Source organism: Engystomops pustulosus, chromosome 4 (assembly GCF_040894005.1).
Source record: "Engystomops pustulosus chromosome 4, aEngPut4.maternal, whole genome shotgun sequence".
Classification (NCBI taxonomy): Eukaryota; Metazoa; Chordata; class Amphibia; order Anura; family Leptodactylidae; genus Engystomops; species Engystomops pustulosus.
In genome coordinates, this window is record NC_092414.1 from 178375868 (window position 1) to 178442306 (window position 66439).

The window sequence follows — 66439 nt, forward strand, 5'->3', positions numbered from 1 at the left end:
GTTCCTCACACACATATATAGTTTTAAAAAACGCATTTTAAAAAACGTGCGTGAAAAACGCACCGAAAACGCAATAAAAAAGCAAACAACACGCGTGTGAAAAATGCAAAAACGCTAATGACTCCAAGGAAAAATGGAACAAAAACGCAGCCAAAAACGTCAGTTTTTCACGCATTGCACCCTGACGTGAAATGCAACGCTAGTGTGGAAGGGGCCTAACAATAATTCCTTTATTTATATAGCGCACACAGATTACGCAGCGCTGCACAGAGCTTGCCAAATCAGTCCCTGTCCCCAATGGGGCTCACAATCTAATCAACCTACCAGTATGTTTTGGAGTGTGGGAGGAAACCAGAGAACTCGGAGGAAACCCACACAAACACGGAGAGAACATACAAAATCTTTGCAGATGTTGACCCTGGGACATGAACCCAGGACCCCAGCGCTGCAAGGCTGTAGTGCTAACCACTGAGCCACCGTGCCGCCCGAATGCCATCTATTTTGTATTTTCAAAGCCCCACAATGGATGGTAAAACTGATGCAACTGATGTATGGGAATAGACCCTTAGCAGTAATGAGGTATTAAAGGAAATCTACCATCAAAATCCATCATGACAAACCAGGAGCACTTACTACTAGATCCAGGCCCCATGACTGTGGTAATCTTATTATATTTGTTATACATGTCCTCCTTCCTTTAAAATCAACTTTTAAAATTATTCTTATGAGCCTAAGGGGCTACCCTAGCCCATCTGTGATCTGGATTTACAGGCTGTTACACTGTCTTACTCTCTGCCTTGCTCCTTCAATACTTGAGCAGTGAGCACTTCCTGCTGTAATCTCAGTGCTTAGTGAGCAGGTGGATGGTTGAGACAGTGTAACAGCCTGTAAAGCCAGATCACTAGAATAGGGGCTAGAATCATTTTAAAAGTTTATTTTAGAAGGAAGGAGACCATGGTTAAAAAATATAGGATGATTACCACAGTCACAGTGCCTGGATCTATGAGTAAGTGCTTCTGGTTTATCATGATAGATTTTCGTGGTAGATTTCCTTTAATGTGAAAATCAATGTATGTATCAAAGGTGTCTAAAAGTAGCCACATCTCTCTGGAGTACTTGTCTTTTGGTAAAAAGCAGAAGAATTAGACACTGGCTATAAAAGGCCAATAGTTTTCTATAAAACTGGTAAATTATTAAAATCCTTAGTAACTGATATTATTGATAGGTTTTCAATGCAACTTCATATTCTGCCTTTCCATCTTATACGTCTGTTTATGGTTCTCCTCCTGGTGCAGATTTCTCTATTGCTTACCTATTGATCTTTTGACTGTATATGGTTATAGGTGGACTGTCAATGTATGATTCCCTCACTGCAAGGGCTACATGGATTTGGCCGATCTACTATGAATTTAGAGTGAATTTGTAGATGGTTTGTGGAAGCTTGAGGAGTGGGCAGAGAAATGGTTGATGAGGTTTAATGTAGATAAATGTAAAGTTATGCACTCGGGCCAAAACAAAAAGTACAATGATGTTCTAAACGGTCAATTACTTGGTAAAACTACAGCTGAAAAAGACTTGGGGACATAGGTGGTTGGTAAACTTAATATTAGTGACCAGATCCAGGCAACTTTGGGTTATTCAGTTTAGAAAAAAGACGACTGAGGGGAGACCTCATTACAATGTACAAATACATGAACGGACAGTACAAGGATCTCTCCAAAGATCTTTTTATACCTAGGCCTGTGACCAGGACAAGGGGGCATCCTCTACACCTACAGGAGAGGCGATTCTACCATTGTAAGACCCCAAGGGTACTTCAACCCTTTGGCGCACCGTTATAGATCCTGCCCAATGACAGGTCCTGGAGTCTGATACAGACTCCAGGCTGCCATGGGAACATATTGTTGCATGCTGATTACGACCTGATCCAAAATGACAGCACCCACTTGCTGCCAGCATTAGCTACTGCCAGCACTTAAATGGTTAACACGTGCGATTGGTGCAAGCATAATGCAGCCAACACCCACCATTTATTAAACGAGGCCCAGCCCGTGAACCCTCTTCATACATCCTGCATCATGGCGTACATGTATATCATCATAATATCCAACCTGGATTCTACTACAGCTGTCACTCAGAGCAGTGGGGAGGGGCTAATTAGCACCTTAGTACACGAAGGAGATAGCTATTTAGGATGAAGTGCTGGATTATAGCATTTTCATAGTCCTGCTGCTCTGAACCTGAACTACAGACAACATTATGATTGAAGAACTCTCCAGAGCTCATACCTAGCACTGTCAGCAGCTCTGCAAGATCAAAACTGCTGACTGACTCCAATTAAAAATAAAAGGGAAAGGCCCAGTGGCCAGTCAGCTAGTTCACACTGTACTGTAAACCCTGGAGAATTCTTGTTCCAATTCTATGTAAGTTATTTGTTTAAAATAATAACTAAATAATGATTTGGTTAATTTTTGTACTCACAAATTCTTTTGATTTCCAGTCCTAAAATGCTAGGAAAACATCAATTATCCACGACAAGTAAACTATTTGTAGGCCAATGTGTGGTACTAACGCAGATTAAGCAATTTATTGTCTCTGGACAGCCATAGATGTAAATACTGTACCTTGGAGCCGAGGGGAATAGTGGAGGTAGCTGAATGGTTTCTGGAGGTTACCAACTGCTTCTACTGTGGATGGACAATAGAAGGAAGTGATAGTGCTGCTATCATTATATCATTATTTGTGCATGTCTTATTTTGGTTATTCCCGGTTTTGGACTTGTTTGATTTATCTTACGGGTTGATATATCAGACAGCTGAGTCTGTGTCGCAAACTCTTCTGCAAATAGTTTCTCCTTTGCCTATCAGGACAAGAGTTTATTTGCTGCACTTGATAACCTTGATTTGCGCCAAAATGGTGTAATGTTTTATGTGTACATGTGAATTTTAAAGATATATCAGGAGCAATACTGAAAAATTCTAACTTTGCTAGGTGATTGGAAAAGTCGCAAATTTTGGTGCAAATAGGCAAAAGTGGCAAAAAAGTCACAAATATAAAAGAAAAAAAGAGGAAAGCCTAAGGCTACATTCACACGAACATATGGGGGACGTATATAAGGCCGACGTATATACGGCGTATATACATCCCCCATACACTGCAATGGCCTCACGGTGGTGTACGGGAGTGGTACAGTGCAGCACACTTGCAGCACCATACCATTCCGTAGCCCGTACGTCCTATCTTTCTATGGAATATGGCGCCGGGTCCTATGTTACTCTGTGGAGAGGGGCGGGGGTGAGCAGCACTAATCCCCTGCTCCTCTCCGTGGTGCCGGTAGAGAATACCGTCCCAGCTGAAAAGATGGGTAACTCTAAAAACTATAAAAGCTAACAGGGATGTGCGGTAGTCGTTTTTTAAGTGGCCCTATACGGCCCTAAAACACTTTTGGTGGGAAGGCCTAAGGCCCCTCTGACGCTTGCATTTTTCACGCGTGTGTTCTGTTTGTACTTTTGACATACAGAACTTGCATTGCACTCTGACCCTTTGTAATCAATGGGTTTTTTCAGACTTACACTTTTTTTTTTTCATGTACACGGGTGTTTTTTTTAACGTGCGTTTAAATCTCGACATGCTCTACTTTTAAAAGTCACATGCATGAAAAATGCACCATACAAGTCTATGGAGATGCATCAAAAAGGCATCGCACTCTGAGACACATACAAGTGCAATGCGTTTTTCACTGATAAGTTGCCATAGAAAAGATAAACCTCAGTCCTGAGTCCTTTTCACGCGCATTATCTGCGAGTGAAAAACGCATTGAAATTGCATTGAAAACAACAAAAAAAACATGCGTGAAAAACTGAGACACTGAACAAACTCTGACTGAAAACTAATTGAACTCTAATGAAAAATATCAGTTTTTCACTGACCAAACCCTGATCACACCCTGATCTGACTCTGACATGATCTCTAACGCAAGTGTGAAAGAGGCCTAAGACTTAGACTAGATAGTCTTCTTTTGCTTTACTTGGGGGGTCATTTATCTTTCTCTTTTGGCTAGTTTTCGCCGTTTTTCGGTCTGCTTCCTTGGTAATTTATCAATCTCACTTGTTCTCTGTGTTAAATGTTTTTTTTTTTCAGATCTCTTTTTGAGACGTTTTTGACAAATGTCGCACAAATGTCTCAAGTCATTTCTTTCCATTTTCTAAGTGTTACTTAAGTATGGTTTCATCTGGGGTTTTTTGTGCCAAAAAATTTCGCAAATTTTAGAGAATTTGAAATGATAAATGTCATTTGTGACATTTAGCACATCTGGAATAGAAGATAAATGTGTCTTACTGACAATAAAGAAATGTTTGGCGGACATTTCAAAATGTCCCCAAAAAGGCGCAAAATTAGCAATGCGCCAAAATATGTCTCAAAAAAGACAGAAAAAACAGGAATAAAAATAAAAATAAATGACTCCCCTGATTCCCCCCAAAATTCTACTGCATTAGCAGGTTCTCATTAACACTGCCATGGGCTCTGGGCTGCATGAATATTATAGCCCCTACAAGTCTGGAATGACTTCCTACATATGGTACTAGACTCAGCTTCTTGGGGAATGGAGGATGTGTCCCTTCTGCCCGCTTTCAATTTTAGAACCTTTGGAGGACCTTTCAAGGTCCTAAAATGGCTTTTGAGCACATCCTCGTAGACTGTAAGCTCTATTGAACAGGGTCCTCATTCCTGTTGTTTCATATGACTGTTTGTTCTTTGTAATGTAATATTATATTTGTATATGTCCCCCATGATTTGTAAAGCGCTGCAACATTTGATGGCGCTATATAAATAAAGATTATTATTATTATGTGTATTGAGAGCAAGAACAGATGTATGAGGATTTAATGGGTGAAGGTCCTTCTCAGTATAAAATTTGGTGGGTAGTTTGGGTGACAATGGGCCCCCTAGAAGGCTTGGACCCCAGGCTACCAGCGAAACCGCCTATATTATAATCCACTACTATGCATGAAACCCCTTTAGTAAAACCTGTAATAAAGTTGTCTAAAAGCTGTCTTAAACACTTGATAATTCTTGCACAAGGTGTAAATTACTACAGAATTCTGTTGTAAACAGATTGATAACTCAATGCCCATATATTTATAAAGGAACTGGGTAAATGGAGTATTTTGTGCTGTTCTTCTGTTTTTGCTCTTAGAAATATATTAAATTGACAACTGGTCATTGCCATTTAAAGGTATCTTCTCTCATTGTTCAATATTGTCCATATTGTTCCACCTACTGGTGTCAGAAGGTGTAGGGCAGTGATGGCTAACCTATGGCACTGGTGCCAGAGGTGGCACTCAGAGCCCTTTCTGTGGGCACCCAGGCCATCACCAGAGATGACTCCAGGTATCTTTCTGCAGTCCCAGACAGCCCAGGACTTGCTGTGCATAGAGGTATTTTAAAGTGACAGCTCTACCTGGGACTACTGGAGGAGTGGGAAGGTGTGCACAGATGTGGATTATCATTGTAGCTCCTGCTCCGGCCCTGACAATTCTTCCTGTTTATGGGACCTTGGAGGGAAGCTACAATGATCATCCAAATTTCTTCTATTTTCTGCTTTATTGGTGTCCTCAGGTGCTGGTATCAATGAAAGCTGTAACAGAGAAGGGAATATAAATCACAAATTAAATTTCTATGTTGGCACTTTGAGATAAATAAGTCGGTCTTGATTGTAGTTTGGGCACTCGGTCTCTAAAAGGTTCGCCATCGCTGGTGTAGGGAAACAGTCCCAGCCATAAACCAGTTGGACTTTTAATCTGTACTACATCGAGCAGATGTGCATCACAATGCTCCAGAAATATTGGGGCACATTTACTTACCCATCCGAGTCGCGATCCCTGATCCGGAATGTCCGCCGGAATGCACATCTGCCGCGATACACGTAGATCCTGCGTCCGATATCCTGCATGTGTCACTCCCTGCTCAGGTCCTCCGGAGTTCACCTTCTTCTTCCCAGTGCATGTAAGTGCTTGGCTTGCGACACAAATTTGAATGTTAAATCCCGCGCTTAGTCTGAATCCGTTGGATCGTCTGATGGCCCACCCCCAATCCCCAGTGCGATCCCTGAAAAGTCGGGAAACCCGACAAAAATGCACCTGAGGGACCCTTAGTAAACAAGCCCCATTATATTTTGGGGAGTAAAATTATTTATTAAAACATATTTTCCGTGAGAGGTGACAACTTAAAATTAGTATGTGCATTGACTTATCCATGTATTGTCAGGGTAATCCTGCATGTTCTTGGCCTCCAGCAGTACAGAAGAGCTGTCATCCTGTCATTGTAACCTCTGACCTCTAATAATAATGAGAGAACCAGGCTGACCCATTTCTAAGTGAGCTGCACAGAACAGCGATGTGTCAGCTTAATCTCTGTTCTTGCTGTTTGCCTTTTGAATAGGTCTCTGCGAGAATGATCTTTTCTACGGCATTTGCTTGTCTGAAATAATAATCGAAATATTCCTACTTTTGGTCAATTGTTATCTATTCGCTGTAAAACAGTACATTTCCAAGATCTTCTTTCCATATGTGTTGCAATTCAGTGCAGTGCAGCAATCTCTCAGGCTGCTGAATATCTTGGGAGATTTACCATTCAGGACACTAAGAAGCCTGGAGACAACCCTAGGGAAGACCAAATAGAGGCCATATTTATATTCCTATAGACATAGCTAAAAAGTGGCAGCTGAAAAATGCACAGCACTGACTGCTGCTAATTGTAATGGGACGATCCATTGCAAATGAACTCTTCGAATGAGGGGCACTATTATAAATTCATGGGTTGTCTCTAAAAAGGTTAACATATTTTTGCTAATATTCAATATTGTGGTTGATAAAAGTAAATCTGTTATCAAAATCAAGCAGGATGAACCAGGGACACTTACTCATAGATCCAGGCACTGTGGCTGTGGCAATCTTCTTATATTTGTTATCCATGGCCTCTTTGCTTATAAAAACAATTTTTTAAATTATGCTAATGAACCAGAAGGACTCTACCAGAGCCCCTCTGTGCTCTTTCTTCACAAGCTGTTGTACTTTCTCATAAGCGCCATCCTCCTACTGGTCTGAGGTCAGAGGTTCGAGAAAACGCACACCGTGTGAAATGGCCCGTCACCTCTGCGTGGTGTGCATCTTCCCTGCCATGAATTATTTCCTGTAATAAAGAGAATTTTGTCACTGTTACCGGTGAGTGCCGTCGGCCAATCCTCCTTTTTGGGTTATCCATGGCCTCCTTCCTTCTAAAGTCAACTTTTAAAATTATGCTAAAGAACCAGAATTACTCTTACAGAATCCCTTTGTAGTACAGCTTCACAGGCTGTTACACTAGGCAGGAGACAGAGAGAGAGTGTGTGTGTGTGTCGGGGTGGGGGCAGGGAGTATAGGGGATGATAAGACAGTGTAGGTACAGCACAGAGGAACTTTGGTAACACCCCCATGAGCCCTTCAAACACATTAGCATAATTACAAAGGTTGACTTTAGGTGAAAGTAAGCCTTGGATAACAAATATAAGAAGATACCACAGTCACGGTGCCTGGATCTATGAGTTAGTGTCCCTGGTTTATCATGATGGATTTTGATGGTAGATTTCTTTTAATAACTGAGAAGCTGAATTTATCAATAACAGAAGCGTACATTGAATTTCTCTGAAAGATTCCTATGTCTGCCTAGGTCGCCATGTCCCCGCTGTGAGTGGGCAGTAATGGACAGATGCAATGTACGGAGAGCTGTTACCATGGTAACCGAGTGGCGGGGTCATGTGAATTGCTCCGTGCACACGGTGGGAGAGCGAGATGATAAATAACCCAAATCTGTGGCTGTGTGACACAACGGCCTGGGTCAATGCGTATTTTTAGATGCCAATATGTATGTCATACCGTCATATTAAGCGTCCTAGCATTGATTCTATATTGTAATACCGCCATGTCATGACACTAGGGTGATGCTGCTCTTCATTGTCACAATACAGATGATGGGTGTTGTCGTATTATTTCTAGCAATGACTTCATAATGTAATCCTTTAATTGTTCAATAATAGTAACTCAAGACATAAGACATCTCTTCTCTGCAATGTCTCGCACATTTATAGCTTCCCCCATGATCTCAGCTGGGGAGAGATATAAGTAAGGTAGCGGCAAACCATTCCTTGATAACACGGGTGCAGAGTATCCTAAAATGTATGTATCTTAGCATTTGGATTACCTCCTGCACTACAGCTCTGCTCTCTATACGATGAGGACGTATAGCATTGTTCTCAGCTTCCTGGTTCATGGAGGGAATATCATTACTATTCTGGAGACAAAGGCAAACAGTAGGGAAGAGGAAGCAATAAGGGTAGTAAAGCCCTCATTACGCAACCCGGTTATTGGGGCAATTATTGTGAACCGGATGGTCTGGGTAAATTGCTCCCAATCTAGAAGAAGCTCATGTCGGCTTATTGTATCCTTATAGCAGCATACATGATGCTGAAATTACGGCGGGACATTGCCCTGTATGAACAGAGATGTGCTGCCAGCAAGTAATGATATTGTATGGGGGAGGAATGGCCTCAAATCTGCATGTCATATTTTTCAAAAGAATTCACAGCAAATTTGACAATAGATTTCACCATTTGCGTTGCATTAAAACCGCAACAAAGTTTGTTTTTGCAACATATGAAGTCAAACTCCATCAAAATTCCCTGTATTTTCGGTGGCGTATTTGAATCATTTTTAAATTTAGAAAATTACCGTATATAAATAAAGATTAATATTCTAAAAACTCCTTCTAAATGATGAGGTTTCCATCCACCTTTCCTCAACCTCTTAGTGACGCGGCCTCAGCCTAAAAAGGCTCTAGTGACCAGGCATTTTAAATACATTTTCGTAAGTGCCGGTTTTTTTTTCCCCCGTGCAACCTACACATTTTTTGCTGTGTTTTTTTTTCGGGATATACAAGAGGTCCCCAACTTAAGAACACCCGACAGACGATCCCTAGTTACAAACAGACCTCTGGATGTTGGTAATTTACTGTACTTTAGGCTATAATAAAGAGCTGTAACAGTTATCACAGGTGTCTGCAATTAAGCTTTATTGTTAATCCTGGTTCTTATGACAACCCAACATTTCTAAAATCCAATTGTCAAAGAAAAAAAAAATTTGCCTGGAGTTCCAGTGATAAAATATACAGTTCCGACTTTCATACAAATTCAACTTAAGAACAAATCTACAGAACCTATCTTGTACGTAGCCCAGGGACTGCCTGTAATGAATTCCCTATTTTGTTTCATTCGTTTTATAATATGTATAGTCTCGGAAAACGAGACAACTATGGCGATGTTTTTTGTAGTATAGCAGGGGATTTTTTTTTTATGAATATTTGTTAATTTTTTGTATATGTGTATTTTGACTTTATATGTCCCCATTGAGGTCATAAAAAACCCTGGGGGGACATTTCCATATTTTTTTTTTAATTTTACATTATTCTTTTCTTTTTACAAGTTTTGCCCTGTAACTGAAGCATCTATAAGAACCCCAGTTACAGAGGAAAACAAACACCACTGACTGGGGATTCTGAACAGAGGCTGAATTTCAGCAACGTCTAAAGATGTGCCTGCAGACTCAGGACCTGCGCCTGCTGATGTCTACAGTCAGCGGGTGGTCCAAAACCACCCGTTACCTTCAAAATCCAGCATGATAAACCAGGGAGACTCACTCATAGATCCAGGCACCGTGACTGTGGTAATCTTCTTATATGTGTTATCCATAATTTCTTTCCTTTTAAAATCTACTTATGAAATTATACTACCTGAGCCCCTTTGTGTTCTTTCTTCACAAGCTGTCACACCCTCCAACGTGTGCACAGCTGCCATGAAAATACAGCAGGAAGAGGGAGGGGAAAAGTGCTGAAGGAGCAGGAAGAAGGCGCTTATGAGAAAGTACAACAGCTTGTGAAGAAAGAGCACAGAGGGGCTCCGGTAGTGTCCTTCTGGTTCATTAGCATAATTTTAAAAATAGTTTTTAGAAGCAAAGAGGCCATGGATAACAAATATAAGAAGATTACCACATACACAGTGCCTGGATTTATGAGTAAGTGTCCCGGGTTTATCATAATAGATTTTGATGGTAGATTAAGTTATGCATGCTTGGCTGAATGGAACATGCATATTTATGTTAAAGACAGGAGAAATTATTGTTGATTTAATGAGCATTTTGCAAGAAATTATTTATACATATGGTCACCATTATGTTAAAGAGGTTATTCAGGAAAAAACATTTCTAAAAACAATGCCACAGCTGACCATAATTTGCAGTTAAGCTGTAAAGAAAAGAATAGAGCAAAGTTGTAATTCCAGGCGCTACCCATATTCAGGTGTGGACCTGTTTGTGGAATAAAGGAGCCATGTTTTTCCAAACTCCAGAGAACTCCTTTAAATATTCTGAAATCATAGTCAGGAATTATAATTTCCAAAGTGTCCCATAATCCTGACCTGTATTGACACTCCATGTGAAGGAATTGACATTTACCAGGTCAATGCGCACCTATTATGTAGGTCACTTCGACCCTGTGTAATCTGCACAGATCAACAAAGTGAGAATATTTGACAGTTAAAGGGAATCCATCAGCGTGATAGTGCCTACCTGAACTGACTTCTAATGCTCCCATACATTAGTTTTTATTTTACAGCTGCTCCTTCCATGCCAAAACTTCACTTTAGAAATATGCAAATCAGAATTACATTGTTTGGGGGGGCGTTAGCAAAGCACCTCAGGACCCAGAGGCGTCATAGATGAAGGGGGACGTATAAGACAAGGCTCTGTGTGGTGGAAGTCTAGCAGGGTACGTTGTTATTGCTGTGGAGCTGGAACCCTAAGTTACTCTCCTAAAGCTCCCAAAGTACTTATTTGCATACTTATAAAGTTAACTTTTGCCATGGAATGAGCAGTTGGAAAATAAAAACATAGGGAACAGCAAAAGGGAGCTTTCTCTAGGCTGTGAGCTCAAAGATCCGGCAGGGAATCCTGAGAACAGCCGGCTTTTAAGGAAACTCGGGAGTGCCAGCGCTACCATTTTTAGGACTGTACGGTCTTTTAATAACTTTTTAAATGTTGCAAAATGGCAAAAAAGCTGAATTTTCAGCTTTAGGTGCTATATTCGGTCAAGGGGTTAAACACCAGGAATAACTGTTATTATAATTTGATAGATCACACATTTTGAGACACGGCGATACCTAATGGGGCTCATTTACTAAGGGTTCGTGGAGCACATTTTCTTCGGGTTTCCAGACGATTTCCGTTTTGCGCCGCATTGTGCCGGGGATTGTGTCGCATGGATTTTGCTGCATCGGCGCCGACTTGCACGCGACAGAAATCGGGGGGCGTGCCATCAGACAACCCGACGGATTTGGTAAACGCGCAAGATTTAACATTTAGAATTGTGTCGCAAGCACCGGGAAGAAGAAGGTGAACTCCGGAGGATCTCGGCGGGGAAGCGACGGATGCAGGATCTCGGGCGCACGAGGTTCAAGAATCATGCCGGACTTCATCCTCGTCGGACCGTCCAAATCGGGGATCGCGACTGGACCAGGTAAGCAAATTTGCCCCAATGTGTTTATGATTTTAACTGTTTATTTAGTTTTTATCAGTTCTAGGGAAAGGGGGGGTAATTTAGAATTTTTATCTTTTTATGTTTATTAAATTAATTAATTTATCAATTTGAACTTTTTTTTTACTATTTTTCAGACCCCCTAGGGTACTTTAACCCGAGGTTGTCTGACTGATCCTACCATATATTGTAGTATGGCAGTTTACCGGGATGTTACTGATTATCAGAAGCTATACAGCCTTGCTGTCATAGCAGCAAATCATCGCTTCCAGTTGATGTCACAGGGAGTGTAGATGGAAGCCAAAATGGCGGCGTGTCTGCAGCTTTGTCGGTGGTGATTGCAGGGTTGACACCCATGATGAGTGCTAGCACCCATTGTGAGTGTTACCGGTGAGTGTTTGCTGCAATATGCAATTAATCCCTGCACAATGCCGTACTAGTATGGCGAGGGCCGGGTCCCGGAGCATGGAGAGGGCTCGCTTCCGAAGACCCAGGGCTGTCTTGTTTTAACTCATTCATTACAATGTGCTAAAATACTGTAGTATGGCAGTATATGATAAGATCAATCAGACAATCTAGGGTTAAAGTATCCTAGGGAGTCATAAACACATTAGGTATCGCCGGGTCCGAAAATGCCCAATCTATCAAATTATAATAACGGTTTTTCACTGCGTTCAACCCTGTAACGGAAGATAGCCCCCAAGGACGAAAATGGCACTTTTTTGCCATTTTGAAAAATCTAAAAAAATCAATAAAAAGTGATGATAAGGTCGCACAGTCCTAAATATTCTAGCAATGAAAACGCCATCAGAAGTCGCAAAAAAATAACAACACCCATAGCTCCGTACACCAAAGTATGGAAAAGTTATAGCCAGAAGATTGCAAAATAAAAAAAAATTGTACAGGAGGTTTTAATTTTTGTAAATGTATGAATACATTATAAAACCTATAGAAATTTGGTATCCCCGTAATCGTACCGAGCCAATGAATAAAGTAGACCTGTCATTTGTGGCGCACAGTGAAAGCAGTAAAATCCAAGCCCACAAGAAAAAGTTGCAAATGCGTTTTTTGGAATTTTTTTTCAGCTTCCCAGTATACGGCATGGAATATTAAATACCGTCACTATGAAGTGCAATTTGTTACGCAGAAAATAAGCCTTCATACAGCTCTTTATGTGGAAAAATAAAAAAGTTATAGATTTTTGAAGGTGGCGAGTGAAAAATGGAAGTTAAAAAACTAAAAAGCGCCAGACTATTAAGGGGTTAAAGAAATGTATATATGCATGTATATGGAAGATGAATTAAATTAAATGTCAATGCAGTGCCATATGATAATACAGCTTTAAGCTTGGTTCTAGTACTGCTCTTATTTTTTTTTTTTAACTCCATACTGGTGCTGTATTTATGTACTACACTTTGTTCTGGTGAAGTATACAGGTATATGTAAATCGCTATTATAATAATTCATGACAGGCACAATGTTATAATTTGGAAAACAGTGTACATTTTTATTTAAAGAGGTGCATATGATAGAATTATATTTTGGTGGGGAGCAATGTCTAAGGTAACTTAGTGCTGCATACACTATGATCCATACATAAATGCATGTCTCTAATATTTGTAATCTGGGGGGGGGCTGTTTATGCAAATAATCGGGGGGCAATCTATTTTTTTTTTTTTTTAAGTCACCAACTATAACAAATTACCTAGAAACTGCCCTGTAATCCACTACTGCAAACATAGCACCCATATTTTTGCAACGTTTGCATCAGTCTTTGCACACAAAGGGAATCACTGCCTGGGTTCACCATTTTAGACAAAGACTTTTAGAATCACTTTCATAGGAAGCCAATCAATCTATCAGTGTATTTGGTGAAGTTGAAGTAATTGCAGGAAATCCACACAAACAAAAGGAGAAGATACAAACTCCTTTGTAATGTTGTCCTTGGTTGGATCTTTGATCTGCAAGACAACATCTAAGCCCCCTATAAGCGGGATGTTTCCATATACAGCACATTCCTTATCCACAAGATTTCTTAAAGGGGTCCTCTGATATCTGGACCTTCATTTTTTTTACATCCTGCTGCCACACTACATCTCCAATAATCCATCTCTTCTTCTATGAGGGAGGAACACAGAAGGGAACATTACGTATGCACAACTGCTGGAGGAATCATACAGGTCGTACACAAGGAGAGGTCTATGCAAATAGATGACTTTGATACCTTGAAAATAGTGGTGTAAATTTAATAGCACGTAATTAGTGAATTATTAAAGGGGTTGTTCACTTTAAGCGCATTCCAGCAATGAAAGTTATACAATTTTCCAATATACTTTCTCTATCAATTCGTCTTGGTTTTCTAGATCTCTGCTTGCTGTCATTCAACAGGAGCTACAGTGTTTATTTCCTATGGATAAACACCAGTCCACTGTCACACAGGTACACGACTCATTAGCATCACACAGCTGATTACACTGTGTGTAATAACGAGCCGTACACACATGGAACAGTGTTAATCTACAGGAAGTAGGAAATGAAGCTTCCTGTTGCATGACAGCAAGCAGAGTTTTTTAAAAGAATTGATACAGAAAGTATAATGGAAATTTTTATAACTTTTAATTACACAAACAATATCAATCATTTGCTGGAATGTGCTTAAAGTGGACAACCCCTTTAAATATACAAACACAAAGTATGGCAAAGGCAATCTTTGTCACTGGGCAACCTCTTTATAGATCTTAATGACGAAAAATATGGGGATTAAAGCACACAATAAATTTGCACAAGTTGGTGCGGACTATCTGTGCAGAATACCAGTGGATTAAGGACGTCTTATCTAAACACGTGACCTCTAGTCAATACACACAGTGGTGATGTCAGTGAAATATATACATCATCGCTCTGGCTAGGGAATGGCTGCCACAGTCACGGGTTGAAGCATACATGTCATCACCTCTGAGTTAACAAATACCAATGGGCAAACAATCTTCAAAGAGGCAGGAGCAACTGGGAATAGGGACAACATCTTTTATTATTTAAGCCATGTTGGTTAAAAAGATTTAGACTAAGAAATTCCTAAAGTGTCGATTTACTTTCATACAAAATACACCACAGCCCATCAAAAATGTAACATCATCCAAGATTTGCGTATTCAGAATATATTGTAATAAAAAAGTATTGCAGTATATTGTCTGAGAAATCAGACCCCCAAAGGTACAAACACCCTAAGGGACCAGAAAATGTAGTAAAAATGTATAGATATATATAATATATTATATAAAAATATATATATTTTATTTTTTTAATCAAGAACTACCCTTTTCCTAGAATTCATGATGTCCCAAAATCATATTAGGCCTCTTTAAATCCCAAAATACCTGATCTAAAAATTTAAATGAATGATCCCTGCACCATAATAAAAAAAAGATTTTGCCACCAAGAAAATTTAGAATAAAATGAGACTAAAGGTTTAAACAGTTCTCAAGATTGTAGCAATTAAAATGACAGCTCTTACCACAGAAAACTCACTCCCAGGGCCGGCGCTATGGGTAGGCAAAGTGGGCAAAGTGGGAATCTCTTCTTTCAAATGAATCTTGAATTTTGTTTCTTGGTGCTATGGATCCAGAGATATTCAGGTTTAAAGTGAGAATATCAGGTGTGATTCTTATATATAAAAATCACTCGATGGCAGTTTAACAGTTAATATCTCCGTTTTCCTGACACTGAGAAACACAAGATTCATATAAAAGAGGAGACTCACTTCTTTCTTAGGAAAAAAGAAGTGAGGTTCTATGTGTCACAGAGCCAGAGATACAGCTCTCCGAAGTCTACCCCCCCCCCCCCCCCGAGATTCTTAGCCATCAGGCTACAGGGAGAATTTGCTGCACACAGGCGCTGCTGCACCTCACAGATAATGGAAATATTCACTTTATATGTTACTACATTCTGATAAGGAATGAAATCAACTAATATTCATGTTTTAACCCTTCTCTATGCAGAACTATCTAAGAACACATTTTTTCTCTTATTGCCTTTTATTTCGTGATAGTTTTTTTTTTTTTGCGAAAATTGACTGATTTGGGTTACCATGTAAGGGAACATACAATGATACATCTGTGTGACGCTCAGTGTATGTGTATCAGTGTGAGCCCCGTCCTGGAATGAAGGGGGCGGGCTAGAGTGCAAGGATAAGAGAGAGAGAGAGAAAATCAGCTCCAATGCTTCACTACGAGTGATGGGAATTCTGGCTCTTCTTAGTGAACTGGCTCATTAGGCTCCGCTCACTAAGAAGAGCCGGCTTATCTGGCTCTTAAACGGCTCCCTATTACATGTATAATAGGGAGCCGCAGGCCAGTCAGTCACCCCATTCCACACCACTTTTAACCCAATTGTATCGGGTTAAAGGGGCCGTGGTGAGCTCCCTGCCTACCTCACACAGAAAACCAAGATGGCTTTCCCAACCCTTAGACAAAAGTTACAGGGTCCTAGGGGCAACTGAAATTGAGTACAGGACTGATATAGACAGGTTGGACTTATATATGTGCATTTTTGTTAATAACAGTGAATTAGAGAATGTGTTATTTTGTTATCCTGAGTACATATAAGAAACTTGTCTTCATGGGAATTCCACTTTAATACAAAGACTGAAAAGGGCCTCATTCTTAAAGGACATTTTTACTGATGGTAAATGTGTTCTACTAAGAAGTTAAACCCTCCACGCCCCAGTGTATAGAGCAGGCTATGGTTGAGACTGGGCTATGGTCGTGTGAACGAATATATATATATTTTTTTTACCCCCGTTATTAGCAAAATGGCGAGCACAACGTGTTACATGGGCCAGAGAGCTCTGGGAAGAAGAAAGGAACATGGCGGTAGTGTTCCTCACTGTATGGCGGTAGTGTTCCTCACTGTATGGCCGTAATATTCCTCACTGTATGGCGGTAGTGTTCCTCACTGTATGGGAGTAGTGTTCCTCACTGTATAGCGGTAGTGTTCCTCACTGTATGGGAGTAGTGTTCCTCACTGTATGGCGGTAGTATTCCTCACTGTATGGCGGTAGTATTCCTCACTGTATGGCGGTAGTGTTCCTCACTGTATGGGAGTAGTGTTCCTCACTGTATGGGAGTAGTGTTCCTCACTGTATAGCGGTAGTGTTCCTCACTGTATGGGGGTAGTGTTCCTCACTGTATGGCGGTAGTATTCCTCACTGTATGGCGGTAGTGTTCCTCACTGTATGGGAGTAGTGTTCCTCACTGTATGGCGGTAGTATTCCTCACTGTATGGCGGTAGTATTCCTCACTGTATGGCGGTAGTATTCCTCACTGTATGGCGGTAGTGTTCCTCACTGTATGGGAGTAGTGTTCCTCACTGTATAGCGGTAGTGTTCCTCACTGTATGGGGGTAGTGTTCCTCACTGTATGGGAGTAGTGTTCCTCACTGTATAGCGGTAGTGTTCCTCACTGTATGGGAGTAGTGTTCCTCACTGTATAGCGGTAGTGTTCCTCACTGTATGGGGGTAGTGTTCCTCACTGTATGGCGGTAGTATTCTTCACTGTATGGCGGTAGTATTCCTCACTGTATGGCGGTAGTATTCCTCACTGTATGGCGGTAGTGTTCCTCACTGTATGGCGGTAGTGTTCCTCACTGTATGGCGGTAGTGTACCTCACTGTATGACGGTAGTGTTCCTCACTGTATGACGGTAGTGTTCCTCACCGTATGGGGGTAGTGTTCCTCACTGCATGGGGGTAGTGTTTCTCACTGTATTGAGTTAGTGTTCCTCACTGTATGGCGGTAGTATTCCTCACTGTATGGTGGTAGTATTCCTCACTGTATGGCGGTAGTGTTCCTCACTGTATGGCGGTAGTGTTCCTCACTGTATGGCGGTAGTATTCCTCACTGTATGGCGGTAGTGTTCCTCACTGTATGGCGTTAGTATTCCTCACTGTATGACGGTAATGTTCCTCACTGTATGGAGGTAGTGTTCCTCACTGTATGACGGTAATGTTCCTCACTGTATGGGGGTAGTGTTCCTCACTGTATGGAGGTAGTGTTCCTCACTGTATGGCGGTAGTGTTCCTCACTGTATGGCCGTAATATTCCTCACTGTATGGCGGTAGTGTTCCTCACTGTATGGGAGTAGTGTTCCTCACTGTATAGCGGTAGTGTTCCTCACTGTATGGGAGTAGTGTTCCTCACTGTATGGCGGTAGTATTCCTCACTGTATGGCGGTAGTATTCCTCACTGTATGGCGGTAGTGTTCCTCACTGTATGGCGGTAGTATTCCTCACTGTATGGCGGTAGTGTTCCTCACTGTATGGCGGTAGTATTCCTCACTGTATGGAGGTAGTGTACCTCACTGTATGACGGTAGTGTTCCTCACTGTATGACGGTAATGTTCCTCACTGTATGGAGGTAGTGTTCCTCACCGTATGGGGGTAGTGTTCCTCACTGCATGGGGGTAGTGTTCCTCACTGTATTGAGTTAGTGTTCCTCACTGTATGGCGGTAGTATTCCTCACTGTATGGCGGTAGTATTCCTCACTGTATGGCGGTAGTATTCCTCACTGTATGGCGGTAGTGTTCCTCACTGTATGGCGGTAGTATTCCTCACTGTATGGCGGTAGTGTTCCTCACTGTATGGCGGTAGTATTCCTCACTGTATGGCGGTAGTGTTCCTCACTGTATGGCGGTAGTGTTCCTCACTGTATGGCGGTAGTATTCCTCACTGTATGGCGGTAGTGTTCCTCACTGTATGGCGGTAGTATTCCTCACTGTATGGGGGTAGTGTTCCTCACTGTATGGGGGTAGTGTACCTCACTGTATGACGGTAGTGTTCCTCACTGTATGACGGTAATGTTCCTCACTGTATGGAGGTAGTGTTCCTCACCGTATGGGGGTAGTGTTCCTCACTGCATGGGGGTAGTGTTCCTCACTGCATGGGGGTAGTGTTCCTCACTGTATTGAGTTAGTGTTCCTCACTGTATGGCGGTAGTATTCCTCACTGTATGGCGGTAGTATTCCTCACTGTATGGCGGTAGTATTCCTCACTGTATGGCGGTAGTGTTCCTCACTGTATGGCGGTAGTATTCCTCACTATATGGCGGTAGTATTCCTCACTATATGGCGGTAGTGTTCCTCACTGTATGGCGGTAGTATTCCTCACTGTATGGCGGTAGTGTACCTCACTGTATGACGGTAGTGTTCCTCACTGTATGACGGTAATGTTCCTCACTGTATGGCGGTAGTATTCCTCACTGTATGGCGGTAGTATTCCTCACTGTATGGCGGTAGTGTTCCTCACTTTATGGCGGTAGTATTCCTCACTGTATGGCGGTAGTGTTCCTCACTGTATGGCGGTAGTATTCCTCACTGTATGGCGGTAGTGTACCTCACTGTATGACGGTAGTGTTCCTCACTGTATGACGGTAATGTTCCTCACTGTATGGAGGTAGTGTTCCTCACTGCATGGGGGTAGTGTTCCTCACTGTATGGTAGTAGTGTTCCTTACTGTATGGGGGTAGTGTTCCTCACTGTATGACGGTAATGTTCCTCACTGTATGAGGGTAATGTTCCTCACTGTATGGAGGTAGTGTTCCTCACTGTATGGGGGTAGTGTTCCTCACTGCATGGGGGTAGTGTTCCTCACTGTATGGGGGTAGTGTTCCTCGCTGTATGGGGGTAATATTCCTCACTGTATGGGGGTAGTGTTCCTCACTCTATGGGGCTAGTGTTCCTCACTGTATGACGGTAATGTTCCTCACTGTATGGAGGTAGTGTTCCTCACCGTATGGGGGTAGTGTCCCTCACTGTATGGCGGTAGTGTTCCTCACTGCATGGGGGTAGTGTTCCTCACTGTATGGCGGTAGTGTTCCTCACTGTATGGCGGTAGTGTTCCTCACTGTATAGCGGTAGTGTTCCTCACTGTATGGGGGTAGTGTTCCTCACTGTATGACGGTAATGTTCCTCACTGTATGGAGGTAGTGTTCCTCACTGTATGGGGGTAGTGTTCCTCACTGCATGGGGGTAGTGTTCCTCACTGTATGGGGGTAGTGTTCCTCGCTGTATGGGGGTAATATTCCTCACTGTATGGGGGTAGTGTTCCTCACTGTATGGGGGTAGTGTTCCTCGCTGTATGGGGGTAGGATTCCTCACTGTATAGCGGTAGTGTTCCTCACTGTATGGGGGTAGTGTTCCTCACTGTATGGGGGTAGTGTTCCTCACTGCATGGGGGTAGTGTTCCTCACTGTATGGGGGTGTACGGAGCTGTGGGTGGTGTCATTTTTTGTGACTTTTGATGATGTTTTAATTGCTATCATTTCAAAGACTGTACGAGCTTTTGATCACTTTTTATTGAATTTTTTTTATATTTTTCAAAATGGCAAAAAAGTGCCATTTTTGACTTTGGGCGCTATTTTCCGTTACGGGGTTAAACGCAGTGAAAAACTAATATTATATTTTTGTAGAAAGGGCATTTTTGGACGCGGCGATTCCTAATGTGTTTATGATTTTTACTGTTTATTTATTTTTATATCAGTTCTAGGGAAAGGGGGGTGATTTGAATTTTTAGCTTTTTTATTTTTAGGTTTATTATATATTTTTTTAATTTTTTTATTTTTATTTTGACTTTTTTTCAGACTCCCTAGGGTACTTTAACCCTAGGTTGTCTGGTCGATCCTATCATATACTGCCATACTGCAGTATGGCAGTATATGCGGATTTCCCTCATTCATTACAATGTGCTGATCGCACATTGTAATGAAGGGGTTAAGCCGAGACAGCCTCGGGTCTCTTCGGAAGACCCGAGGTTGTCATGGCGACGGATCAACGATCCTCGGCAAGATGGCGACGCCCACCGCGGGTGTTACCAGTAAGCCTTTGCTGCAATATGCAGCAAAGACTTACAAGCTATGGAGAGGGCTCAGCCATGAGCCCTCTCCATGTACCCGCACCCGGCATGTGACATAATTTACGTCACATGCCGTGATTCGATTCTAATCGGATTTTCTTTGAAAATTCGGCGAACCAGATCAAAGCGAATTTTGACAAATTCGCCCATCTCTACTTGTAACGTAACGGGAGTGAACAACTCTATATCGCTGCAATCGCGTAGTATAGATTTATAATAAAAGAAATCATTATTGGGGCATGTCTACCATTAGTAAAACTGATCATAGATGTCCTTTAAAGGGTTTGTTCATTTCGGCAAATTAATGTTATTGTTTGCATGATGAAAAATTCTACATTTTTACAATATACTTTCTATATCAATTCCTCATGGTTTTCTAGATCTCTGCTTGCTGTCATTCGATGGAAGCTTCTATGTTTACTTTCAGTGGACAGAAATCCTTCCGTGGTCACACAGGTGCACAGCTCGTTAGTATCAGAGAGTAATCAGAGCTGTGTGTTATAACGAGCTGTGCACCTGTGTGACCATGGTCAGATTTCTATCCACTGGAAATAAACATAGAAGATTTCTATAGAAGAACAGCAAGCAGAGATCTAGGAAACCGCAAGGAATCGATACAGAAAGTATATTGGACAATTGTATTACTTTTCATTATACAAACAATATAATTTATTTTGCTGAAATGGGAAACGGACTGTAATTTAAACAGATGTCTGGACAGATACATCAATAGCAAAGTGTCAGTCTTTTTATAACGGATACCTTTAAAAAAATGGATACCTTGCTTTGACTGTCAGAAATTTTGTTATTTATCTCCATTTAAAAAAACGGATTATAAACTGGAATAAATGGAACATTCCTGAAGACATGTGCGTTACTGTCCGTTTTTTAAAATTTATTATGAAAAATCATTGATCTATATTTCATGTCAATCTATTTTTCTATCCTGCCACACACAAGCCAAACTTACATGTAAATTTCTATCTCTGGCATTTATCTATAATCTATCTATATGTATAGAATAACTATCTCAGTCTATCCATATCTATAGTTCTCTCTATCTAGAAAGAATTATTAGACAACTGATAGATAAATGATAGAAAAACACTGGGGCACATTTACTAAGGGTCCTGTGGCCGCGTCGGGTTTCCTGAATATTTCTGATTTGCACCATTTTGCGCTGAATTGCCCCGGGTTCTGGTGCACGCGATCGGATTGTGGGGCATTGGCGCCGTGACAGAAATGGGGGGCGTGGCCGTCGGACAAAACACGGCGGTTTTGGATAAACCGTGGCATTTAAAAAAGAATTGTATCGCAAGATCAAGCAGTTACATGCACCAGAAAAAAGAAAGTGAACTCCGGCGGACCTCGGCGCAGCAGCGACACCTGGTGGATATCGGGCGCACGATCTTAGTGAATCCCGGCAGACCCGAATCCTCGTCGGACAACGCACCGCGGGATCGCGAAAGGATCGGATAAGTAAATGTGCCCCACTGTGTCTATCCATCTCCCATTTACTTCAATGTAAAAAGTATTGCATCCTTTGTGTATTTGTTTATTTCTTCAAACGGAAAAAAGTACTGCAAGACAAAGTAATTTTTTTCTGAAACAAAACGAATTAGTAACGGATAATAGAAAGTTTAAAAAGGGATTTTTAACTGATACGTGCCAGAATGGGTCCCAACTTCCCTGTGTGAACACGATTTAATAAAATCCTCCCAATACAATATATGTCATTGTAGTAATAAATGGGGGTCACAGCCATTTTGTGTAGGTTACCTATAGTTCACACTAAGCAGTTCTGTTGAAGTTTTTGTTTTTTTACAAACATTAAAAATGAAAGTAATATGTTCATGGTAAGAGGAGAAGGCTAATACTATTACTATGTGTAATTATGAGGACATTGGTGATTATATACTATAAAAATTATGTATATATGATTTTACACCTCCACACAGGCCAACCCCACCACGTGACCGTCCTCACATGCTCCCCCGCTATTGGCGCCTTTATTCAAATTCTACGTGGTGACATCACGAGCGCGTCGGAGCCACGTCGCGGCGGGTTCGTTACGCATGCGCGCAGAGCGGCAAGATGGCGGACAGTGCGGAACTGAAGGTAAAGCGCAGCTGGAATTGCGGGACCGGGATCCCGCCCTGTGTCCGACCAGGGGAGTCTTAGGTTCCGGTCGGGGTGGGCCGATGGATCGGTGAGCCAGGAAAGGCGGGGTCCAGAAGCAGAGGGACCTGAGAGCGCGATGTGAGCGCAGGGGGACAGTCGCCGCTGTTATTGTTGCTGCGCTCCGTGCTGCTGGAGGGGAGGGGGTCTGGGGTGAGTGAGGGCAGCACCGGGTGACTGACCCCGAGCCTCAGCCTCTGCATAGTGCGGGATGAATGGGCTGAGGCCATGAGCGGCGCTCCGGAGGTGTGTGCGGCTCCACGGGCTGAGAGGTGAGGTGACACTTGTCTCCATCCCCTGCCTGTCACCATGCCGGGCACCCCACCTGCCCTCCCCCACCAGCTCTCCATTGTCTGTCAGGGCTTCCTGCATGCTTCCCAGGCTCCGTGCACACACAGCGTTATTTGTTGTGCTCTCTAGTTTGTGTGTGTGTCCAGCTGACCTTAGTGTATACTGCCTGTACAGCACATGAATGGAGAGTGTGGACTGTAGAGCCTCCTTGTTGTTACAGTGTGTCAGCGGGTGGATAACCTCATGTCATACATGTGTATAGATCATGCCTGTGGTGTATTAGGTCCAGTAGCTGGTGCTGTTCTGCAGTAGATCTCTTGTGTGTACATGTTTTTTTTAGAGATGTGTGTTTTCATTCCTGCTGTTTAGTTTATAGGGGATCTGTGTGTAGTATACAGTATATACAGTACGTGGAGTCTAGATCCGGCTTCTATCCCCCTGCTGGGGCCTCTTTGGTCCACATGATATAGATACTGTGCATCCTAGTCAGCTCGTAGGACTAGCGGGGTCTGCTGCAACCAGAATACAGTACAATATTGCATTCCCCCTTTAAATATGACCTCTCCTGACAGGTCAGCCTTTACTAAATACTTGTAGTCTACATGAGATAACAGTTCTGTATCGCATATTCTTATAGTTCTGTGCACTGTTTTGCAATGATGGGGGCACAGCATATAAGCTCATAGCTCCCCATTTTTGGTATATTTCCAGGAGTAATAACAAAGGGACACTTTGCCACTTTCTAAAATCAGATTAATCATTATTACATTTTTTAAAAAAAAAACCTTTTGTACAAAACAAATACAGAACGCCCACCCCTTCAGTTCTGACCCTCAATAATGAATTTGTCAACAGTTAAACTTGGTATATTAAAAAAAAGCCATCAAAGGGCCATACAGTTCTGAATAGCATTGATGGAAAAGTCAGCCTATCCTGTGTAAAATGATGTCCTAACATAAATTGACAACTTGGTCGTGCTCTCTACTTTGTTCTTACATAGTTTGACATGGACATGATTTTAAAAATGTTGGGTTGTCATAAGAACCAGGATTAACAATAAAGCTTCATTACAGACACCTGTGATAACTGTTGTAGCTGTTTATTGTAGTCTAAGGCTAAATTACAGTAAGTTGCCAACATCCAGAGGTTTGTCACTAGGGGTCGGGTGTTCTTAAGTAGGGGACCACACTAAACATCCATGGCTTCCACTGAGTCTCGGTGGAAGCCACGGTTGTTTATTGTGGACCTTTATATGGACTATTGCATATCTAGCCGAAGTTTGGCGATGTATTTATGCTACTTTTGTCGTTTTGATTTGACTATATAAAAGAGTTTTGGTAATACGATTGGTCTGAATGTTGCTTAAGAATCGCGATGGATAAAACGGGGAGTGAGAGCCCCTGGAATTAGAGCAGTGTACACACTAAGTTAAAAAACGGAGTTTGTTTATTGTATTTGCCTTAAGTAGGGGACCGTCGGTATACAATAACATATATTGGAGGTTTCTATTACAAATTATGCAAATTGTATTCGTGATAACCTAGGGTCACACAACGAATGGATATTGTACCCTGATCTATATATGTCCAGTGTAGTCGGCAGTGATGCTAGGATGCGAGATATCATGCTGCTTATTAACGCTTTTCCATGTGTAACGTGCAATGAAACCTCCAATTCCAGGAAATGTAGTTAATGTAATAGATGTCATTTTCAACGTCAGACTATTAATAGATCCTGGTGTCTGATAGTGGACTGTAACGTTTTTTTTTTTTCACTTTTTGATTGACAAAGCACTGGCTCAGGATTTTCCGGCTCCCGTATTCCTCTTTGGCTAATTATACCCCGCCAGCCCCTGATCCCTCCTGAGCTGCTCCTCTGTGTTTTACAAGTAATTATTTTTTATAAATAGTTCTGTCACTTTAATTGCTGTATCACTTGCCGTTGTACGTCCTGCGTATATTGGCACGCCGCCCAATGTTGTAGTTAGTGCCGCGGCTTTGATGAACTTCATGTCATTATTTTGTGGGTAAATATGCGGTTATCGGAAGCTGTTGTTCAGCTTTGGTGTAGGGTTATTTTCGGAGAGCGGTACCAAATGTTTGCCTTTTCCAGGAATGATGAGGTTGACAGCTGTATGGAGGCACATCCACTTCTCTGATCTGTGCAGAGAGCAAGATGGTGTGATTTTTTTTTTTTTTTTTGAATATCAGATACTCTTGTGGTTTTGGATTAAGATTGCAACCTAACAAGATGGTGAGCAGAGCCACAGATTTTGGGACAGAGTGCTTCTGGATAAGTCTATCTATATGGTTTTATCATTAATTTCTATACAAATAATTACTTTGTCAGTGTGTTTTCGTTTTACATTTTTTAAATGAAGTTGGATGTTTGAAGTTGTTACATGGTCTTGTTTCTTACAAGGGGGTTAGGGGGCACTGAATATGTTGTTGTGAGACTATGGTATTCCTTTATATGGTTTGAAAAAAGGAGCAATTGAATTCAAGTCTAATGGCATTGGGGTAACTTCATCATATTTGATTATTAGTTTATCTTTTTATTTTAGTTTTATCTATTGTTCTTCTTCCTAGACAGATGCTTTACAGTGTGTATTGAAAGCAACCCTGTCACCAGGAATGTCCCTTTTTGCTGGTGTCTGGTTCCAAAATCAGATTGACAATGCGATGCATGCAATGCCTTGGGCTGATACAGGGCCGAATCCCTACCATAATAATTCATGCACAATCTAGGAACACTTGGTCATAGATGCAGGCACCACAACTGTGGTAATCCTTCTTGTATTTATCCATGACCTTCACTCAAAAATCAACTTTTAAAATTAATGCTAATGAGTCAGAAGGGCTGTGGGGCATTACCAGAGCCCTTATGTGCTGCCGCTTCCCAGGCTGTTACTGTCACCCTCTGCTTCCTCCCACTATTATTTTGTATCGCCCTACAATCGAACAGCACCGAGGGGCTCTGATAATGCCCCCAGAGCCCTTCTGACTCATTAGCATAGAGGGAAGGAGGACGTGGATAATAAATAAAATAATATTACCATAGTCACAGTACCTGGATTATATGAGAAAGTGACCCTGGTTTATATTTTGATGGCAGATTTACTTACTCACAGTTTAGGAGTAAAATGGTTGTAAGTTGCAAAAGGGTTTGCAAAGCTATTGATAAATGTTCCCAATTTAACACTTCTACTGTTATTTGTTCCAGTCACATGACCCCTATAAGGAAGAACCTACGACTTATAGGTAGCCATTCCCTCTGTAAAATGTTTTTTGTCTTGTGGGGTTGAAATGAGGGGGGAACTGTGATAAAACTGCACCACAAAGCATAGGGCCTACCTGGATTTTTGGCTGCACTGCCTGTCCCTACATGAACACATGTCTGACAGTGTGCAGTAGTGTGCTGTACTGAGAAAATGTTAAGCGAGTCAGGCTGGTATTTGTAGTGGCAAGTTTTAACTTTAATAAAAGGTGGTCCCCCACTTTCTATCCTATTCATGTGGACCGTATGATAGAAGCCAGCAGTCCCACATACTCGTACATGAAATCTCTGTGCATATGATGTGGTCGGTGTTGAGGATTTCCTGCCTGTGCAGAAGTGTTGCCCTATTATTACTGGTTTCAGGTATTGAAGTTTGGAAAGTTTTATTGTCAGCACTAGATGTAGATCTGTAGAGCTAAGACTACACAGTACACAGAGAGCTTCATCATCTTCTGCTGCAAATCATGTGAATTTTAAATAATTGTCAACTTTGCTTAAACCAATAGTACAAGCAAACAGAAGAAACATGTACATGCTGCTTATATCTCTCTATGATCCTTGTCTACAGGATAGAGCATTACTCGCTGATAAGTGAGGATTTGTCAGCTGCTGGGACCCCCACAGATCATGAGAACAGGGGTCTCACTAATGGGTGTAGTGGCAGGATGAGCTCTCCGTTCAGTGGTAAGGGAGTGTCTGAAAACGCTGAGCACAGCAATTGCAAAGTCAGTAAATGGTAGTGCTGGACAGCCCTGAGAATTGTGCTTGGATTGCTGGGGGTCCTGTTTTAGTGACTGGTGGTTGCTGCAGTTGGACTCTCCACAATCAGCTTGTTTATCTCCCATCCTATTAGAGGAGAAAGAATGGGCACAAAGATAAACTGGAGCTAAGTAGTAAGTTTTTTTTTTTTTATCTTGCCCCAACTGCTTTGTTTATACCAGTAATGGTCTGTACTTCTTTATACTGTCCCATGTGATAGATAAGCAGAACCCCTTCATCTTCCTCTATATTGGAGACATCCTAGTGTCTCATCTTCTAGCTCTGAGGGCTATTGCATATTTAGTTATACATATTTGGCGTATGGGCCAAGTTTTCAGTTCGGCTTTAACCAGTTTGGGCGGAAAACTACTAAAAATCCAGACTATAAGTGGCATGCATTGGACTATTGATTTTTTCAAAGTTTCTTGAATACAGTCATCCTTGTACATTGTTACCCAAAAATGATGCAGTTGCAGGTACATGTGCTCTCCAACTGTTCACTACATTTGCTGTTGCAGCTGTTGAGCCATACAATGTAATGTGTGTAGCTTCAGCCTGTCATGGTCCTGTTTGTTCAGTATGACAGACATGAGTGATTTTATCTGCTGCACATATAGACTGGTGTTATGTCACAGTAGTTACTACAAAATCTGTCATTGATGCTAAGTTGGGATTGGTGTCAAACTTTGCAATGCAAATTTCTATAAGATTTTCCTGCAGAGTGTGATTGTTAGGGTTGTCATACTAGCATACACACATGGCATACATCACTAGCATTGCGTTCTCCACATGCACATGATCCCATCACATGTAAAGATATATTCTCATAATATTGGGAATGGCTGCTCTTTTGTCTATTGAACCCAAAGTATCAAGGTTGAGCACTCAAGACATTGTGATTTCTGGGATTGAGATGACAGATGAGTCAATTTTTCCTGATGGGATCTGTCTGGATCGTTCTGTGTTGATGGTCAGTTTTGCTAGTATTACTGTAAGGATGGTGTTAAATGTAACATTAATGGTTTGTGTTGTCCTTCCTATGTACTTTAGCAATATTACACACAGAGCAGAGAATATGTAGCCATTACGGGCGCACATCCTGAATATCCCTGAAATTGTCACGGTGTGAATGTAACAGGGAAATCTACCATACAGGGGTTTTCCACTTTTATGTCAGTGAAACTCAGTGTCATTTTGTTATAAAAAGTTCTGCAACCTTCTAGTATACTTTCATTTTCTCTTTATTATTGTCATAGTCATGGTTGTGTGCGTTGTTTTTTTTTTTTTCTTTCTTTTTCTATATTTGCTGTCAATGTATACAGTTTCACCATCTGGGTGTAAATCAAGCTGTTTATATTAAAAGGGTTTTCCCAGGAAACAAGTTATGCTCTATCTACAGGATAGGGTCTGACTTGCTGATCTGTGGGGGTTTCAGTGATCCCTCAAAGATCACGAGAACGGGGGGGTCCGATCTACCCTCATTGCTCCCTGGGATGAGTGGGGCAGGCGGCTGCACATGTCCGTTCTGCTCCATTCTTCTCTATGGAGCTGATGGAGATTGCCGAGTGCCGCGCTCCACCGATCAGCTAGTTTGGGGATAAAAAAAATCCCCATTAAGCTGTTGGTCACTTTTACTCAACTTTTACAGGGTAAGGCCCCCTTTCACACTTTTTTTTTTCCCCTGTGTCTGCAAACTTTGCCTTGTAGGTTCCTAGCTTTGCACTTTGTTTCCACCCGTTTTTAGGCCTTTTGCACATGAATGAGCACGGGCCCATGTGCAAGAAAGAGGAGGGGTAGAAAGCCGAGCGGTTATGGTTGTAAAACGGCAAAATATGACATTTCCCATATTTGCACATCGATCGCCTGGCTTGGTCACTGTGTGTTCACCGCACTGTGACCGTGTGCCATAGACCTCTATGGGGGACTGTGAACTGGCTGCAAATTTTGTGTTGCCTTTTTTTCATCTTCTTGTCCACAAAACCTTTCCCCTCCCCCATGTTATCTGTATATTGTCCGATTTAAAGGAGCTGCAAAAAAGAGGGACTTGTTCATGTTATGATTTTGCAATCCAAAAAACGTGGACCCTCTTAGACTTCAATGGGAAGTTACTAGACACAAAGACAGCTAAAAATAGGCTAAGGACCTGAGATTGCAGCCATGCAAACACAGCAACAAATATCGGTGAGGATGATTCCAATACAGACGGTCCCCTACTTAAGAACACTCGACTTACATACGACCCCTAGTTACAAACGGACCACTGGATATTAGTAATTTGCTGTACTTTAGTCCAGGGCTACAATAAAGAGCTGTAACAGTTATCACAGGTGTCTGTAATGAAGGTTTATTATTAATCCTGGTTCTAATGACAACCCAACATTTTTAAAATCCAATTGTCACAGAGACCAAAAAAGTTCTGCCTGGGATTACAATGATAAAATATACAGTTCCGACTTACATACAAATTCAACTTAAGAACAAACCTACAGACCCTATCTTGTATGTAACCCGGGGACTGCCTGTACACAGAGATCTAAGTTACCTGCAACTTGGGTATGAGAAAATGTTAAAATGTTTGAGCTGTCCAAAGTATAAGGCTCCAATATGGGTGACCCTATTAATGTCTTATACTTGCCCTGTTGAAGTGGTCAAGACATTTATGTCTTTTGTAATATCTTTGGGTATCAGCGTGGCCCATACTCGCTATAATTTATGATTTTGAGATCTTATCTGACCACCATATACTCGGACAGTATGGGATGTGCCCTGATCCACAATGTTATACGTGGACCAGTGCAGTACACAAGGAATTGTTTGTGCCCCGTACAGTAGTGTTATGTCCTCTATTACATGTGCTGTTTGAGGGGTTCTGCTATTCATTTCAGTGTAAAGAAGATAAGCAAAATTTTAGTCTTGGAGGGAAAAAAAATAGTCCAGCAGTTTTATCTTCTCCTGAATGAAAGGTTCTTAATGGAGACTGATAATTGATATCAAATCAGATCCTCTAGGGCAGTGGTGGCGAACCTATGGCACTGGTGCCAGAGGCGGCACTCCGAGCCCTTTCTGTGGGCACTCGGGCCATCGCCCCAGCACACGAGACAGAACTCAAGGAATCTTCCTGCAGTTCCAAGCAACTTAAAAGATGCTGCTTTCAGTCATATTTTGATACTTGCTTTGCTACTTGGGACTGTAGGAAGAGGTAGAATGAGTAGACAGGGCCGAATTATCTTTGGAGGACCTCCTGCTGGCCCCACGGTTTTCTCTGTGTACAGAGGGAAACTGGAAAGAAGCTAAAATGAAGAAAAATTTCCATCCTTCTACTGTGTTGCTGTTCTCAGGAGGCCAATATGATTGAAAGTTGTTGAACAAGGAGCAATAAGTTACTGCTTTAATTTTTGGTTGGCACCCCGCGATAAAGGGGGGTTTTGGGTTGCAGTTTGGGCACTCGGCCGCTAAAAGGTTCGCCATCACTGCTCTAGGGCCACTTTCACACACAGCATTTGTTACATTTTGTAACGCAATACAAAGGCAGCGAGGAAGGGGCTCGTCTGATCACTGATGCGCTTTTATTGAAACGCTTGCGATCCGTAACAAGCGCCACGTGTTTTGCAATGCATGCAAACGCATCTGTGATTGGGACAAGTCCCTCACAGCCGTTTCGTTTCAAACATTGCTGCGTGTGAACATGGCTCAACAGAGTACAACGCAGACATGAACTTGCATTGCTGCAGAACATGACTCGTTATAAAATGACCCATCTTTGCCTAAAATATCTCCGTTATTTTTTCCCCAGAGGGGGCATTCCAGTGCTTTTTCATTGCATTTTGAAACGCATTGCAGTTGAGGAGAGGGGATTTGCCTAATACTGTTTAACATTTGTTAACTCAATGTTAACATGTGCGTTAATAAAAACACTTCTTTACAAAACCAAATGTAAATGTGATGTTAAAACAAATGTTAACTGTAATGTAATTGGCCAAATCACCGCTGCTCAGCTTTTGTAATGTGTCTCAAAGCGCCATGAAAATGCAACCGAAACACAACGTGTGAATGCGGCCAGAGGATACAGAGATTTGGAAATAGATGAGCAGAGGCAAAAAGGCACAAGTGTTTTCCTGATTCCTTGTTGCCCCTTTTGTTTTAGTGATGGGTGAGGAGATGATGCCAAACTTGGACCTTGTTATTAGGGGTGTAGGTTTTGGTTTGGGCTGTGTTCACATGTGACATTTACAATGGATTTTGACACCATGCAGAGGCTGTTTTGAGGAGATCTGCCTTATTTTGTTGTGTCTACGTTACATGATTGCGTCTACTTAAATGCAATGTTGATACAATTGGGCTAATCTCTTGTAAACAGCCTCTGCATTTTGTTTCGGTACCCCACACAAATGGTAGGTGTGAACACAGCCTCTAGATGTTTTACCCCAGTGGTGTATCGCCTAGCTGTAAGTGTGAGTGGTTATTGTGCTATGAATGTATGTGAGCGTCTGCTTGCAGGGCTGGGACTCTGTGTCCTGATGGTATTGGATGGGTGTGGCGGCAGTGGGGGAAGGGATTGATCTAATTGAGTCAGTGTCAAGATCTATGGAAGTATGAAAGTGACAGGGAGCACGAAACTGTGTCACACAGAGAACTGCGCTCTTATATGTGCACCCAGCAATGGTCTCCTCACGTTTATAATGGATATCTTACAATCGATGCTACAATTATATATAACGAGAGTATTGTGGAGATCTTGGCCTTCTGTTACTATGGTGTTTGCATAAGTTTGGGCAGAAATAGTTGAACCGGTAGCATAAATGTTGAAAATGCTATGTATCGTATCAGATCGGGATACAAGGTTTTGTTATGGACTTGTCTGTGTGATTTGGAGCGACGTTATCCACTGTGATGCGACTATACGAAGTGGACCGGGCCCAAGCGGACACAATATTATTGTAAATGAAACCTCTGTGTACTTCTGTATGGGGGTGCGTTCACACAGTCAGTTCTTTTACATGAAGTTCTCGAAGCCAAAAGCAGGTGTGGATGAGAATGGGTGAGGGCATATCATTGAGAGAAGCTGTGAAATTTGCCTGTGAACTAGAGGGTTTTTTGAGCGGACGGCACGCGGCTCAGTACCCAGAGATGTTATTGTAACGGTCCGTGTGGCAGAGGTCCTAGTCTGATCCATTTTTCATTCATAACTCATAGGGGTTAATTTATCAGAACGTGTACGCCAGTTTTTTTGTTTTTGGTGTAAAAGGCCTGAAATAATGGCATTCACAAGTGGGCACGGATGGTGGCTGAGTGGACTGGCTATATAACCTGTAAACATTCAGGCCTGAAAGTCCCCCGACAATGGCACAATTCTATGCCAGGCCAGACCTGACCATTGTTTGCCGACACAGCCGCCCACCAGATGTCAGATGGCTCCATCACATAATGTATCCGAAAGGGCAGGACTTTATCGTACACTGACACAGGAACACCATAGTTCATGAGAATCTTTGAAAAGTGGACGGATGTTATACATTGTTTATTTCTGCATCGTACATGTGCAGCCTTAGGGTGAAGACACACATGGCGTTTTTAGGCCGTTTTTAGTTAGTGCGTTTTCAGATCGTTAAAAACGCATGCAATTTATGAAAACGCATGCGTTTTTGACCAGTTTGAATTAAGATAATTGCTCAAACCTGTAAAAAACGCATGCGTTTTTTACCGATCTGAAAACGCACCAACCAAAAACGGCCTAAAAACACCATGTGTGTCTTCACCCTTAGGCCTTAACCCGTTTTTGGGCCGTTTTTAAGCAGTCCGTAAAAAAAAAAAAAAAAAAAAAAAAAAAAAAGCATTAACATAATTGGTAAAACCTTTTAAAAACGGATGCATTTTTTAAACTGCCTGCTTAAAAACGGGTTCAAAACGTGTTGTTGTCGGCTTTAGGTTTGCGTCTTGATACGCAATTCAAAGGCAGTGGGGAGGAGCTTGAAGCGCAGTGTGTATACATGTATATATGTATGTGTTATGGGTTCCTCCTGGTAATGACATTGGAGGGACGTGGTATAATGACGGATAATAGCCGCACGCTGGGCTCCTCTTGATCACTTGCGCTGTATATTAATATTAAACACTTTTTGTTCATTCATTTCTGCTCTAACAGCGTCAGATCAGGAGGAATAAGGATCCTCTCTTATCTTTCTCTGCTTTTGGGATTTTAGTCTGGAGCCCTCTTTAACATGTTGTGGTTAACCCTTGCAGCGCTGTGTGGCTGAGCATCTGATATTCATTAATTGCCTGCGGCCAGTTTGGAGGCTTCCCCCTCAGTTCTGTGTGTACGATTTATTCATTTATTTTTACCAGGCCACACGGATTTTCTCTGGGGAAACCCAAAGTGTTCCTTCCCTCTTCTGTTGGGTGATATCAAGTATCCTCAACATATTTATTGTACACATAGTTTCTCTTTTTCCCTCTACCACCCCCCTTCCCCTCTTCTTTCGCTTCCTCTTTCCCCTCCCCCCTTATTCTCCTTCCCCTCCCCCCTTATCTTTCTCTCCCTTCCCCCTCTCTGCTCTCTGTTTTCCTCCCCCCTCTTTCCCTCCCTCTCTGTTTTATACTTAGGTTGGAAGTAATTACTTAGGAAATTCTGGCTTTGGTAAAGGACGTAGCTATAAGATTTGTCTCCGTGTGGCTAGCAATATTCAGATATGAGTATATTGTATGCGAAAACTGAAAGTTTTAGCTGAGACGACGTCTACAAATTCTCCGAGTAGAAGATGTGCAGTGTTTATATCATCACTCCTGGCAGTGGAAGAGTTAAGCCGTAGTTTATACAAGTTAGACTGGTTACAGATGCTGTGTGTATGGATTTAGATGCCGGTGCGTGGAATATATATATACATTTATATATATTTATTTACTCTGCTCTACAAGAAGCAGAAGAAGCAATACTAAAATGCAGAATATCATGTGAAAAGACAATTGGGATTATATTTACTGAGGATTATAAGTCCAAATACTTGTCATGAGTGCGACTGATAAGGAAGATTCGGGTAGATTAAAATTCCTCTTTTGTCTTCCTTATTTATCAAATTCGAACTTGACAAAAAGTTTTAAGTGAGGATAGAGGAGATGACATTATAAAGGGTTGGGGAGGGGGGTGGGGGGTTGTCTCCGTCATTCATCAGAAGCTGCACCATATCAGATACTTTTTAGTAACCACCAAACCATTTTCTTAATAGAAATCTAGTACATGCATTACATGTCAGAATGGAAGTAATTAGGCATTTGATGAGGGAGGGTGTAGCCCTCATAAGAAACAAACAAACTGAAATCCAAGACTCAGACCTGTAGAGAAGTTCTGTCCTGTATCCGTGTTATTGTTATTGCGGGTTTATGTCTTGCATCTCAAAATCTGCACCAAAAATCTAATCTGCTTGCTATTGTTTTCAGTGGGAAGCAGAGCTGGGGGCTTTATTTGCCCCATGGTGATGACGGAAAAGACCTGCCCAGTTTTACCATAGTTTCCTGCAGCTGTGTAAATCCTATTAACCCTTTTCACAGACAGATACCTACATTTTTGGTTCTTGTACTGAAAGGTCCAATGTATCCGCACAAGATCTATCCATCCCATCTGCAGCGTTTTCTCTATTCATATTTGCGAGAGGGATAATATTTTACCAACAAAGTGTTTTTGATTTTAACAAATGGAATTTATATCGGTCATCAACTCTGCATATTCTTTATTTAGGTCTGTGGTAACCTCACTCACATGCTGCATGGGGGAAAATGATTTATTGCTGTTTTTTTTTTTCACTTTTCTTTTTTGCAATTAATAGGTGGGTGGATCATGCCCTTATTTTGTTGCAGATTTTTGTATCAAGCTTTTCTGCATGTTAATATGTGGTAGGTTTTGTGACAAATATTAATGTGGCTAAATATCTGTTCCGTTTTCCGAATGAAATCTATGACGGATACCAGATTGGAACTGCTTTTCAGTCACAGAAGTGTTTGCAACAAATTTGGCATCCTTAGGAACAGAATCAAAGCACACGGGGGCGTGCTATGCGATTGCACCCTATGCGATGTAACCAGCACCCAGTGTCTTGTATTGTCTAAATGCAAGAAAGCAGGTGCTAGTTATCGGCTGGGGTGCTTCACGCCCTTGTGCACTTTGATTCAGTTTCTAAATGGAGTCAAAGCACTAGGTGTGAACAGCACCCCCTGGAATCCCTCGCCCCATACCATATGTGTGCATTCTCACATGGCGTTCTGCATTTTAGAAGCATACCCCAGAATGCCACGTGTGAAAGCACCTGACATGCGGGTTTGCTTCCTTGTAGCATAAAAAGGGCTTCTCTAGGGGTTAAAACAAAAAAAGCCTGTGTTCACCCCAAAACAGTGCCACCTGATCATGGTTTCTGCTGGAGAGAGAGTTGCTGTTGGATGGAAGAAGCCATGTTTTTAAACCTCTCTATGGGTTCAAAGATCCTGTTTGGGTTTTTGGGCCGTGTAATTTAGCACCCTGGCTGGTGTTTTGTGCACGCCTGCTTTACATGGTGGTAACTTGATTTGTTCTGTCTCCCTGTTCCAGCAAATGGTTATGAGCCTTCGTGTCTCTGAGCTGCAAGTACTTCTAGGATACGCAGGACGCAACAAGCACGGTCGCAAACACGAACTCTTGACCAAAGCTCTGCACTTGTTAAAGGCCGGCTGCAGTCCAGCTGTACAAATGAAGATCAAGGAGCTGTACCGACGGAGATTTCCACTAAAAATCCTCACACCTGCGGACTTTTCTTTACCAAGCGTGCACTCCAGCACCATGCCAGCCAACATGTCTCCATCCTCCATTCCTCAGCTTTCATATGACAGTCACCCTGCTTCCTCCCCACTACTTCCAGTCTCCCTTCTTGGGCCCAAACATGAACTGGATCTCCCACACCTCACATCCAGCCTCCACCCTGTCCACCCAGACATCAAACTGCAGAAGCTGCCCTTCTACGACCTGCTGGATGAACTCATAAAACCCACAAGTTTAGGTGAGTACGAGGTTGAGCCGATGAATCTTGCTGCTTGTTATACCATTAACATCCTATTTTCATGAGTTGGGTGCATTATTAACAAGGAGATTATCTGGATTGGTGTTTTGTCCTTATTGGTAAATTTAGACGTTAGTAAGGGGTCTGTTCACATGTTCGCTTTTTCAGATGCAGTGTTTGATGTCATCCTGGAGTGGCGTTATAAAAAGGAGGAAGAGTAACACTTCTCAATGATACTTTTGTACATATTATGATCTATACCTGCTTTTGGCTTAAAACGGCATCTGAAAAAGTGAACACGTGACTGCACTCTGAGAGCCAAAATAGTCAGCTGACGTGTATGACAGCTGTTTCTTCTGATCAACCAAAAATGTGAATTCTCAGTTCAGTAGAGCATCTACTGTTAAAATGGTCTGTTTGGGGTCTGGAAGGGAAGGCCGAACTCCCATACACTAAATCAGTCACCTTGCCTTAAAGGAAATCTACCATCATAAGTGACACTTACTCATAGATCCGGGCACTGTGACTGTGGTAATCCTCTTATATTTGTTATCCATGGCCTCCTTCCTTATAATATTGACTTTAAAAATTATGCTAATGAGACAGAAGGGTCTTGGGATTTATTACTAGATCTCTTCTTGCTATAACTTCACAGGCTGTTAAACTGTGCAGGAGCACTCCCCACTCCCACTGTGTACTGAAACTTTATCTTCTGCTCTGAGATTACACTCAGGGAGTGCTGAGTGCCCTTCAGGCATAATTATAATTATTCTTTGATTCATAATCATTAGTATAATTGTAAAAGTAGATTTTAGAAGGAAAGAGGAGGCCATGGATCACCAATTTAAGATTACTAGATTTTCATGGATTGTGATAGATTTCTAGTTATTTGGTTGCCTTTTCTCTTAAAGGGAGTGTGCTCCACAGGTTTAAACTTAGTTGATTAACTTTCCAGAAGTTTCCAAATTAGCTTTCATTTAATTAACCAAGTTTACTTCTCTGTGCACATGGGGAGGGGCTTTGTCTGTCTGATGTCCCTTTTATATACTGAAAGTTCCTCAACGCCTCTTTTCTATAAGAGGTGAAGAAAACAGATGCATGGCCACTCTCCCAGTTCAGTAAGAGCCTCATTGAAATAAATGTGTTTTTTTTTCCCCAGGTTTGTTGAAAAATTGTAAATGTGTTTCTTGAATACAATACAATTTTCCTTTACTTGAGGGGGTGATCTGGGAGCTGGTAGGCGCCCTGTCAGTGGCTCTTGGTCCTGCAGCATTGCTTTACTTGTGTTTTCTTTTATGGTGTGTGGTTACCATTGTGTTCCTTTTTGTAGTCTCTTCAGACAGTTGTAGGCTTCTTTGTAGTGTTGTGTGCTCTCTCGTATCATGGTTCAATCTGTATACCGTTCATATAGATGGATGGATATTTGGTTGCAGAATATGTGATAGATTTTCTGCTGTGAACATATCTTTAAAGGGGTTTTCCCATGAAAAAAAAAATGTAGGCCCTATCCATTAATCTCTATGGAGCTGGCGGAAACTGCTGAGCGTGGCGCTCCCCAGATCTCCAACGCCATAGAGTTGAATGGTGCAGAACGGTCATGTGCGGCAGTCTGCTCCATTAGTCTGACTGAGCGACGAAGGGTGAGACGGAGGGACAGAGGACTCCATCGGACCCCTTTTTTTCATAATCTGCAAGTTAGGCCCTAACTTTTTTGTTAAGAAGAAAACCCCTTTAAGCCTGTTGCTCACAAGTGAATTCGGGCTGACAAACTTGCTCTGTGCACTATCAGGATTTACCAGACTGAACCTAGAGTCGCTGAACTGAACTCGGCATGTCCGTTCATTGATTCTAGAATGTGAAAGCTAAATCTCGCCAGTGACAAAGGAGAAAGATGACCGGTGCGCAAACACCTTTTAATTCAATGTCAAGGCAGACAGCCGCTGTGTGGACACTTAGCCGTCTGCAGATACGTCTCCATAGACGCTCATGCCGTGCAGATGTGTTATCTCTATCTACGGCCATGAGAACGCCTGTGCGGCGCTATTTCCTATGGAGAGCGGAGGTGTGGGCAGCGCTCCTCCCTCCTCCTCTCCAGCGCTCCGATGTGTGCTCGCCTGGGCTACGGCACACATTAGTGTGATATTTCCTAAGATGGTTCCCTCTCACCACACGCCAAGAATAGAAAATTAGATTATGGGTCTGTTCACACTGTGTCTTCTGACAGAAACCTCCTCAATCCTGTGTGCTGGATAACCAGACTCCTCTGTCTCATCTGGCTTGAGTCATCACCTTGGGTTTTGGTGAAGTCAGAATAAATAATAGTGCAGACTATACAAGCCAAATAAGTTAAGTAATTTATTGAACACTTCTTCTTCTGCCAGTTTTTTGGATCTCACTTGCTCGTGGGCAATGGACTTGGGCCCTACAGACTATTGTGCTTTTACTGAATCCAGCTTGGATTATAATGGGATCCTGTGGTGATCTTATACTTGGTTTTGGGAGGTCCAAAAATGGGGAAAGTGTCTGTAGTAAGGAAAGTTATTAGTTATGCTAGGCAGATTTACCATTCGGAAGATCCTTGATATGACCTTGAGCTTGGATAACCTGGGGATGTACATGATTGGAGATGCATGGCTGCTGTCATTTGCAAGAACAACTTGTGTGTGTCACAGCATCTCCACCTCGGTTTCTCTTGACACGTCTGTTTAGTAAGGACATTTTCTTGGAAAGATCGCAGCTGTTATTCCCCTTTTTAAAAATGTAGGACAGATGGTTGTTTTGGTTCCCTACACTTACTACTCTTCCTTCTGCTGTTATTCCCCAGGAAACATTAATGGACATTGGCAATTAATTGAACTCCGAACTCTTCAGAAACTCAAAGTGCAAAATTTAATTACTGTATATACTCGAGTATATGTGCTGAAATACCCCTAACTCGGCTTATACTAGAGTCAAGAAAAAACAGTGTACTCTGGGGGAGGGGGTGACGGGCTGTTCACTACAGGGACTGTGACCAATGCATTTCCCACCCTCGACTTATAGGCAGGTCAATTGGTTTTTCCATATTTTTTTTTTGTGTGTGTTAGAATTAGGGGTCTCTGCTTATACTGGAGTGTACACCGTTAGTTTTAGGGGAGTAATGTAACTATGCAATGATGATCATCTCTTAAAGAGAACCCGTCATGCAAAATAACCCCCCTAAACTAAATATATTTTCATAAACTGCCATTAGAGAGCATTGCCTCTATCCCTTCATTGTCCCTCTACATGCCTGTAAACCTAAGCAATGAGGTCCTAAAGCTGTATGCAAATGAGCTGTGAAATGTCCAATGAAGCATTAGCATATTCAAGCTGTCCACTCTATTCATGAGTGGGAGGCACAGCCACACCCCCAGTGCAGGACTGACAGCCTGTATAATGATGTGAGGCTGTATAATGATGTGCTTCCTGGTGCTGGCGCCCCCTGCAGCCTGTGTGTGTGTGTGTGTGTGTGTGTGTATAGGAGAGATACAGCAGCTCCAGGCAGCCATGTTACAGCAGAACATGTCAGATTCATGTGTAGCTGATGTCTGTGTCTCTCACCTGTATATTAGGAGGATGCAGCATGTCAGCAGATGCAGCACACACACTAGCAATGCTTTACTATACATTACACACAGACATGAGCAGGGGGAGGAGAGGGGAGGGGTAACAGGGGTGACATCACTGCCTCTGACCATGTGACCAGCCTCATTTACATGATTAAAAATAGATGATTTTACAATGAATAATGTATGAAATAACTAGATAAAGGCTGGGATGGGATCCATGTGAGCTGCTCCAACAGGTGGAGGTGACAAGACTAGTGACACAGACCTGATGACAGGTGTCCTTTAATGTTATTAGTGGGGATGTGATGCCCCATGAAGATCTGATGCCAATAATCAATGCTCTGTCCTGTGACCACTGACCCCTTTGGCTTTGGGAGCAGGGTAGGCTCAGTTTTGATGTTCCCTATTAATGACAATGTATGGAAGACGCTCCTGTTATTGATTGCCCGATAAAAAGATGAAATGATGGGGCTGTGCTGTTTTCTCCCATTATTTTTAACAGCAGAAAGTGGAACCTTTCTGAATGTAGTTATGGATTTAGCCCAAGTTTCCAACTTGTAAAATAATTAAAAAAGTTGGCCTACATTTCACATACCTGCGTATTCTTTATATTAATACTTGCACTAAATTGAGGCTAAATATAAAAAGCTGCCTAAGGCACGAGCAGGGGCTCTGCAGCGAGTGCATCCCATTGTCTGTATAACTTGTGGGCTCGCTATCACAGCATTGGGGATGGCAGGTTACAGATCTGTGACTGTGGTGAGGACAGAACATTCCTGCACTGATGATAACATGACAGCTGAGGATATCCAGGGCTACCGCTGCGTGTGGGGGAGGAGGAGCGCTCTGTATCCAAGACAACAGCTTACACCAATCGGCACGCTCTGACCCCGTAAGATCCTCTGTGGTCCTGTGTGCGCGCGGCTCTGCTGATCCTTATTACTCGCCATGGGCTGGACGTCTGCTGAATAACCAGGATTGATCACTTACTTCACTGCTCTCTGCATCTGGGAGGGGATGTTTCTATGAAAAAAAACCCTCTATACTGATGCAGAGTTATACATATGTATATATAACCTGTTATTTATAGCAGCCATATATTACACCGCATCTTATAGTCCCCCTGATTCATACATCTCCAACATCTGCATAAAACGCTTCTACCAGAATTTGTGCTATATCCATCTAAGCTTCATTCTACTGAAGGGAACTGAGCTGTAACCCATGGATGTGTGGGGCACTCATCTTGGAAGAAATGTTTGGTAATTTGGTCTGGTTGCCCATGAGCGAGTCTAGTCCAAAATAAGGATTACCCGTATTAAACCTTGTATCTGTGGACTGAACCAACATTCCTAGTTTGGTCGGGGAAATCCCTAAAGCGTGTGTTACACCTTTTATTATTTTTCCCATCAAAAATTCTTCATGAAAAACCAAAAAAAAAAAAATTTCCAAGTTAGCTGACTTTACTGACTGCACTTAATGGACAAGTGCAGTAAAGTCTAACAAAACTGTAGGTAAAGTAGGTTGCTTGTTTCGGAATTGTTTAGTCGGCATCCTTAAAGGGGTTGTTCACTTTCAGGAAATGATTTCATGTCTGCAATCAAGTCATACAATTTTCCAATATGTATCTTTTTTTTCTAGATCTCTGCTTGCTGTCACTTTTTACTGCCATCGGCTAGAAACCAGTCTTTGGTCATGTGATGTCACATAGGTGCGCAGCTCTTTTCAGAAATCAGAGCTGTGTGATCTAACGAGGCGTGCACCTGTGTGACATCACATGACCAGGGACAGGGGATAAAGGGTGAAGCTTCCTTTAGAATGACAGGAAGCCGAGATCTAGAAGACACAGAAGAATTGATACTGAAAGTATATTGGAAAATTGCATAATTATTTTTCATTATGCAAACAATATTTAATTTGGGAAGTGTCTGTAGTATACATTTTATAATGGGTAAGCTGTCCATACATGGTGGCCGACTGTGCAAAGATATGGGGCCTGGGGGGGGGGGGGGGGCGGGGGGGGGGAGAAGCGGTCAGCTCTCTAGTATCCTGTGCATGGCTATCCTGATGAAAGTCCTCCTTCACTTTATCTGTTGTGTGTATGTGGTGTTTTTTATTACTGTGTGAAATGTATAGGACTTTGCAGGACTGTTGTTTTAGCAGTAAAAACCTCTCGTAGTTCTCTCCAGTGCTCTCCCTTTTTAGTTGGCAGCATTAATGAACATGAATATTTCATGTACGGAGCCTACAGTATATCCTGTAATGGTTCCTGTGTTTATAACGGTATCGGGGGGGGAGGGGGGGGGGGGAATCTTGGTTACTCTTCTTCTTAGGGAAGTTCTTTGTGACCGATGTAAATCCTGGTAGTGGGATCCCCCATCCGGGACGTTTCTGATCAATCAGTGAGTGACCTCGGGAGGGTCCTGGGAGGAGGATATATGATGTATAAACTTTATCTCCAAGTCCTGGTATTTATAGCTCAGTCCGGGGATTGATGGGTTTCTGTTGGGCAGAAGTGTCTCTTGGTGGTCACTTATCACATAGTCACAAAATGAAAGTTTAAGAGCCCCCCCCCCCCTCCCTCTCAGTATAAGCACATTCAGGTTTAACCGATTCAGGCCCACGGTGATTTGTGTCTTCTGGACCAGGCAAAAAAAAAAGTTGTTTCTTTTCTTCCCTTTTTTTTTGTATATGATCTTTTCAAGTATCTTACTTACTGTTTGGGCTTTTTTTTTTTTTTTGGGGGGGGGGGGGGGGGAGTTTTTTTTTTTATGAACATTGTTTTATTTTGGAGAGACATTTATATATGAGCTAAATAGATGATCTAAAAAATGTTTGTTTTTTTTCCTGGCTGTAATATAGTGTTTACCCTACTTGCTGCAAATTTTGATACATCACATGTCTGTTTTGGGGTAACCGGTTTACAACGACGATTTATAGGGTGCATACATTGGGTTGGGTAATATTTTAATTAAGATATATTTTGCTTCAAAGGGCGGAAAAGGGCTTTGGGAACTAAATTTAACATCCCCCCCCACCCCCCCCCCCCCCCCCCAACTCTCCCTACTTTTCCACTATACCTGGGGTGGCTCTGTTACTGGGGAATGTATTGTAAAGTGTTTTACCATAAAATATAATTGAGAAAGAGAACTTTACAATTGGTATGAGTAGTGTTAAGCCAATTCTACTGCCTTGTATGGAGTTATTAGATCCGCATGCGCTTGCTTACTGGAATTACCTTTGTATTGGATATTACTTTTATTACTTTTCTTCCTCATGGTATAAAACTGAGACGATTTTACTGATTAGCAAAATGTTTTGCTGTTAATTCCTGTAAATATGTTGGGCAGGGAGATTATTGCAAAATACATGAGGTCTTTTTTTATGCAAAAATTACCCCACTGTGTGTCATTGGCCCAGAAAGTCAAAGCCAGGGGCTTCTCAGAATACTCGGTACTAAAGATTACATAACCCTGGTACAGGCGGTCCCCTACTTAAGGACACCTGACTTACAGACGACCCCTTAAGACGGACCCCTCTCCCCACTGTGAACTCTGGTGAAGCTCTCTGGATGCTTTACTATAGTCCCAGACTGCAATGACTAGCTGTAAGGCGTCTGTAATGAAGCTTTATGAATAATCCTTGTTCTCATTACAGCATGACTGCCTGTATTGTACTGTTTTGAGCCTTTTAAAGGACGCCTGTCATCAGGTCTCTGTCACTATTTCTGTCACTACTACCTGTTGGAGCAGCACCCATGATCCATCCCAGCCTTTATCTAGTCAATTCATACATTAATCATTATAAAATCATCTATTCTTTATTATGTAAATGAGGCTGGTCACATGGTCAGAGGCAGTGATGTCACCCGTTACCCCCCCTCTCCTCCCCCCTGCTCATGTCTGTGTGTAATGTATAGTAAAGCATTGCTAGTGTCTGTGCTTTATCTGCTGACATGCTGCATCCTCCTAATACAGATCTGTGAGACACAGACATGAGCTACACAAGTACCTGACATGTTCTACTATAACATGGCTGCCTGGAGCTGTTGTATCTCTCCTATACACACACACAGGCTGCAGGGGGCATGGCCGTCAGCACCAGGAAGGACATGGAGGAGCCATTACACCATTATACCTCAGATCATTATACAGGCAGGCAGTCAGTCATGTGTATAGGAGTATCTCATACACACACAGGCTGCAGGGGGCACCAGCGCCAGGAAGCACATGGAGGAGCCATTACACCATTATACATCACATCATTATACAGGCTGTCAGTCAAGCACTGGGGGTGTGGCTGTACCTCCCACTATTGAATAAGCTGGACAGCTTGAATATGCTAATGATGTATACCGCTCCCGTAGGGTGCCGTGCGCCCATAGAAGTGTATGGGGGACGTATATCGGCCGTATATACGTCGGCCGTATATACGTCCCCCATACGTTCGTGTGAATATAGCTTAAAGGGGAACATCCGAAACTATCTTAGGAATGGGTCTATTTTCTTCTCTTTCCAAATGTGACTTTCTCTCTGCAATTTCTCTCCACTCAGTATTCAGCTGTGTGGAGAGGGGAGAAATGATCAGATATGTAGGGGGCCGAAGAGCACGTAGAATGAAATACAAAGTGTATTTTTTTTGTTTTCTAATACATTTTCTTGTTTGTTTAATCATTTGTAACTTATTCATACTTAAGTTTTGTCTCCAAGTGTTTTTATTCTCCTCCGGTCAGTTGTTTCTGTAATGACCATTTTTGTGATATTCCTTGTCAATCATGTGCCCCATAGAGCACACAGCAGCCACTGCAAATGCTGCTACAGGGGGGAAACTGCCAAATATAAGACCTATATATTGCATTGTATACCAGATACCTTGCTGTTCGGTATGTGCACATGCTCCATCTTTTGTTCTGTTGTATCTAGAAATATGCTTTTGATATCATGATAAAAAGCTCGTCTTTCATATAACCAGCGAGCACTATTGCGCATGTTTTTTTTTCTCCCCTTTTGTTGTTTAGATGTATGTCTGCATTTTTTCTGTATATACGTTTCCGTAGATCACAGAACCACAAGCCTGATGTGATCTAAAAGATGAGATTCTTATTTTTAAAATGACACCAGTAACCTTGTTCTTTTTTTACTATAAAACCGAATATAGTGTCATCTGAATGACCCCCCCCCCCCTGCAGTCTCTAAACTTAAAGGGGTTGTCCACTTTCAGAAAAGAAGTGATATGGTTTGTGTAAGGAAAAGTTATACAATTTCCCAATATACTATACAGTTCTCTAGAGCTCTGCTTGCTGTCCTTCTATAGAAAGCTTCCATGTTTACTTCCAGTGGATAGAAATCTGTCAATGGTCACACAGGTGCACGGCTAGTTAGTATAACAGAGTAATCAGAGCTGCGTGATATAACGAGTGTGACCATGGACAGATTTCTATCCACTGGAAGTAAACATGGAAGCTTTCTATAGAAGGACAGCAAGCAGAGCTCTAGAGAACTGTATAGTATATTGGGGAATTGTATAACTTTTCCTTACACAAACCATATCAATTCTTTTCTGAAAGTGGGCAACCCCTTGAAATCCTCTCCCCTTGATGGAAGAGGGAATTCTAAAAAGGCCATTTCATACCCTACCTCAGGCCCTTTTTACCTCCTTGATGCTCAGCCCACATAAATTAAAGGTTATGGAGAGTACTAGATGGTACTTGACTAGTCACATATAAAGCTAGTGACTGGTTCCTTTAGAGCCCTATTAACTGACACTTTTTTTTTTTAAAATAGTTTCCCTTACATCCACATAAATCAACTTTGTTATATTCCCTGGCATCGGAGAAGGCTTCCCATCTACTCCTCCCCATGTCCCATGCCTCTTCTCAGCATCAGGGTGACATCATTACAGGTCCTTGAGCCGCTTAACAATAGCAATAGCAACTTTCTTGGTCAATTTATAAACAGACTGAAAATGCATGCGTTTCCATATGTTTACCATGCGTTTGACGCGTTTTCACAGCTGCCTAGAAATGAAGCGAAACGGGTTCAAAGCAACGAGGCGCACGCGTAACCTCCGAGGCGTACGCGTTATCAGTCCACGAACTAACTGTGATAGCACCTTTAGGGTGCTGTTACATGGTGCATTCCTGGTGCGTCTTTTGCATGTTTAACATGCGTTTGGCTGGTTTGAATCCGTTTTTCTTCATTTGTGGAACTTGTGAAAATGTTAATACAGTTTTCAAACTGGTAAACAAGTTTAAAAATGCACCAAAAATGGTCCAATAAACAGCACCCTGAATGGTTCCTTTCCATGGCTGCAAATTCTTTTTATCATAGTTTTTAATGAAGCCTTTATTTTGGGTGGGTTAATTTGCATGACAGGTTCTCTTTAATTTGTATATAAACTTCTCAGGGCCCTATCTTATGACCAGTTGGGCAGATTAATAATACTAAACCTCATTCATCGTGTACATTGTGACAGACGGGGCCGTGGAGTCTGGGACCATTTTGGAGGAGTCGTGATAAAATGGACCAATTCCAAGAAGATATAATTAATTGTTACAGACTGTACCGATGCAGTATGTGCTGAATATGCATTGGAATTTAGGAAAATTGTGAAATGTTCTTTTCGATCAGTTCTAGTCATGATCTTTAGGATTTAGTGAAGAACGAAGTGGCAGGAAAGGACCTGGGAGCAGTACAGTAGAGCTGACAAGTACATGCGGTCCCCTACTTAAGAACACCTTACATACGACCCCTAGTTACAAACGGACCTCTGGATTTTGGTAATTTTCTGTACTTTAGCCCTAGGCTACAATAATCAGCTATAACAGTTATCAAAGGTGTCTGTAATTAAGCTTTTTATTAATCCTGGTTCTTATGACAACCCAACATTTTTAAAATCCAATTGTCACAGAGACCAAAAACATTTTGACTGGGGTTACAATAATAAAGTATACGGTTCCGACTTGCATACAAACCCAACTTAAGAACAAACCTACAGAACCTATCTTGTATGTAACCCGGGGACCGCCTGTACTTGCCACTACCCTGGTGCATACAGCCAGAGTCAGGACACAGAGCAGAGTGGCAGGAGAGGACCCGGGAGCGGTGAGGATTTTCTTTTATTGACGCCTACAGCATTAGTAGGGTTCTAGCAATTATTAAGGCTGATATCAACCATAAGGGTTACAGAATTTAGTACTTTTTATTTAAATATGTTATGAATTTTATTTTTAATTCCGTAAATTAAATGGACTAACCAAATGCCATTTGCACAGTGTTGGCCCTCTCTTTGGATATTACTATTACTTGCTGCTCCGGGTGTCACATGCAGCATAGCTATAAATTAAACATAAAATATGGGTAAATCCAGCAAAAGTGAATAAGTGATTATACAAAGACTGAGGGCCAAAACTGAGCAAATGGCATTTGGTTGGTCACCATGGAAATGACAAATTTTTGGCTGGTGCCCATCTTCGGCAGGATGCCCGAGGCTCAGATTCCTGTGTAATACCTAGGAGTAGAGCGCATGATCATTCTGCAGTATTGGGGTTTTTCTATACACCTCATCTCTCTGGTTTTTAAACCTCTCCCTTTGTTGCTGCTATACAAGTTCTAGACCTATTCAGCATGACACAAAGATAATGGCACCTCCTTATCCTTACTAGGGTTCACAGCCTTCACTTGCCTTATTCTGACATCGCCATAAGTGGTAATTACCTTGTCACTATGATTGTGATATCTGGGTGGAATCTGTATTACTCAGAAGAAAGTCACGTCCGTCCTGGAGAAGGTACAACTTGTGACCACAGCAGCGCAGGTCCTACACACTGATCCCATGTCCCCAGCAGAATTATAGCAGCTTAAAGTTTCTTCATTGACTCTACACATCAAGTGATGAAAGGGGGTCCCTAGTGGTTACATCCCTCTACGGTAACTTGTATAAACCAGTTCACCACTAAAACATGATACCCGTTTTAAGCAGTATTTAAATGTAGCAGCACTCCCTTAGTAGTAACCAGTACCCCCCCCCCCCCCATTCCCTTCTCTACCTATTTGGGGGTTTTCATGGGTAGCCTATGCAGAGAAGGACCCAGGGTACAGGACTAGTGGCACCCAGGACATGCCCCGATTGGCTGTTCTAAATGGCCAGAAGCCGTAAAAGTGATGGCACAAAAAAAAAGCCTCCTTCAGCTGTATAATGGCCATGCTTAGGTACTGCAGCTTATTCTATACAAGTGAAAGAGCCTCCGTCCTCTCTCCTGTGTAGTGCCCAAAGCTACTGTGTTACCCCCATTACTCTGATAATTATGGCCTGGGGATGTTGCATCACTCCTCCTCCCCACAGCCCACACACTTCCAAGCCTAGAAAACGCCTATAAGTTAATATTAAAGGAAATCTACCATCAAAATCAAGCTGATAAACCAGGGGCAGTTACCCATAGATCCAGGCACCATGACTGTGGTATCTTCTTATATTTGTTATGCATGGCCTCCTCACTTCTAAAATCTACTTTTATAATTATGCTAATGATCCTGACTGGCTCAGATGGGCATTTCCAAAGACTCCGTAGTAGTGTATCTTCACATGCTGCTACAATGAGCGGAGCAGGTCTCCCTCCTTCCTGCACTTCCTCCTGCTGCTAGATTACACAGGCAGAGGGAGGAGGGAGAGACATGTTATCCTCATTGTAACAGCCTGGGAGCACATGAGAAGTTCCCCTGCAATACAACCTGTTAGCGGGTGTGGATGAAGCCATGTACAGCTTCTTAAAGTGCTGCACACTATTCTCCCACCACGGAAACAAAGTCTGTGTTATCTAGAGGGAAATAATAGAGAAATCAATGAGGGCGGCCACTACCTGATGTGCAGGGATGGGTTGTGTGGTTAGTTGTGCCACCTGGTTATGTGTGCTATGCCATGTATTTATACTCATTGCTGATTAATGACCATGATCTTATGGGAGCATCTGTCCCAAAAATCTCTGCTTACATTTTAGTGTTTTAAGTTTTGCTGGTCACCTAATGTGTGTTAGTGATGCCTTGCCTAACTCAACTAAGCAGAATATCCTTAGAAACCTTCATGTCTCTCCGTAGCCTGAAAGTGTCTTTCCAGAGCGGCACATAAAGGGTTATTGCATGTGTATGATCCAGAAAACGTTGCATTGTTGAAATTCCTATAAAGTGAGCTGCTAGATCAGGACCCGCATGTCCCCTTTAAGAGGTAACCGTTGCGGTAATGAACGGCCGCCCCCACTATCTTCTGTACACTTTTTGTGATAATATTTTGACTCTCCGAGGGGGGGGAGAGGTATGAGAGTCAGATTATATTGGAATGTAATGTAATAAAATCGTCCTGTTCTTGTGTCTCCGCAGCCTCTGATAACAGCCAGAGATTTCAAGAAACATGCTTCGCATTTGCATTAACACCACAACAAGTCCAGCAAATCAGCAGCTCCATGTAAGTCGCCCCCACCCCCCTCCTTTCTGTTACCCCCCCTCCCCTATTCTCTTGCAGCCACGTCTCCCCTCCCCCCCTCCTCACGCCTCTCACTTGGCAACTGTGCTCGGGCCTATTGAAATCATTGTGCGTGATGGGGGCTAGAGTTACATCTGTGGCTGGTGGGGAATTCAGTCTTGTATTGGCACAGTTTGGAGTGAGTGATACCAGGCTGCCTGCACGGGCGCCATATCCACCCCCAGATGGTTAACTATTTGGTGGCCCACCTTCTGTATAAAAGAGAAGAAAACTTTCCAAATAAAAGTTGTGCCAACATCTATACTGCACGGCCTATAAGCCATCGGCAGAAAGGCTGCGAGACGCTGAGCTCTCATAACTTCTCTTTGATGTGATCTTTTGTCTGTATACAATGGCCCTAATGGCTTCCTGTCACAAACCTTGCACCTCCAGTGCACTCACTTCAAGGGACACTCAAGTGCCTCTCAGGAACTGGATAGAAAGACTATAATGGGATGTAAAAGACAAGATGAGTGTTATGTTACCAAATCATTTATGGATGAACTTATTAGTATTCAACTACTAGGGTCCTGACTCTCATTACACTATGATAAGCAAGTTAAGGGCCCACAGTTCCCCAGTGAGCACCAGGGCCTCTTCATTACCAGCCACAGGCTATAGAGCCTTTTACTACATGTGTATATGTGTTATGGCTAGGACCTACAGGAAGCAGCACTGCACCACACCACCACTGTAATGTGTGTGGCACTGTGCCTGGTACACTCCGCCAAGCCTGCATCGGTCTAAGTGTTCCCCAAGCGGCCTCTTATCACATTTTCAAGGATGTATTAGGCATTGTAAGATTATTATTATTATTTTTATTATTATTATTTTTTTTAATAAATTCCCTATTTATCAGAATAAAAAGCTCTATTTGTCACACACTCACAAACCGTTTTAGGTTCTTTCAACTACCACGTCTGTAAAATTGTCAAAGTATCTGGTCGCTAAGTGGTTAGCTATTCAGCAGATGGCCACTCCAGTTGCCTGGGATATAGATCTTATCGATGTAAGATGGTGGGCTATAGCTTGGCGGGCATATGGCGCCGCAATGGAGAGAAGGGGTGACCCCTCCCCTCTCCATAGAGATACACGGCGCCGTAACACAGGGGAAAAATGGGATATGTCCTATCTTTTCCCTGGGTGCGGTGCTGTACGTGTGCTGCACCGTACCGCTTCATGCGCCCATTACCGGCCTATGGGGGGGACTTGTATGTCCAAGTGTACAGTCCTCTGCTACGATGGTGCTTGATCCAGTGATGATAGAGATGAGTCCTGGACTCCCCTTCATCCCTCCCCCAGTTTTGTATATTTAGGAAAGTTCTCACTGTACTGTTTTCTACTTGCAGGGACATCTCTGGAACAAAATGTGACTTCACAGTTCAAGTGCAGCTCAGGTAAATGGTCGATTACGTCTTGTCTAAAGCTTAAAACATTGAAATGTATTTTGTTCATGAAGCTTGGACCTTGTGGTTTCCATACAAGGATCTGGATCCCAACAATGTACTCGGAACATTCATAATTTGGTGATGATCCTTGGGGCAGTAGTGGACTCTTGGTCTCCACCACACTGGGGTTTACAGACCAAACATCTTTGTGGATTTGTAGCCTCAGGCTGTGTTCATCACATCAGGTGGTTTTTTTTTTTTTTTTTTTTAGTACGTGCACTTGTATAACTGGAAAGCCTTACTATTATTATCATTGTTGTTGATGATAATCATTAACAATAATTATAATAATATATAAATATATCAATAATATAATCTAAATAAGATAATGATAATTAAAGCTTCAATATGTTTATAGCGTTTCAGATAGAGAACAAAAACCCAAATAATCTTTGCCGTGATGTGAACAGAGCCATCCACTGTCCACCACTACTCTTGTATCCTTCTCCTTACAGGTTCTGTCTATCAGAGACTAGCTGTCCTCAAGAAGACCATTTCCCACCAAACCTGTGTGTAAAAGTCAATGGCAAACCCTGTAATCTGCCAGTAAGTGGAGTTAATGCTTATGTTTGTGTGAATAGACGGTAAACCACTACACTGTAGGAATACAGCACCACCCGTGTTCCCAGGCTGAATATGGTATTGCAGCTCCCTTTCATCTGCTTCAGTGGAGCGTAGTTTCTATTCTAAAAAGAAGGCCTAGGCTGGTGTGGTTTCCATTGGATTGCAGCTGTTTTATTAAGCCTGTGCTGTGTAAAGTCTTCAGTTCACTTTTAAAAATATAATTCTTTATTTCAACTCCCCTCACAGGGTTATCTTCCGCCAACCAAAAATGGGGTAGAACCAAAGCGACCAAGCCGACCAATCAACATTACCTCACTTGTGCGTCTGTCTACAACCGTTCCTAACACCATTGTGGTCTCATGGACAGCTGAAATTGGACGGGTACGTTTTGCAGTTAAAAATGTTTTCTTTTTTTTTTTTTTCTTTGTGAATGACTTCCATCTGCATCAGTTGACGCTTGTTTAACAACCATTTTAATAAATTTGATATCTGTAGCTACTTGGTGAAATAGAACAATTATAAAATGAGTGTGACTTGCATAACTCCGCATATTGTAAAGCTTTGGTTTAAGAAATCCTATCACTTGATCTGTTTTGCAGAATTTTTCACTGGCTGTATACCTGGTCAAGCAGTTGTCTTCAGCCATCTTATTACAAAGACTGCGAGCGAAAGGGATCCGCAATCCAGACCATTCCAGAGCACTCAGTAAGTTCTTTATACATGCGATTATAGGATGGTCTCCTCACCATCTACTTGCTGAGATGTAGAAGGTGCTGATCATACAGATCAGATCCATGTGCAAACCATCGGCATTTCCATCATCCGTTATCATTCTCTTTCTTTCTAGTCAAAGAGAAACTCACGGCTGATCCAGACAGTGAAATTGCAACAACAAGTTTACGGGTTTCGCTACTCTGTCCGGTAAGGTTTCATACAGGTCAATAGATTTTATATTTATTTACTGATTTACCCTTTTACAGTATGTTGTGTAGATGTGTTCCACATTGTATATAACATTTTACAAAGAGAAGACAGATGTAATTTGCAAAATAAATATAAATTTTATTCAAGTTGAACTTGAATAAAATTTATATTTATTTTGCAAATTACATTTGTCTTCTCTTTGTAAAATGTAGTTACTAAAACCACAGATGTAGCACAAAATACTTTTGCTCTACACCCCACATTCTTAGTATATCCACATTGTATATAAATGACTCCCTTGAAAATGAGTGTCTTTCTGTTCAGAGCAGAATGCTGTCTGTCCGGGGCCTGCTGTGGCAGCGTTCTCCATTCTGCCAAGATACATGCACACCATGTCACCCCTCCTCACTTACCTCTGTCCTGTTATTTTGAGGCTGGTTAATGTGCTGGCTCAGGTCATCTTTAGAAATTACATATGCACAGTAAGCATCCTATATGTGCTATACATAGCGCAGGGCCTGAGCACCAAAATGTAAGGTGGAGCATGGCCATGGTGCCAAATTCCACGTTACCAACTCATTTCAACAAATGTTAAAAATACTAACATTTTCATACTACAAAAAAAAAATAAAAAAAACATGGGAGACACCAAATAGGACATGAAAGAACGTGACTGGTGATTCATGACCTCAAAAAAAAAAAAAAAAGGAGCAGTTTAACATTTTTTTTTTTTTCTGTTTCAATTTCAGCTGGGAAAGATGCGCTTGACCATCCCCTGCCGATCGCTTACCTGCTCCCACCTGCAATGTTTTGACGCCACGTTGTATATACAGATGAACGAAAAGAAGCCCACATGGGTGTGTCCTGTGTGTGACAAGAAGGCCCCATATGAGCATCTAATCATTGATGGGTGAGTGTTTCCACACAGTACATATGTGATCCACAGGATAATGCTTCATACATGAAAACTTGTACATGTGCTATCTGTAGGTTCAGTGCAAACCACGTTTAAAAGGTTTTTCTAGGGACACACCCCACACACCGTTTTTGTGTCCATAAAGAGACCACATGTCTGGTAACACATACATTTGTGTGCTGGTGACTCCCCAAATAATGGGAGTGAAGATGTGACTTGTGTATAATAGCTTGTCGCCTTATTATCAGAGAAGTCCAGTGGTTGGTTGAGGGTTATTTTCTGCGTTTACTGCAGCAGTGTTTGGCTGAGAAAGAATATGGACCCCTCATAGATAAGACGAGGAGCTTGATTTTAAATGGTGACCATAAAGTGCCGGACGGTTTAGTTTGATCACCAAAGATTTTTTATATACTTATAGCCGGACGTTGTTATACCAAGGATTCAACATCTCTTCTAATTCAGGTCCCTTCTGAAAGTTGTATCTTGTCTCTCCTGCATATCCGCAAGTCTCAGAATCACTGACATGTAGTGCATGTGTAATCGAACACCGCACCATCTGAAATCTAATAGTACTTGAAAGCGGGCCAGATGTAACACTACACCCCTCCACCTTTCACAGGGCACTTGGAGTAACTCTACACCAAATCTTATGTAACCCGCATTCTGCTCCGTAACATGACACTCTATTAATGTAGGGAAGTTATTTCATTCTGGAGAGGTGCGTTATAACTTTTTGTGGATGACTTGCACAGCCTGGAATTTCTCTGGTATTAATTACTAAGTATAAAATATACTACAATATTTCAGAAACTTTTAACTCCACTTAGATGAGAATACAGGTTTTGGGTTTTATTGTCGTCCGTTTTGCTCATGGTACAAATACAGGCAGTCCCCTACTTAAGAACACTCAACTTACATACGACCCCTAGTTACAAACGGACCTCTGGATATTGGTAATTTATTTTACTTTAGTCCTAAGCTACAATAAACAGCTATACCAGTTATCAAATGTGTCTGTAATGAAGCTTTAGTGTTAATATTGATTCTTATGACAACCCAACATTTTTAAAATCCAATTGTCACAGAGACCAAAAATGTTCTGGCTGGGTTTACAATGATAAAATATACAGTTCCGACTTACATACAAACTCAACTTAAGAACAAACCTACAGACCCTATCTTGTATGTAACCCGGGGACTGCCTGTAAGAGGACCTGCCTCGGTCACTGGTGTGAATGTTAAAAAGAAGCACCTTTCTCTCCAATGCAGGGCCTGATATTGGATTGTCCGGTATCATATGATATATTGTCATATACAGTATATACCTCTGATATTATACAAAATGAAAGCTAAAACAAATCTATACACATGACAAGGTAGATCAGATGCTTCCAACTCTATCCTCTTTGGATGCACAATATACCACATGTGCCTGAACAATTGCCTGCCAGCATCTTGTGAAAAAATAGAATTCATTTATTGGAGCCTTTATCCATATGCCATGTGATGTGGTTTTTGCATAAGAATCTAATAAATCCAATTTTTGTATGATATATTTGTGCAGGACTTCTATTCTTTTCATCTATATTTATGTAAAGTTACTGTATTTTGGCCTTTTGATACACAAGTGATTGTTTGCCTTTTAAGGGCATAAAATCATCTTTTGCCTACCGTATTCTGAGTGGTCGTGACACTGCAGCACCACATGCAATGCCTTCAATGGATTGGTACTCACAGCTGTGTGACCCCGCTGTTAAACAGTAGACCAAGTCATAGACAATAGTTTGAGGATCTCTGAACAACAGATGTCAGACTAATACAAGTCGACTGCGGGGAAAACTGAATATCTGTAAATTCTGGACAACAGTGTCCAGGATACTATATGTGATGAAAATTTAGATTTTTATTTTTTCTCCTCTAGCCTGTTCATGGAAATCCTAAAATGTTGCACAGATTGTGATGAGATCCAATTCAAAGAAGATGGCTCCTGGTCACCCATGCGGTCAAAGAAAGAAGTGCAGGAAGTCACCACTTCGCTGAATGGAGTAGATAGTGAGTTCCGACAATTTACAATTAGTTGTCATCTATAGATGTTTCCAAACCCAAATCATGATAATTTCCCATTGCTTATGATGAAACGTATCCCTAGAAAATATAAGATATTCTCCTTTATGGGCAGTTTATGAAATCCTGACAGTGATTTATAAAGGACAATACTAGCGCCCACGCAAGTGCTCTCTAAGCCTCAGCAGTTCTCTTCACTGGGATTGTAAGAAGTGCCACTGGCTGTATGATCTTTATTATTGAACATCCAATCCTAAAATCCCCTTCTGATGTGTTAGTAATCATGGCTTCCATTTCATCCCAAGTTAGCAGCTGAGCAGGAGTGCCGGGAGCTGAGGCATTTATACAGAAGAGATTGCACTTTGCATCTGCACCAGGGGACCCCATCAATTTAGAGAATGGGGATCCAATTCACCCTTGTTATGGAGTGACAGGTTGAACATGCATCTTCTCATTTTGAGATGAACGCCAAACACTGTGTCCACTACTTTAACATCCAGCACATGTCTATGAATCTTGAGTTTATGTGAGAAGACAGTGTGCTCCTCTATGTTCTTTGTTAGTAAGAATGTGATATTGCAGGTGGATGTATCAGCAGTACAGTAGAGCACCAGGTCTCCCCCAGCCAGCCTTCCAATAAAAGCAAGAAGGTGGAGGTGATAGACCTGACGATAGACAGCTCTTCAGATGAGGAGGAGGAAGAACCATGTGCTAAGAGAAGCTGCCCCTCCATTACTCCTGCTTCACCATTAAGTAACAAGGGGTGAGTAAAATATAAGAAAGTTCCATGTCATATAGAAAGTCATTTTGCCTTCTTCATTAATTGGTTGATAAATATATATACATTTGATATTGTCTTTGCAGTATGATGAGCCTGCCACACCAGGCATCTCCTATATCTCGAACACCTAGTCTGCCAGCTGTAGACTCTACATATATCAATACTCCCCTAATTCAGGACTACAGGCATCCTTTCCATATGACACCAATGCCATATGACTTGCAAGGTAGGAGTTATTAACACCGTGTTCCTTGAGTTTTGCAGATTCTGGTCTCATATGCTCGTACATACATTGTGGCTTAGGTTACAGCGAGTTAACCTCTTGTTAGCAGGGTGTTGCTTGGTTTCATAGACCGCTTACCCGTGATGTATTTTTTCTTAACAGGATTGGATTTCTTTCCCTTCCTTTCCGGAGATAATCAAGTAAGTAGTTGAACTTTTTTTCACTAGTATATGCCATAATCATCTGTGATGTAACCACTGAGAATCCCAATTCCTCAAGTTCAGTTCTGTTTCTTTTTACTGCTTTTTAAAGGGGGGTATCCCAAGCATTTAAAATAACTAGCTGATTGATAGGAGTCCCAGCAGTCAGACTCTTAAGATTACAGGAAAGGAACAAGCACATTCTGGAGACTGGCGATTCCATTCTCACTTCTAGGTGGAGAAGCAGGACGCATACTTGTATATGGGAATGACCCAAATGGCCACGCACAGCGCTCGGCGATCTCTGACTGCTCCACTAGTCAGTGAGTGGAGCGACTGGGAGCATGCTAGTCTTGCAACTCAACACTTAGTGATGGTGGGATCCCCATTCTTCCATTTGCGGGGGACCTGTCCGTGGATACTTGGGGCAGCTCCCTTGGGGATGCGGGGGTCCCGTCCTGTGTATACTAGGGACATCCCCTGAGTGTTGCTCCAGTTTGCCAGTTTGGGGTTGGCTGCACATTTGCCTGCATAGCTGGAGCATAGAGTGGCAAGGATATTGCTTTGATCGCCTGATCATTTTTTCTCTCTCGTATACTTCCCCTACCTAACTGTTCATCCTCTCCACCCTTATTGTTCACTCAGTCAACCATTGTTGTTATACCCCCATGATCTTTTGTGACCCTAAACACCTTTTTTTTTTTTTCCTTCATCAACCCCTTTTAGCATTACAACACCTCCCTCTTGGCGGCGGCTGCAGCTGCTGCGTCTGAGGAACCTGACCTTCTTCATTCGTCACGTTTTTTCCCGTACGCCACCTCCCAACTCTTCTTGGACCAGCTCAGTGCCGGGGCGAGCGCCTCCCTCCCCGCAACCAATGGAAGCAACAGCGGCAGTAACAGCAGTTTGGTCTCATCGAACAGCCTGCGCGAGAGCCACAGTGCGGCCAGCAGGGGACCAGCAGACAGCTCTTCTCTCTACGGCATAATCCCAGATGTTATCTCCTTGGACTGATCCACAGATGAGCACACTCGGGGGCGGATGTAACCCGACTCCCCTCCGTTTGTCGCCCAATTCCTTTATTTTATTTTTTCTTTTTTTTAAAGGAAAGGTTTAACAAAACACAAAAAATAGACATGTACAGAGAACAGAACTATATTTTCAGTTTTACTTTTGTATATAAACCGAAAACTTATTCCCCCTCCACCCTAACAGAGACTGAGTTATGGACCCACCTTTTCCCTTGCACTTGCTTCTTTTTCTATTTTCTCCAATTTTTTTTTTGTGTTTTCCAACTGGATGCTGGAGACTGACTCTTGTTCTGGAGCCCTCCTCCTCCGTGTTGCTTTATCCTTGTATTATCTGGCTACACCACATAACCCATTTTCGACCCATATAAATCAGACGGCGTATTGGTTGGATTGTCCGTGTACGAGGCCGGCGCTCATCCAATTCTGGATCTCCATTTCTGCAGTGATCACTTGTTTAAGTTTCTTTTTTTTCCCCCCGCACATGTATCTTGTATTTATTGGATCTTGTCAAAGTCTTTAGCAGTACAAATGAGAATCCTTAACATGGCCTTTCTTCCAGGCAAGGACTCGGGAGTGGAGGGAAAAGTCATCTTATTGGTGTTTGCTGCCAAATGAACACTGCAAAACAAAGCACTTCTGTTCCCAGAGGCATCGGAAGGCTCTAAGTTACACTTCTCTAAATTTTAAGCTATCCATCTAAAGAGAGAGGGAGGGGGGGGGGGAAATCAAAGTCTATTTCTTGGTATGAGCAGCTGGCATTTGATCACTAAACCTGAACATTGATGACGTTGCTTGTCCCGCTACCATTGTTGCATTAGTCTCTTAGCAGGTCCAGCATTGCAGGCGGTGCTCACATAAAACGCGCTTTGGATTATATGTTAAATGGATGGAAAGAGATGAGAGTCCCTGCTCCAGAAGAATGGTGGCGTGCATCTGTATGCTATGCTCCCGGCGGGCACTAAGGATACAGGCGCACACTACTCGGAGCACCTATGTTCAGAGACTACTCTTATTTCTACTGTTTTTAGTTATGTCAGCGATTTATGTCTATTACCTGAATAGAATGACATCTCCCTGTACGGTCGGGGCTCACAGGGTGCTGCAGTTGTGCGATGTGAATCCAGACAAATGAGCGTCTGCCGATTATGATTCCTAATGACAAAAATGGGCCGTGTCTGATGTTGCATTTGAAACCCTTTGAGGTAAATGGGACTCGGCTGCAATACCAGACTTGTACCCTCTGCAAAGGAGAGGAAGAGCAGACCTTTTTCTCTAATCGCATACCACTAAAGTAAAGTGGGCAGATTTCCTTCAGCTTGGGGCAAGTCCTGGTTTGTATTGATCGGACAATTCATTTGTTCACCAGTTATAATATCTACGAAATTAACATTTTACAGGCCGAGTTATAGTCCGGAGCTGAACTCTCAATTCTGCTTGTTGCCATTTGGAATTGGTTGACAGGCTGGTTTTGGTTGCAGTGACAGCCTAAAGCTTATAGGAACTCCCATGGGGCAGTTTCTATAATTATTTCAAAATTATGTAGTGACTGCATTAAAAACTAGACTTCAGATCTGGTACGGAGCCAGCGAAGAATCCTGAGAGTTCTCCTCTGGTCTATATAATACAGGCTGTCACTTGAATCCTGGCGAGACCATTTTTGCCTTGTTAAACACTTATTTTTCTTCGGCCTGAGCTGATGTAATGCCCCGTTGTAAGATCAGTGTAGCTGTAAAGGGAACCTTCTTTCTGGATTCTCCCCTTCCTCTTTGGGGTCTTGTCGGGAGGTTGCTGGTCGGCAGAGGTGCTGGTGGGTGGTGATGTACTGCAGCAGAGCACGGCTCGCCAAATTCTCCTCCTTCATGACTTTGCAAAACATATTTGCATATCCCTACAATATAGCAATAAAAAGGGACAGTATCCAGTGCTTTTTCTTTTCTTGTTTTACCTCTACGGGTATGAAAACTGCCCTGAAAACCACTGCAAAACAATGCCCCCGTACTGGTGGCAAATAGAAGCAGGACTAGGGGGGTACTTCCTAAACTGCTCATTTGTAAGAAAGGATTTTTAGTTTTAGCATATATTTTGCTATAAATCTATCATTTCTGCTCCCAAGGTGCCCGTGCAGCGTATCGGAGGGGGTTGTAGTTATACTGACTGTTCTGTGTTTGTTTTGGGTTTCGTTACCCAATCTGGAGGTTCTGAGGCCATGCAACTTTATTTTTATGTTAAAAAAGGGTATGGTCAGCTGTTATCTGTGAGTGAGGAGATAGAAGTCTCTGGTCACTCATGGGGTTTGTGTTATGCTTGTAATAATGCAGAATGCTGATGGTTTATTTTCTACCCCCCCCCCCCCCCCCAACTAATGGCTTATCTGTGCATAGAAGACTATATGCATTTCTAACATGGAAGGTTCTTGACAAAATTTGTGAATCCCTTTAAGACGGGATTACATTTTCTGCTTTGTTTGTCTTTTGGGGATTTGGTGGCCCTGGGAGCAGTGGTTTAGTTTAGCCTTTTATCTGCGTGTGACATCCTCATCCGCCACGACTGCCGAGTCTTTTATTTTTTTGCACTTCCCTAAATCTTTCCAATCACTCCAGAATAATAAATGATCATGTGGACAATTGGCAGCCAATATGTATCCTGGACTGTACTCCCATCATCATATAGGACAATGATGATGGGAGTCTCTGCCGCTATGGTGAGGCAGTCTTGAGGAATGGCAGGGGTCACTAATATAAGTTAAAGGGAAAGGGTTCATTCCATGAAATTGAGCCTTCATATACCTGTGTGAATAGGACCTAAGGGCCAGTTCAGGCGGAGGTGTCCGGTCCTAGTATCGTGTTGCGTAGTTCATTGATGAAATTGATGTCTGAATTGTCCCTAATGCAGAATAACCTGTGGAACATCTATGAATCATGACACAATGTAGCGGATGTTTGATTTGTTCTGTTGCATATATGCCAGAGTAACAGTATTACATGGAGGAGAATAGAGGGATAGGCCGGGCCCAAGGATCACACTGGATACACACCTAAAAGTAAGGATTGAGAATGTCATGCTAGCACTTCTCATGAAGCCCCATACACTAAGTCCAGCAAACTTGCCATAAAAGTCTCAGATTGCCCCCTATAGGAGTTATATAGAATTACAAATGTTACCCCTAGACCTGAGTGTATCACATGGGTGGAGGAGTGGTGGCAGGGCGGCTGTCATTTCAGTCACGAGACAACGGTGGTAGAGACTGTGAAGGAGACGTAGGATCAGAGAGACTATCAGTATAATGCTCACTGGCTCCCTCTAGTGGTAGAGTGAAGATGCTGCAGGTTGAGCAACTGGCAAAAAAAAAACAGACCTTTTTGTTTCTGTTCCACTTTGTAAAGTCTGTATTAGTGATTTCTCATGTGACGGGGTTCCTAGCCATCCCGGAGGTCATGAATGGCGCTGTGCAGCGGATCTACAAGGAGATGTGCTCTGTTTTTCATTTTTTTTTTTTTCTTTTTTTAAATTTTCTTTTTAATGTTTTTCCCAGCTTTTGTTATCATAGGGGGAGGGGGTGGATGTGGTCCTGCCGCTCACCTGTAGGCGGCAGAATGGGCAGGAGCTGATGTACAGAACACCAGAACTTTGTCACTGGTTTCCACCATCCAATTCCTGTAACTCATTGCCTTAAAATTGTGTTGCTATGGCATGCCAGACCAGCTGAAAGGCTTTTAACCATGTATAATAGGCCAATGTCAGTTTGTATAAAGTACCAAGTGAAGATATTTATTACTTGCATTGGAAAATTGTTTACCTATTGAATGTTATCTGTTTCTGTAGAAGTCTTTAGATGTAATAAAAGCATTCTGATGTCTTCTTGTGACACGCGCCTGTTCACCTCATTGTGTACACATAAATCGACCCATGGAAGTTTTTTCCTTTTTTTTTTTTTATTTTTTTTTTATTTTTCAATTTACAATAAATAATCTACCATCTAAATCATCATGATAAACCAGGGACACTTACTCATAGATCCAGGCACTGTGACTGTGGTAATCTTTTATGTGTTATCCATGGCCTCCTTCCTTCTAAAAAAATCAACTTTTTAAATTATGTTAATGAGACATTACCAGGACAGATTTACACTGTGCAGGATACCGCCTTCCTCCCCCACTGTATGATGTTATAATCAGGAGAAGTGCTGAGAGGGAGACAGTATAACAGTCCGTGAAGCTGCAGCATAGACGGCTTCTGGTAATGAGCCCCCTCACCAGAGCCAATTAAGCTAATTAGCTTGAATGAAAGTTGATTTTAGAAGGAAGGAGGGCATGGATAACAGATATAAGATTTCCACAGTCTCGGTGCCTGGATCTATGGGTAAGTGTCCCTGGTTTATCATGATGGGTTTTTGATGGTAGATTTCCAGTAAAGCGTAAAAGAAAGCAAAGAACATTATTATAGAGCAAAAAAAAATAAAAAATCACACCTACAAAATGCAAACCCAAAGGTAAAAGATTTGCCTATTGAACCGGTGATTGAGACTTTCAAATCCGCTTTCGGGAGAATAGACAAAAACTTCACCATAGACTAAAGGAAGGCAACGGGAGGGGCAGAGCTGATGGGACCAAATGGGTAAGTCTCCTCTCATCTTAAAGCCTGACAACCCCTTTTAGGAGAAACTCCAAGGCGCCATGTTTTTGGCTGTGTGCTAACTTTCTATGGCAGTGGCCTCATATACTCTCAGTGGTTTTCAGGGCCCCCCATGTGTAAGCCAAGTGCATGAGCCACAATGTACAAATCAAGTCCTTTTTTACAGTCTTGGTTATTTTTTTTTTTCAAATTTTACGTGTAGGGGGAACACATCTGCATGACTTTTTCCAGATTTATTCACCTTGATGCTAATGTATTATGCTGCTAATTTTCTTCAACAGACCAAGGCATAACTACAACCGTCGCGACCAGTGCCACTATGGGGCCCTTGGGAGCTGAGGGGCCCACTGTCCAGCACAGAACAGCCTGACACTAGTTAGCGGCAGGACCCAGTCTTCTGTGGTGATGTAGCTGCTGTCTGAAAGCTCCAGTGCAAAAAATGATCTCCCCCTCTGTTTTGTAGGAGAGATCATTATTTTGTCCAGCATCGTTGGGATGCTACTTCCTGCTGAGTCAGCTACTACATGGTAGTGATCGGAAGTCCAGCTCCCAATTAAAGGTCTAATAGTGAGCCTCAGTCCAGCTAGTCATCCAGTTCTAAACCACTTTTAACTCGATTTTATCGGGTTAAACCCACCACGAATTGGCTCACCTCATCCCCTTTTAAAAGAGGCGGCTCTTGTCATTCATGTGAAAGAAGCGGCTCATTCGCTACTACATGGATGGAAGGGACCAGGAAGGAGGAGGGAAAACGTGTGCCTAAAAAACAGAGTAACTCCACATCAGGTTAGTGGCTGTACAGTATGTTGGAAGGGGGCTGCCAACCTGCACATCATGTTTACTCAGCACATAGCCCCTGCCACCAGCATCACCCACTTCTATGCCACTTCCTGTATTCCCTTATCACTATGCACCCACTGTGTCCGCTTCCGTCTGCTCTGCCCCTCTTATCCCTAAAAGTCTATTCTAACTGCACCCCTGGCAACAAAATGTGTGAAATTGGCAACGTGGCCATTGTATGAGACGGAGGGAATTGGGTGCATGTTATAGTTACATTGCTCACAAATTATAATGTGAAATCATCTAAACTTTTGAATGTTTTTTTTTTTTTTATTTACAAATTAAAACAATCCTTTAAATATACACATTTTTAGTATCTAAACTGCATGAGATCATGGAACGCTGTACAGTTCAATCACTGAATATCTAACTGTGATTCAAGTGGTGAACATCTCTCTTTGCATGGAAAATTGAAAGTATTTACAAAAAATTCTGGAATATGTTAAAATTTTAAGTTCCTGTTGTTCCACCTAGAAATGTATGTATTAACTGACAGCTAGGAGGTACCATTCCCCTCAGTCAAATCTGAGTGGCCATTGGAGGGGCCTATCCACAACTCAAACACCCAGTAGTCATTTCCAAAATCCCTGTCAGGAATAGGAAGAAATTGGAAAGTAGAATGATTCTTCAAAAATGTCCATAGCAGATCCCTATCAGCTGCTAGTTTGGGTCATTAGTCCTGGGATTACGTTGGAATTGATGGGTAAGGCCCAGTACACACCTGTGTTCGGACAACTGCTGTTAGATTCCTTCAGAAGAATAACTGATACATTAAAGGGAACCTGTCATCAGAAATTGGCCTAACAAACCACTGGCAGTATGTTGTCAAGCAGCCTCTAGATGTTTCTTTCATGCACTGGTGTGGTGGCATCATCCAGAAAAATCAACTTTGAATTGAGATGTAAATTGGTTGTATGAAGTCAAGGAGGTGGAGGGTTTAACACAAGTCAAGCTCTCCCTGCCTTAAAATGCCCCCTTTCAATGTAATAGATGGTCCTGTGTCCAGAGACGACATTGATCAGATCTCCTGAAGTCCAGTGCACAATGTCAATCACATGCGAGGAGGCATTCAGAGGCAGGGAGAGCTTGACTTCAGTGTTAAACTCTCCGCCTCCCTGACTTTATACATCTAACTTACATCTCACTTCAAAGTTGATTTTTTGGATGATGCCACCACACTGGGTCATGAAAGAAAGATGTTTAACTACTTGACAACATGCTGGTAGTGGTTTAGTAGGCCAATTTCTGATGGTGGGTTTCCTTTAATCTCCATTGATGTTCAATTTGAGCAGAAAATGCAGAACTAATTTTTTTTTCCCCACCTGCAATAAAGCAATTAAAAGTCTATCGTTAAGTCCCTGGAGATTTAAACGTATCTTATTATTGTTTCAGTGCTGCAAGTCATTTAGCCTTTGAGGTCTTCATGTGTTCGACTTTAGTAGTCAGGGGGTGGGACTGTGATCTTCCTTACAAAGTCCTCATACTTTACCATCCCATCTGGTCCAACCTCAGCATCTCGGAAGAGATCATCCACTGAAAGCAAAAAAAAAGAGGTGAAACTAGCAAGAATATACCACGCTGCCACCACAGACTTGTGAATATGGGTTTCCAAAATCACAAGGTGGACATACGGATGTATCACACGACATGGATCTGTGTGTACACTCCTCTTACCTTCCTCGGGCGTTAACTTTTCTCCCATTCTAGTCAGTTTGGCCTTGAGCTCGGCCAGAGGGACCTTTCCCTTCTTCTGCCGGTCGGTCATCAGCATGGCTACCAGGATCTCATTCTCAGGGTCTTCCTGCTTCTGCTGACGATACATAATAGTCAAGAAGGTTGAAAAATCCACTTCTCCATCTTTACCTGCAAGAGAAACGGGAATTTAATAGCAGCCTCTTATTTCAGATTTTATAACATATTATGGAACTACAGTAAATGTATTGTGCAAAAATAGCTGCTCACTTTTATTTTTTGGACCAATTCCATTAACATATCAACGTTTTGGTAAGAATAGAATTCCAAGGGGACGGCTCATTCCTGGAAGTCACAGAATGTACGGACATTCTCTGTGGTGGGGGATGGGGGGAAGAGTTATGCCACCTTGTGGCCACAGCAAAGTCATTGTCAGTCCTAAACTTTTACTTTTTCTCATACACATATATACACATGCATATGCATATACACAGGCGGTCCCCTACTTAAGAACACCCGACTTACAGATGACCCCTAGTTACAAACAGACCATTGGATTTTGAGAATTTACTGTACTTTAGCCTTAGGCTACAATGATCAGCTGTAACAGTTATCACAGGCGTCTGTAATGAAGATTTATTGGTAATCCTGGTTCTTATGACAACCAACAATTTTTAAATCCAATTGTCACAGAGACCAAAAAAATTTGTCTGGAGTTACAATAATACAGTATACAGTTCCGACTTACATACAAATTCAACTTAAGAACAAACCTACAGAGCCTATCTTGTATGTAACCCGGGGACTGCCTGTATATATAAATACACACGGATCATCTAGCACCCTCGCCGAACTTGCAATAGGTGCACCACAGTCTTACATAGCACTAAAATTGACAAATCTGACAAACACAACAGTCATATAATGTAGTTATGGGTTATAGATCACCAGTTCATACCAATTTTATGCACCTGCAGGTGTCGGTTGACTTCAATAGGTGTCGGACAAGCCCCCAAGCATCGCATAACAGTCAGAAGGTCTTGAGCAGGAATCTTGCCTTTCCCCTTTTTGTCATATAGGTTAAAACATTCCTTAAACTCTATGAGAAAGTGAGATGTGACCGTAATCAGTACACCTTGACACTAAAAGGTTACATTTACATGACACAGTTTATCCAACATACTCATACTGATTCAATATGGGGTCCAGTGTAGCACCTGTGCTATGACCCTCTCTATCCACCAATCAATATCCAGAGGATACATGGGGTCATTATATGCTAGAGCAGTGATGGCGAACCTTTTAGCGACCGAGTGCCCAAACTGCAACCAAAATCCACTTATTTACCATGAAGTGCCAACATGGCATCATGGCATTTCAAGCAGTAACTTATTGCTACCTGTTCTTCAACATCATTCAATTGTATTGGATCTCCTAAGGCCACCAATAGTTGAAAGAAGGTGGGAAAATAAGTTCAGACGATCATTGTAGCTTCTCTCCAGGAAGAATGGTGGGTCCAGCAGGAGGACCTCCAAAGACAATGCAGTTCTGTCAACACCTTCTCACTTTTCCCGCAGTTTCAAACAGCCAATGAATTGTCGCTTTAAAATAGCACTGAGAGCAGCATCCCTTAAGTTGCTTGGGACTGCAGGAAGATTTGGTGGATTTTGTCCTGTTTGGTGAAATTGGGGCAATGGCCTGAGTGCCCACAGAAAGGGCTCTGAGTGCCACCTCTGGCACCCGTGCCATAGGTTCGCCACCACTGTGCTAGAGTGTCTTTCAAGGGGCTTTAAAATATTAAAATCGGTCTTTGTTTTATTTTTTGGACACAGAGCTACAAATTCCCTGTTTGTAATAGATACATGATTATCACTAGAGGGAGCTCATGAGCTCACTGCATACTGTGCTTTTGATTAATTCTATGAATATGCAATCCGTTTAAATGCTCCCCCTAGTGGTGGCTGAAACCAGAATAA

General features: G+C 42.1%; 2 protein-coding genes across 7 annotated transcripts in view; one reads left to right on the top strand and one right to left on the bottom strand.

The window, feature by feature from the left end:
• The first annotated feature begins 22561 nt into the window (after window positions 1–22561).
• Window positions 22562–58016, top strand: PIAS1 (protein inhibitor of activated STAT 1). Of its 4 annotated transcripts, none has more exons than XM_072148719.1 (14): window positions 22562–22642; window positions 35601–36045; window positions 49007–49091; window positions 50498–50545; window positions 51052–51142; window positions 51407–51541; window positions 51760–51865; window positions 52008–52081; window positions 52834–52994; window positions 54922–55052; window positions 55647–55827; window positions 55929–56071; window positions 56231–56268; window positions 56995–58016. In XM_072148719.1, exons 1-14 carry the CDS (start codon window positions 22619–22621, stop codon window positions 57280–57282), a joined length of 1950 nt encoding a protein of 649 aa, XP_072004820.1. In that variant the 5' UTR covers window positions 22562–22618; the 3' UTR covers window positions 57283–58016. The 4 variants fall into 4 exon arrangements, with proteins under 4 accessions (XP_072004820.1, XP_072004824.1, XP_072004823.1 ...); XM_072148723.1 differs by lacking the exon at window positions 22562–22642 and adding an exon at window positions 22661–22733; XM_072148722.1 differs by lacking the exon at window positions 22562–22642 and adding an exon at window positions 22698–22783.
• A 5929-nt stretch (window positions 58017–63945) lies between these two features.
• The window catches only part of CALML4 (calmodulin like 4), a 4329-nt gene continuing 1835 nt past the window's right edge, over window positions 63946–66439 (bottom strand). For 2 of the 3 annotated variants that reach the window (XM_072144560.1, XM_072144561.1), the window contains 3 exons: window positions 65422–65562; window positions 64446–64634; window positions 63946–64304 (listed from right to left, as the gene is read on the bottom strand). In XM_072144560.1, coding sequence (XP_072000661.1) covers window positions 64207–64304; window positions 64446–64634; window positions 65422–65562 — 428 coding nt within the window. In that variant the 3' untranslated portion in view covers window positions 63946–64206. The remainder of the gene's footprint in view (window positions 64305–64445; window positions 64635–65421; window positions 65563–66439) is intronic. The other variant, XM_072144562.1, reaches the window with a different exon arrangement.

Coding starts and splice junctions, on each gene's coding strand:
- PIAS1 (XM_072148719.1), top strand. CDS start 22,619: ATGGCGGACAGTGCGGAACTGAAG. Junction 49,092..50,497: donor CAGCAAATCAGCAGCTCCAT/GTAAGTCGCCCC, acceptor TTCTACTTGCAG/GGACATCTCTGGAACAAAAT. Junction 56,269..56,994: donor TCCTTTCCGGAGATAATCAA/GTAAGTAGTTGA, acceptor AACCCCTTTTAG/CATTACAACACCTCCCTCTT.